We start from the raw sequence: 67,861 nt of genomic DNA on the forward strand, positions 1-67,861 counted from the left end.
CACACACACACACACACACCACACACAACACACACACACACACACACCATACACATACACACACACACCACAAACACACACACACACACCACACACACACACCACACACACACACACCACACACACACACCACAAACACACACACACACCACAAACACACACACACACATACACACACACCACACACACACACATACATACACACACCACACACACATACATACACACACCACACACACATACATACACACACCACACACACATACATACACACACCACACACACATACATACACACACCACACACACATACATACACACACCACACACACATACATACACACACCACACACACATACATACACACACCACACACACATACATACACACACCACACACACATACATACACACACCACACACACATACATACACACACCACACACACATACATACACACACCACACACACATACATACACACACCACACACACATACATACACACACCACACACACATACATACACACACCACACACACATACATACACACACCACACACACATACATACACACACCACACACACATACATACACACACCACACACACATACATACACACACCACACACACATACATACACACACCACACACACATACATACACACACCACACACACATACATACACACACCACACACACATACATACACACACCACACACACACACAACACACACACACACACACACACACACACGCGCGTGCATACACACACACAAACACACACACCCCACACACATACACACACAAACACACACACACACACACACACACACGCACACACAAACAGATTATTGGGGAACATGTATTTAATTGAGAGGATTTAACTTGGAGTTTTAGGGTTGATTTACCTACCCTTTCACCCTGAGGTCATACATACCTGAAGCCAGGGCTCCAGGAAGCCCCTTTGATTGGTTCCTGTAGTGGCCAGCATGGTGGTGGCAGCAGAGGCTGGGACTGCAGTCTGGCTGGGATGAGAAGTGAGAGCAAACCCAGCTGAACACCCACTTGTGGTAGGTGGGGACCTGGGGAAATGAAGAAGCCAAAGCTGGCCAGGGCAGGGAGGGAGCTTTGCAGGACTTAGCAGGATTTGAGGCTCAGTGGGAAGGCGGTGTGCATGAGAACTACATGCTGGTGCCCTCCATCAGACAGTCACCAGCAGTGCGTCCTGACAGCTCCAGGGCTGGGGGCAGGAGACCTTGATATCCGTCACCAGACCCCCCCCTCTCTCTCTCTCCCCATCTCCCTCTCCCTCTATCCCTTGCCCCTCTCCCCTTCTCTGAAGAAAGAGACTATAAGCTGATAATGTTGTGAGGGTAGGTTACCAGCTGTGGGAATGTTGGAGAAAATAAGGGAAGGGACACAGGGCTGGATGGTGGAGGTGGCCTCCCTGAGGCTGTGGTAGTCTCTGAGTCCAGACCTGGATGCTAGAAAGGAGCCTTTAAGGACTTGATAGTTGTTTTGTTTTGTTTTGTTTTGTTTTGGTTTTTTTTTTTTTGGTTTTTTTTTTAACTCTTTATTCTTTGCTCTTTGAAAGGTCTGCCATTCAGCTCCCAAATAAATACTCATGGAGGCTTATTCTTTCTAATAAATGCCCGGTCTTAGCTTGGCTTCTTTCTAGCCAGCTTTCCTTAACTTAAAATACACTGTCTGCCTTTTGCCTCTGGGCTTTTACCGTTCTCTATTTTTGCATGTCTGTCTTTCCTTTTTACCCCGTGGCTTGCTATGGAGCTGGGTGGCTGGCCCTGGAGTCCTCCTACTTCTTTGCTCCTTAATCTCCTCTTCCGAGAGTTCTCCTCCTTTTTGTTCTCTCTGCCTGCCAGCCCCGCCTGTCCTTTCTCCTGCCTGACTATTGTCCGTTCAGCTTTGTATTAGACCAACCAGGTGTTTTAGACAGGCAAAGTAACACAGCTTCACAGAGTTAAACAAATGCAACATAAAAAAAAAAAATGCGACACATTCTTTGTATCCTAAAACAAATGCTCCATAGCATAAACAAAAGTAACACACCTTAAATTAATATTTCACAACAGACTTGGCAAGAAGGCATGTCCCCAACTGAAGGAACAGAAGTGCAGAGCCAAATACCGGCAGCTGGCTCAAGTGCACCCCATCGAGGCTAAGGAACCAATCGGGGGCAAGATAGGAATGTGTGTGTGTGTGTGTGTGTGTGTGTGTGTGTGTGCGTGCGTGCGTGCGTGCGTGCGTGCTCACGTGTGTGTGTGTGTGTGTGTGTGTGTGTGTGTGTGTGTGTGTGTGCTGTGTCCATGTGGTGAGCAGGCCAGGGTTTGATCTTAAGCCTCTGACAGAGGATTTGGTTGGTCACACCTTCTTTTGTGTGGATGCAGGAGGACCTAGCAGGTAGGTGATGTGCGAAGAAGAGTCTTGGGTTTGTAGTTGGGGAACAGTTGTGAAATCTTCTGAGCTCCTAGATGTCTGGTGTCTGCAGGTAGTCCCCACCCCGACCCCTGCTTTGTCTCTGAGCACTGGGTGCCTGCCACTTCTCAGTGTCCCTCTGCTTGTCCCGGCTGTGTAGGCACAAGGAGTGAAGGGAGACCCATGTTCCTCCTTGCATACCCAGAGGACTGGCCATCTTCAGATATGCCATGGCTGGAACTGAGGAGGTCAGCCAGCAGGGTGGCAACAGGTAGGGTGAGGTGTGCAAGGTGGAGGTACCAACAGGGTACTCCTAGTGTTTGCTGCACTGGGATACCCAGACCCCAGGCCCATCCAAGGCTCTTGCTGTCGTCTTCTCAGGCTACATCCAAGATGGGGCACTGGGGGAGCATTGCTTGGGGACCCCCACCTGACAGGGAGTTTCAACGTGCTCGTTCCCACCCTGAGTCCTGGCCATCAGGGGGTGGCAAGGGAAGGTGGGAGACCATCTAGGGCAATGCGACTCATGTCTGTGTCAGATTCAGCCATGGGTCTTTCCGCTTTTAATTTAGAAAATAAAAGTGAGTCAGTGAAGTGGCTTGGTGGGTAAGGGTGCTTGTTGCCAAGTCTGGTGACGTGGAAGGAGAGAACCCACTCCTGAAAGTCATCCTCTGACCTCTAAACACTGGCACATGGCACACGTGCAGACATGCATGCACCACATGCATGTAAATGCATGGAATTTAAGGAAATGTAAGGAATGCCCTGAAATTCGCCTAACATGGAATTAGCATTTTATTTTTAAAGTAGTGTTATTATTATTGCTTCTGGAGACAAGGTCTCATGTAGTTGAGGCTGGCCTTGAACTGATGTCCCTGCCTCAGCGTCTTGATGGCTGGGGTTGCATGTGCGTGACCACTGGCTGGCTTCCAAACAGCATTTTGAAGCTTGGAGCTCAGCAACCTCCGTTCATCTTGAGGTGCAGCCACTGCTTCTGTCTGGTCCCAGCATATTTAAGCCCCCGAAAAAACCTGGGACTTGCTTGCCGTTGCACCACCTGAGCTGGCATCCCCAATATGCCTTTGACTCCTCTGGATTTCCTGTTCTGTACAGACCTGTCGAAGCAACAGACTCAGACACTAGGTGGCTCAGGACTGTTTGCACAGCTCATCTACACTGGGGTTTAAATCAGCCGCTCATCGCTGCTCATGGCCAAATGTCACTTACCATGTGCTCCGGCCACATGGCGTCTGTCAGCTCCTCTGCTGATGTTCCTGGCCCTCCACCCCATCTGGCAAACGTGGATAACGCTGCTATGAAGGGATCTGAGCTTTGCTGTCCATTTACTGTGTGACATGAGCCATGTCCTCTCCCTTTCTGAGCTTGGCAGAGTCAGTGTAAAAGGGAGAAAAGGACCAAGTGGCTCTTGGGGGCAGGACTTACAAGAGTGTCCTCTTGGGTCTGAGGGTGTTGGCTTAGCCTAACCGACCCCTTCACACCGTTCACTCCTCATCCACCAGCCTGGCCCAGCTGGCCAGCCCACCCTGACTAACGGCTCCTCACCGGAAGGGACAAGCCCCCCCCCCGCCCCCCCCCCCGGAACTGGTGAAGGCCAGTTTCTGCGAACCTTCCATGCTGGTTGGCCAATGCTTTGTGAAAACCTTCGTAGTTGTGGTGGGTGGGAGGTGAGGAAAAATAAATCTTATTACTGAATAAGATGGGGCTGTGACACGCACAGGATACTTGTCCTGTCCTGCCCTCCCTTGCTGGCTGAGCCTCCATCCTCAGATTTTTCTTTGCCTATACTCAGCTGGGCTCAAGTACTGGCCCTTCCAGCTGGTGCCACATCTGTGGGGACCGATGGCCTGGCGCGTGCCATCTCTATATGCCACAGGCCTCTATGAGCAGCCGCCTGCCGGGGTCAGACAAAAGTGACAGATCTGCCCTGCCAGCCCCGGGCAAGTCTGGACTTGTTGGCTTGGCAGTACAGGGCTGGGCCAGGCTGGCTCCCAGGGCTCAGAAGGTTGCCCCAGGGAGCTGTTCCTCAGCTGGGGTGGGGGCAGCGGGCAGGTGGGCTGGGGTTCCCCTGCCCCACCCTCTTCCTGGGTGGAGTCTTTCTGTGTGGGAAGCTGTGCTAAGGAAATAGTGGGGAGAGAGCCAGTGAGTATTAGCTGGGGTCAGGGTAACCCTGCTCCCCTTTATCTCCTTGAGGAGGAGACCACCCACAGGTGACCACTGCAGGGCCATCTCGTGGCCTTGGCCTTAGACTCCACAGGGTGAAGCTTGCTTACCTGTGGGTCCCAGAGGACCCTGCCCCTCGTGAGTTCCACTACAGCCTGCACAGCGCTGTATCCCAGGCCTGGCTCCAGCAGGGGGCACCCTACCCATGCTCTTACTAAAAGTAATTAATGAAGTCTGAGCTGTCACAAGTCCTGGGCACCAGGGACAACCTTCCCCCACCAAACACACAACCAAGACCTGGCTTGGCCTAACCTTGGCCATATCTGTAGGCTGGGAACATGTCGGTGACAGTCCTGGCTTTTTTTTTTTTCTTTTTGCAACAACTGACCCAAGGCCCTGGAGACTAAATTGACTCACCCCACAGCATCTACACAAGGGGTGCCCTTGTTACCTGTTTTCCGGAGGCTGTTTCCTGTCTGTCCAGACCCCTTTCCATCTCAGAAGATTCTAGGAATGGCGTCTCTAAAGCCAAATTTTCCCCAGTCTTACTTCCTGAACCAGCGGTGGGATGCCTGAGGGGGAAAGGGTAGGGAGGAAAGGAAGGGAAGGGGGTCAGGAAGAAAGAGAATGAGAAGGAAGAGGGAGGCTCAGCGTTGGGGCGGGCGGCATGGGGGGAGAGCTGGGCCACTGCTCTGGGGCTTCCCCGCACTGCCATAGCCAGCCCTGTCCACTTCACTCCCCTGGTACTGAGGAAGGCAGAGGATGGGACTCCGTGGATACCCATGTTGTCTTTCTTCTCCCTCCAGAATGAGCCGCAGTGCCGGGGACATGGCCCAATCACCCTCCTCCCCTGGCGAGGGAGCCACCTTTGAGCATCTGTGGAACTCTCTGTGAGTATGGAGACACCCACCCCCTGCACACACACACACACACACACACACACACACACACACACACACACACACACACACGGCTTGATTGGCTTTGGCTGGCTTGGAACAGGTTAGAAGAGGGCTCTGCCATGGCCTAGATGCATATGACCGACAGGCATGGTCTGTCCTCCGGCCAGTTCTCTGCATGGCTCTGGGCAGGAGAAGTCCAGGGTACAGAGACCATGTATGTGAAGCAGTTTCTTCCCAGTACTATCAGGCCTGAGGGGCAAGCCAAGGGCTTGTGGGCATGGTGGGGGCTGGGGTAGGAAAGCTCCTACCCCAGAAGATGGGGGGACAGATGATCAATCTCTTGGACACACAAAGGCTGCCAGGATCCATGGGGTAGCCTGGTATCCTGAGCCAAGGGAAGTGCAGGGGATGCTGGACCAGATGCTAACAGCCAGTTTTCTTTCCCCACAACACAGGGAGCCAGACAGCACCTACTTTGACCTTCCCCAGCCCAGCAGGGGGAATAGCGAGGCAGTGGGCAGTGAGGAGACCAGCATGGATGTCTTCCACCTGCCGGGCATGACCTCCCCAGTAATGGTGAGTGGGTCAGTCCTTGATGAAGACTGGACGCTGGTAATACATGTGGGTTAGCTTTCCTTGGCAACCAAGTGCAACAGGGAAGCCAGGGCTTTGGGTTAGTCGGGCCACTTCAAATTATAAAGAAGTAAATATATAACCAGCTCATGTTATGTCCTAGGTAGGAATGAATTCGAACATAATTGGATCCAGTGGTAGGAAGAGCCTCAGGCCTGGCTGGGCCCCCATGTTTCCCATCTGCCTCTTTTACTCAGTTCTTTCTTTGTTTTTTTCCTGGGGTATGAAGTGGAGGTTTCTGTTCCACCAGGTCCTGACACCCTTCAGCCCCAAATAAGCATCCAGAGACATAATTATCAAACTGTTGGCTGATGGCTAGGGCTTCTTATTGGCTCTGTCTTAATTATTAACCCATAACTATTAACCTATGTATGTTCTTGGCTTACCGGAGAATGCCCAAACCTGTTACTCCTTTGGCAGCTACACGGCATCTCTTGGCTGCCTCTATTGTCCCAGCATTCTCCTTGTCTCCTAGCCCTGCCTATCTTCCTGCCTTTCCTGGCCAATCAGTGTTTTATTCATCAACCAACAAGAGAAATGTATATACAGAAGAGCATTCCCCATCAGAGGTGCCTTTGCTTTGAGGCAGCCTCACCCCCCAGAGAGAAGGGAGTTGGGATTCTTCAACAACTCAAGGCCCTGTAGAGAGGACACCTCTCTTTTCCCATTGCCTAGAAAACCTGCTCCGTGTTGATCTGAGTATGCTTGCTGCCATCACCTCTGAGCTATCCCTTTCTTTCTGATTGACCCATGTCCCTATATCTACCTCTGGACCAGGTCAGGATGGAGGGCAGTGAGCTAAGCTCTCTATATTAGAAGGGGAAAAAGTGGTCAGTGAGAGCAGTGGCTCCATTCCCCATCGTGGGGGCTCTCCTTCCCGGGACCAGGGTGAGCGCCAAGCAGCCAATGTGGTCTCCTACTGGGAGATCCTCTTGTCAAGAATGCAAGCCACAGTAGTTAGTGAGGTTCTGTCCCTGCCTCACTCTCTGGCTACCACTGCCATGTCCTGGTGATGCCAGGAGCTAGAGGGAGGAGTCTGGTGCATGCAAGAAGGGGCATGTGAAGACCTCTAGTCCCAAGGAGGCCCTTTGAGGTCTTCTGTCCTCAACACCCCACACACACTGGACCACCAGGGTGCTGGGATCCCACAAGACATGGGGCTGGGAAGGTGTCAGGTGGGGACTTGTTGGAGGAACCCTGCAAGCACATGAGGGAAGAGCAAAGCCCAGGCCAAGTTGGCACATGTCAGCTGCAGAGGCACTGGAGAGCTGAGCAGGTCTCCAGTACAGCCTCCCTTCCATGAGCATCTGGTGGGCAATGTGCCGGAGGGCCAGGGGCTGCAGAGGCAGGGGAAGTGTGAGGCTAACCCCTATCTTGGAAGGGGAAGCCTGGCCACCTTGGGCATCAGTGAACAAGAGGCCCATGGAGATCCAGCTGTAAGAATGAATGTACAGCCAGGCTGAAGGGTCAGGAGGCAGCTCCTTGTCCCCCGCTCTCTGTAGAGGGTGAATTCTGGACAGGGCCCACTGGTCCCCGTGGAGCTGGGAAAAGACTGACTCCTATAGTGGCAGCCCCAATGGGCAGGGGTCTTTCGGGTGTCATCCTGGAGATGTCCATGTCTCTGAGCTCTGTCTGCCCAGCCCTGGTCTCTGCCTACTCAGGAGCCTGTCTCAGCGTGGTAGCTCACCCTCATTCAACACCTGTGAGTGTTCGTTTTACAGGCAAAGAAAGGGGTCCAGAGGTAGATATAGGGACATGGGTCAATCAGAAAGAAAGGGATAGCTCAGAGGTGATGGCAACAAGCATACTCAGATCAACACGGAGCAGGTTTTCTAGGCAATGGGAAAAGACAGGTGTCCTCTCTACAGGGCCTTGAGTTGTTGGAGAATCCCAACTCCCTTCTCTCTGGGGGGTGAGGGCAGAGGATAGCCTTGCAGCATGGCAAGAAATATAATTCCCCATCCTGCCTGCTGTCCCTTAGAGACAAGATCTCCCCCTTCATCATCTAGGATGTCTGTGTCTTCCAGTCTAGAGGGACAGGAGATGGCTACCAGGCTTACACAAAGACTTTATAGATGCCTGCCTTGGGAATGCTGGAAGCTGCCACCCCCCAACCCAAGCTTCCCAGCCCATGACTGAGGAGAGAGTCCCCTGAGACCCCACTGACCTACCTTGGTAGAGTCTTGGGACTGAAGGGGGCGCGGGGAACAGTCCCAGACCCCTGAGGCTAGGGATATGGTACCCACCCCTGGCCCTAAGGATGCCCAATGTAAACATGCCGGCAAGGTGCTCATGAGATCTCACCTGCTGGGGCATGCTGCTCCCAGCAGGGGTAACTCGGGTGGGGCACAACGCCTCCACAAACAAGGGGCCCGCTTTGTCAGGTAGCAACATGCCTTGCAGTAAAGCCATGGATGAAATTCCTGGGTGCACAGCTCAGCTCCTGGAAGTGGGAATTCCCTGGAACCAGGACTTCCTGGCCTCCCTTCAGCAGGCTTCCTCTGACCCTTATGTCCAGTCCTCTCGAGAGACAGCTACTGGCCCAGCAGCTTCCTGTATGTTCAGCTGCTCTGATAGCAAAAGAGCAAGGCTCAGAGATAAGCGATGTCTAGGGCCATCCAGCTTCGGTGCTACAGAGCTCATCAGCAAGAAGGTGGCCTTGCCACTACTGGCAGAGTGCTGTGGGGGGCTGTGGGGAACTGCAGGGGGGCACTAGATGTTGCATACCATTTGATCTCATAAATGACGTGGTTGATTACAGCTTATCAGGATCACAGTGGCTAGGGAAGAAGGGGACAGCCTGACACTTGTTCCCAGAGCAAGGTGAGGTGGCCAGTGATGGGATTCCTAGCTGTCATCTGAGTCCAGTGATACATGGGATGGAGGTGGCTATGGAAATAACAGTTTGGGGTGCATCTGTGTGGGAGTGGTTTGGGGACTTACAAAGTCCCTCATTGTAGGGTGGGGCTCTAAGGGAGCAGTGGTCAGGGCACAGACTAGAGTGAGCTCCTAGTCTGGGGAAGCCACAGACACTGGGCAGCCTGCAGAGACCCACACTCTGGGTGTGGGTAGGTGTGAGCTGGGTGGGTGCTCTTCTATGTCTATGGTCTGAAGCCCAGGAGTTGAGGTTAATGACACACACTCGGGGATTCTGAAGTGTGATGGGCATCAGAGGGAGGAGTTGGCCTGCAATCTGGGCACAGAGGGGAGGGTACTGTGCACGTGCCATGGACTCACTTGTGGGCTCTGTCTGTTCCTTTCAAGCAGAACATCGGCACAGAGTGAAGCCCCAGCCTCACACTCCAAGGTCTGCAGCAGCTTCTAAAGCATTGAGTGGCTTTTAAGAGAATGACTGAGTGTTATGATCTTAGAGTCCAGAGGGATTGGCAAGTAACAGAGAGGAAGCGGTGCTAACAAGGCTGGCGTATCTGGGCCCATTCACCACTGTGGCTGGATGGGAGCTCCCGAGTGCTAGCCCCATCCCCGAGAACTCCAGCCCAGTCTCTGGCTGGGTCCAGTAAAAGGAATACTACCCAGGCTTGTTCTCAGGTCAGTGGGCAGTTCTGGCATCTGGGATACTGAAGGCTCTCAGGAACCTTACCTCCTGTGTCCTCAGGTACCCTTACCCACCCTCCACAGACGCTCACTCAGTGCTGATTGGTACCTAGTTGTTCCTATGTGCTGGTCATCCCCACCCAAATACCAGGATAGTCCAGCAAAGGTGGCCTGGCGTAAGCCAGTACAGTCCTTGGACAGGTGGGACATCTCTTCCTTTCAATGGTTTATTCTGTGCCCAAGGGACTTCGAGTGGGAGATTGCTTTCTATCACATGGGAGGTCTTGAGCAGGTCTACCAGGAGGTCTGGAGCAGGTCTACCAGGAGGTCCTGAGCAGGTCTACCAGGAGGTCTTGAGCAGGTCTACCAGGAGGTCTTGAGCAGGTCTACCAGGAGGTCTTGAGCAGGTCTACCAGGAGGTCTGGAGCAGATCTACCAGGAGGTCCTGAGCAGGTCTACCAGGAGGTCCTGAGCAGGTCTACCAGGAGGTCCTGAGCAGGACTATCAGGACGTCTGGAGCATGTCTACCAGGAGGTCTTGAGCAGGTCTACCAGGAGGTCTTGAGCAGATCTACCAGGAGGTCTGGAGCAGGTCTACCAGGAGGTCCTGAGTAGATCTACCAGGAGGTCTTGAGCAGGTCTACCAGGAGGTCTTGAGCAGGTCTACCAGGAGTCTGGAGCATGTCTACCAGGAGGTCTTGAGCAGGTCTACCAGGAGGTCTTGAGCAGGTCTACCAGGAGTCTGGAGCATGTCTACCAGGAGGTCTTGAGCAGGTCTACCAGGAGGTCTTGAGCAGGTCTACCAGGAGGTCCTGAGCAGGTCTACCAGGAGGTCTTGAGCAGGTCTACCAGGAGGTCCTGAGCAGATCTACCAGGAGGTCCCGAGCAGGTCTACCAGGAGGTCTTAAGCAGATCTACCAGGAGGTCTTGAGCAGGTCTACCAGGAGGTCCTGAGCAGATCTACCAGGAGGTCCTGAGCAGGTCTACCAGGAGGTCTTGAGCAGGTCTACCAGGAGGTCTTGAGCAGGTCTATCAGGAGGTCTGGAGCATGTCTACCAGGAGATCTTGAGCAGGTCTACCAGGAGGTCTGGCGCATGTCTACCAGGAGGTCTGGAGCAGGTCTACCAGGAGGTCTGGAGCAGATCTACCAGGAGGTCCTGAGCAGGTCTACCAGGAGGTCCTGAGCAGGTCTACCAGGAGGTCCTGAGCAGGACTATCAGGACGTCTGGAGCATGTCTACCAGGAGGTCTTGAGCAGGTCTACCAGGAGGTCTTGAGCAGATCTACCAGGAGGTCTTGAGCAGGTCTACCAGGAGGTCCTGAGCAGGTCTACCAGGAGGTCTTGAGCAGGTCTACCAGGAGGTCTTGAGCAGGTCTACCAGGAGGTCTTGAGCAGGTCTACCAGGAGGTCTTGAGCAGGTCTACCAGGAGGTCTTAAGCAGATCTACCAGGAGGTCTTGAGCAGGTCTACCAGGAGGTCCTGAGCAGATCTACCAGGAGGTCCTGAGCAGGTCTACCAGGAGGTCTTGAGCAGGTCTACCAGGAGGTCTTGAGCAGGTCTATCAGGAGGTCTGGAGCATGTCTACCAGGAGATCTTGAGCAGGTCTACCAGGAGGTCTGGCGCATGTCTACCAGGAGGTCTGGAGCAGGTCTACCAGGAGGTCTGGAGCAGATCTACCAGGAGGTCCTGAGCAGGTCTACCAGGAGGTCCTGAGCAGGTCTACCAGGAGGTCCTGAGCAGGACTATCAGGACGTCTGGAGCATGTCTACCAGGAGGTCTTGAGCAGGTCTACCAGGAGGTCTTGAGCAGATCTACCAGGAGGTCTTGAGCAGGTCTACCAGGAGGTCCTGAGCAGATCTACCAGGAGGTCTTGAGCAGGTCTACCAGGAGGTCTTGAGCAGGTCTACCAGGAGGTCTTGAGCATGTCTACCAGGAGGTCTTGAGCAGGTCTACCAGGAGGTCTTGAGCAGGTCTACCAGGAGTCTGGAGCATGTCTACCAGGAGGTCTTGAGCAGGTCTACCAGGAGGTCTTGAGCAGGTCTACCAGGAGGTCCTGAGCAGGTCTACCAGGAGGTCTTGAGCAGGTCTACCAGGAGGTCCTGAGCAGATCTACCAGGAGGTCCCGAGCAGGTCTACCAGGAGGTCTTAAGCAGATCTACCAGGAGGTCTTGAGCAGGTCTACCAGGAGGTCCTGAGCAGATCTACCAGGAGGTCCTGAGCAGGTCTACCAGGAGGTCTTGAGCAGGTCTACCAGGAGGTCTTGAGCAGGTCTATCAGGAGGTCTGGAGCATGTCTACCAGGAGATCTTGAGGCAGGTCTACCAGGAGGTCTGGCGCATGTCTACCAGGAGGTCTGGAGCAGGTCTACCAGGAGGAGGTCTACCAGGAGAGAGGTCTACCAGGAGGTGAGCAGGGTCTATCAGGACGTCTGGAGCATGTCTACCAGGAGGTCTTGAGCAGGTCTACCAGGAGGTCTCTGAGCAGATCTACCAGGAGGTCTCTGAGGAGGTCTACCAGGAGGTGAGCAGGTCTACCAGGAGGCAGATCTACCAGGAGGTCTTGAGCAGGTCTACCAGGAGGTCTTGAGCAGGTCTACCAGGAGGTCAGCATGTCTACCAGGAGGTCTCTGAGAGCAGATCTACCAGGAGGTCTTGAGCAGGTCTACCAGGAGGAGGTCTACCAGGAGTCTGAGCAGGTCTACCAGGAGGTCTTGTCTACCAGGAGGTCTTGAGCAGGTCTACCAGGAGGTCTTGAGCAGGTCTACCAGGAGGTCTACCAGGAGGTCCTGAGCAGGTCTACCAGAGCAGGTCTACCTTGAGCAGGTCTACCAGGAGGTCCTGAGCAGATCTACCAGGAGGTCTTGAGCAGGTCTACCAGGAGGTCTTGAGCAGGTCTATCAGGAGGTCTGGAGCATGTCTACCAGGAGATCTTGAGCAGGTCTACCAGGAGGTCTGGCGCATGTCTACCAGGAGGTCTGGAGCAGGTCTACCAGGAGGTCTGGAGCAGATCTACCAGGAGGTCCTGAGCAGGTCTACCAGGAGGTCCTGAGCAGGTCTACCAGGAGGTCCTGAGCAGGACTATCAGGACGTCTGGAGCATGTCTACCAGGAGGTCTTGAGCAGGTCTACCAGGAGGTCTTGAGCAGATCTACCAGGAGGTCTTGAGCAGGTCTACCAGGAGGTCCTGAGCAGATCTACCAGGAGGTCTTGAGCAGGTCTACCAGGAGGTCTTGAGCAGGTCTACCAGGAGGTCTTGAGCATGTCTACCAGGAGGTCTTGAGCAGGTCTACCAGGAGGTCTTGAGCAGGTCTACCAGGAGTCTGGAGCATGTCTACCAGGAGGTCTTGAGCAGGTCTACCAGGAGGTCTTGAGCAGGTCTACCAGGAGGTCCTGAGCAGGTCTACCAGGAGGTCTTGAGCAGGTCTACCAGGAGGTCCTGAGCAGATCTACCAGGAGGTCCCGAGCAGGTCTACCAGGAGGTCTTAAGCAGATCTACCAGGAGGTCTTGAGCAGGTCTACCAGGAGGTCCTGAGCAGATCTACCAGGAGGTCCTGAGCAGGTCTACCAGGAGGTCTTGAGCAGGTCTACCAGGAGGTCTTGAGCAGGTCTATCAGGAGGTCTGGAGCATGTCTACCAGGAGATCTTGAGCAGGTCTACCAGGAGGTCTGGCGCATGTCTACCAGGAGGTCTGGCGCATGTCTACCAGGAGGTCTGGAGCAGGTCTACCAGGAGGTCTGGAGCAGATCTACCAGGAGGTCCTGAGCAGGTCTACCAGGAGGTCCTGAGCAGGTCTACCAGGGAGGTCTTGAGCAGGTCTACCAGGAGGTCTTGAGCAGATCTACCAGGAGGTCTTGAGCAGGTCTACCAGGAGTCCTGAGCAGATCTACCAGGAGGTCTTGAGCAGGTCTACCAGGAGGTCTTGAGCAGGTCTACCAGGAGGTCTTGAGCATGTCTACCAGGAGGTCTTGAGCAGGTCTACCAGGAGGTCTTGAGCAGGTCTACCAGGAGTCTGGAGCATGTCTACCAGGAGGTCTTGAGCAGGTCTACCAGGAGGTCTTGAGCAGGTCTACCAGGAGGTCCTGAGCAGGTCTACCAGGAGGTCTTGAGCAGGTCTACCAGGAGGTCCTGAGCAGATCTACCAGGAGGTCCCGAGCAGGTCTACCAGGAGGTCTTAAGCAGATCTACCAGGAGGTCTTGAGCAGGTCTACCAGGAGGTCCTGAGCAGATCTACCAGGAGGTCCTGAGCAGGTCTACCAGGAGGTCTTGAGCAGATCTACCAGGAGGTCTCGAGCAGGTCTACCAGGAGGTCTTAAGCAGATCTACCAGGAGGTCTTGAGCAGGTCTACCAGGAGGTCCTGAGCAGATCTACCAGGAGGTCCTGAGCAGGTCTACCAGGAGGTCTTGAGCAGGTCTACCAGGAGGTCTTGAGCAGGTCTATCAGGAGGTCTGGAGCATGTCTACCAGGAGATCTGGAGCAGGTCTACCAGAAGTAGCTGTAGTACATCCTTAAAACTACATGATGCCCTTCACCCCACCTTAATGGCTTGCAGAAGCTGGTGCAGTCAGTGACTTAAAGCTCTCACATGCCTCTGAGTCTCCATGTCCTTACTTGTAAAGTTGGGATGATGGAAGGGGCTAGAACAGAAAGGATGCTGGGAGATGTGCAGAACCCCTGAGGAGTACCAGCTGATGCTGAGTACCAGCTCACCTGCCTGGCCTTGTGTGGAAGGGCAGGCTGGACCTTGACATCTGACCATGTCCTTATCTTACTTGAGAAGACTGCATTGTGGGGTTAAAGAATATGGGGTTAAAGGAGCTGCTGGGATCCTAGTGGGTCTTGGAAGAGTCCAGGCTTGGTGAGGGAAGCCATGAGCTTCCATGGTCTGAGATTCCTGTGGCCATGTGGACGATGTAGCAGAGTCTAGAAGGTTGTGATGGGTAGAGGGGAATTGAAGAGCCCCAAGGCTAAGTATCCTGGGTTTGTAGTCCCTCCCCCAGCCTTGTAAGCTGCGAAGACCTCAAGGTCCTTTAGTCTTCTAGATCTCAGTGGCTTGAAGATGGAGGTTTCTGTCCCACCTGGTCCCGTAGTGAATTAGCCCCAAATAAACACACAAAGACTTATATTAAGTATAAAATGTTTGGCTGATGGCTTAGGCTTCTTATCGGCTAGCTCTTTCTTAATTATTATTAACCCATTTCTATTAATCTATGTATTGCCATGAGGTTGTGGTTTACCCATAATCCGGCATGTTACTCCTTCAGCAGCATGGTGTCTCTTGGCCGCCTCTCTCTGCCTTCCTCTCCCCAGCCTTCTCCTGGTCTGGTAGCCCTGCCTATGCTTTCTGCTTGGCTACTTTAAAATGGGGAGATGGGTACCCTCAGGGAGTGACAGTGAGGGCACAGATGAGGTCCTGTGGTCCCCAGACTGTTTCCTTGAAGATCCTGTACAGTTTGCCAAGCAAGGCCATTGGGACCTTGAGCTCGTTCTGCTCCTTGTCCAATTTGGCGTCTGCTTGTACAGTTCCTTGCCCCTCCCTGGCAGTGGTCTTCAGCTCTGGACATCCTTGAAGATTCCAGGTGGTTTACAGAAACCACGCTTTAAAACAGGCCCTGGTAGCTGGTTGTGGCGGCACATGCCTAAAATCCCAGCCCCTGGGTAGCACATGGAGAGGAATCTCAAATTTGAAGCCAACCTGATCTACGTAGGGAGACCCTGTCTCAAAAGTGGAATGACACCCTGTCCAACAAGAGGAGAACTCAGAGAACCCTCTCCCAGGTACTGCATAGGGTGAGCTGAGGGGCCCATGCCAAAGGCTGGGGCTGGGGATGACTGACTGATCCAGCCTGTCCTAGGATACCCAGCAAGATTGAGAGGCTCTGGATGCTGCTGCTGCTGCTGCTGCTGCTGCTGCTGCTGCTGCTGGTGTGTGTGTTTCTGTGTGTCTGTGTGTGTATGCTGCCATGTGTATGTGCATGCTGCCATGTGTGTGTGTGTGTGTGTGTGTGTGTGTGTGTGTGTATGTATGCTGCTGTGTGTGTGTCTGTGAGTATGCTGCCGTGTGTGTGTGTGTGTGTGTGTGTGTGTGTGTGTGTATGCTGCCATGTGTATGTGCATGCTGCCATGTGTGTGTCTGTGTGTGTGTGTGTATGCTGCTGTGTGTGTGTGTGAGTATGCTGCCGTGTGTGTGTGTGTGTGTGTGTGTGTGTGTGTGTGTATGCTGCCATGTGTATGTGCATGCTGCCATGTGTGTGTCTGTGTGTGTGTGTGTGTGTGTATGCTGGTGTGTGTGTGTGTGTGTGTGTGTGTGTGTGTGTGTGTGCTGCTGTGTGTGTGTGTGTGTGAGTATGCTGCCGTGTGTGTGTGTGTGTGTGTGTGTGTGTGTGTGTATGCTGCCATGTGTATGTGCATGCTGCCATGTGTGTGTCTGTGTGTGTGCGTGTGTGTGTGTATGCTGCCATGTGTATGTGCATGCTGCCATGTGTGTGTCTGTGTGTGTGTCTGTGTGTGTGTCTGTGAGTATGCTGCCGTGTGTGTGTGTGTGTGTGTGTGTGTGTGTGTGTGTATGCTGCCATGTGTATGTGCATGCTGCCATGTGTGTGTGTGTGTGTGTGTGTATGTATGCTGCTGTGTGTGTGTCTGTGAGTATGCTGCCGTGTGTGTGTGTGTGTGTGTGTGTGTGTGTGTGTGTATGCTGCCATGTGTATGTGCATGCTGCCATGTGTGTGCTGTGTGTGTGTGTGTATGCTGCTGTGTGTGTGTGTGTGTATGTGTATGTGTGTGTGTGTGTGTGTGTATGCTGCTGTGTGAGTATGCTGCCGTGTGTGTGTGTGTGTGTGTGTGTGTGTGTGTGTGTATGCTGCCATGTGTATGTGCATGTTGTGTGTGCCATGTGTGTGTCTGTGTGTGTGTGTGTATGCTGCTGTGTGTGTGTGTTGTGAGTATGCTGCCCTGTGTGTATGTGTGTGTGTGTGTGTGTGTGTGTGTGTGTGTGTGTGTGTGTCTGTGTGTGTGAGGGGGGGAAGAAGGAGGTGTCTCTTCTGCCCAAGAGAAGGACACACATGGGCCTTGTGTATGTATCTTTGGGGCATGTAGGTCAGGAAGGATATACCTTTGCAAGGAGAATTGACAGAGAAGGGTGGATCTAAGTTGGGGACAGGGACCAGGTTCAAAGTAGTCCACTCGGGGACCCCAAGCCTATCCACCACCGATAGTGGTTCCTGGCCACCCTTACCTTGACAGGCTTTGGTGGTAAGAGGGTCTTACGTGCACAGCACCAAACTCAACTGACCTCCAACTTTCCCCACTCCAAGGTCCCAGGGGAAGAGGACAAAGCCCCCAGCAGGGTCAGGACACAGTGTGTTTGCTCCTAAGCCAACACACCACACTCAGGCACATGCCTCTCTTGATAAACTCTCTCTAGTATGTGTTGTAGAAAGAGAAACAGGAGCCTGCAGAACTCCACTCTCCTGCCTCAGCTGTGAGGGTTCTGCAGGAGCAGTCAGCAAGGGGAAGCCAGTGAGAGACACAGATGCAGGTACTAAGACCCCTGTCATTATGGGGGTCACCTGAGGACCCCTGTCATTATGGGGGTCACCTGAGGACCCCTGCCACCATGGGGGTGCCTGAGGACCCCTGTCACTATGGCAGACACCTGAGGGCCCCTGCCACTACCTGGGGCTACCTAAGGGCCCCTGACACTACCTGGGGGCACCTGAGGGCCTCTGACACTTCCTTGGGGTACCTGAGGACCCCTGCCACCATGGGGACACCTGAGGACCCCTGTCACTACCTGGGGGCACCTGAGGACCCCTGTCACTATGGTGGACACCTGAGGTCCCGTGACACTACCTGGGTGTACCTGAGGCAGACAGACAGACCACCTAGGAGGAGGCAGAAGCCAGGCTGGGGGTAGAGGCTGCAGTGGAAAGGAAAGCTCAGAGCTGGACACGCTTTCCCTCACGGGGCTGATAGCCTTCTCTGGTAGTGTGGGCACGAGCTCTTGCTGAAGTTCTCCTCTGCACTGACTCTCCCTTCAATTTCTCCCTTGGATATTTGTAAAACCTACATAACAGTTGATTGATGAGGATTCAGAGCTGCTGAGGGACACAGTCCCCTAAACCCCATTCTGGAAACTGAAGGAGCAGCCTGTCCACCTCCTGGGGTGGGAGACTGCAAACCTGTCCCTTAGCCCCCACAATGGGAGGCTGCAGCTGCCCCCAGGGCCCCCTGAGCAGTGTTTCCTGGGAGATTGCCTCCTCCAAAATTCGACTGGCAAACTGACTTTATTGTTTATAGCTGACTTATGAGCAGGGCAGATCTGGTGCAGTTTGTGGCCCCAACCACAACCAAACCAGGTGGAGCTGTGGCTCTCGGGCCAGTGTAGGGCTGAGGATAAAGTGGAGTATCTCCCTGCTGCTTCTGTGGACCCCAGAACTCTGAATAGGAACTATAGCTACAGCCCCACCCTCTGCCCAAGCCCAGATACCCCCAGCTCTCTGGAGAGGCAGAAGGTGGTTTGGAATTTGGCAAGAAAGGGCTGGAAAGACTCAGTCTTGATGCCATCTCTGCATCTTCTCGAACATCTGTGGGGCTCAAGCTATTGTGTTTTAGGGGGCCTGGAAATTCAGTGCTAATGTCCACTTTCACAGGACACACATCTGTTGTAGACAAGAAGAGTTCAGGTTCCTCTGCCAAAGGTGACTTCATGGTTGAAACAGACCTGAAACTCAGATGCCCCCAGACAAAAGAGCAGTGGTGACCACCATACAATCCCCACTAGGCAGACGCTGATGTAGAGCCCTTGGTTGTGCAAGGTCCGTGGTGGCTGAGATGCATTCTAAAGGGGTCCCTCAGGAGTTCTCTTTGGTGGCCGGGGGGGGGCATGTCCCTGCTTTCTGGGCTTAGCTAGAGCCAGGATGAAATATCTATAAGGCAATGCTATGGGTTCTTTGACTCCGCCCACCACTTTGAGAGCTTGACTCTGTGCCTGGCTCTCCACAGGTGCCCTGGAACAAGATGCTGGTGCATCTTTCCTCTATTCAGACCTTGGGGTGGTCCCTACGGGTCCACAGTTCCCTGGGAGGAGGCAGGTTCTCTCACCTGGGTTGCCAAGCCTGGCAGCACCATCTCTTCCTTGAGGGTGGCCACGCCCTGGCTATCAAGGTCTCCAAGACCAGGGCTGACTGCTCATGCCATATAGCAGTGGCTACTTATAGTTGACAGCCACAGCCCCCAGAGCCTTCCCTGGGCGGCAGCTTAGAAGGAGCACGGTGGGAGCGAATGATCTCTGAGCTAGCCACTGACCCCCGCATCCCCACTGCTCCCCCTGTGCAGCCTTCTTGGTGCGGTCCAAGACATCTCCGGGCAAGCTGAGGCCTGCCCTGTGTTGATGAATAATCATGAGGAATAAAGGGGTGGACCCCGGTTTGTTGTTGGATGCAGCCAGTTGACAGAAATAAGGGAGATAGGCAGGGTGAGAATGCCAAGCCTCAGCTCACACGCTCCTGAGCATCCTCTGCTCCTGCCTTCCTAGCCACAGAGCCTCACCCCCTCAGTCCACCCCAGCGGGAAGCCACCAATCTGCCCCTACCCCACCCAGCCACCCAGACCCATGCCTCGTCCCGCGGCACACCAGCTCCTCAGCGTGTGCAGACCCCCACGAGCCTACCATGCTTTACGTCGGTGACCCCATGAGACACCTTGCCACGGTAGGTGTGCTGCGCCTGGTGGCGGGTCTGCTTGGACACCAGGTGCCATGCATCTCAGGGTCTTGGCAGGACCTGCTGTGGTGGGGGTTCATAGAGACAGTCTCACCTGTCTCCCTGGTCAGGTGCCTGCTACCAGTTGGGGTGACCAGAGGCATCGGGAAGGCTGAAGGCGGATCCTGGGCTGGAGGGTGGACAGCCTTGGTTCTGCTCATCCTGTGATGGCTCTTGAGGACCAGCAGCTTCTGGCTGGGCAGTGAGTGGGAAGCCGGATGGGAGGCTCGGCTGGTGTCTGATCAGGGTGGGTGAGCTACTGCCCCTACCTTGTGAGCTGGGTAACCCTGAGACAGCTTTTGAGGCTGGTGGTTCTGGCCACGCTCAGGGTTCCAGAGCTATCCTGTCCTGCCTACCCAGCTGCTGGGGGAGCTCATGCAAAGAGGTCATCTTTGCTTTGGGCTTTCGAGTGAAGCTGCCCCGCCCTGCCGAGAGCATCGTCTCCTGGGAATTTGTTCACTTGACAGCACAGATGGGGCATTTCTCATAGCCATGGGCTCTTCCCAATGTGGGTGTGAACTCCGAGGCACAGACGGGCTGGACCCCAAGGCTTCCTGTTGCTTCTCTCATTCAGGTACAGTTAGCCTGGCAGAAGGGCAGAAGGCAGAAGGCAGAAGGGGCCACAACCTGTGCTTGTCCTGAGCCCAAGGGACTTGGGCTCATTTCCAGACTTGCCAGGTCCCTGGGGTCAAGCAGACACCAGGCTGCTAATTGAGCAGATGGAGGCTGTGGTACAGCTGCCCCACATAGGGCTATTCCTCCTTTAGAGGAGCAGGGAGAGGAAGGGCCATCGGCAATACACTGCGCAGGGACCCTGCAATGGGTAAAGAACCATGGGCAGAGTTCAGATGTGCCCAGGACAGGAGTCATGAGCACAGCCGCAAATGTCTTTGTGAAAGACCAGAGATCTTTGGAGAGCTACAGCTCCTGGCAGTGTGAACAGAGCACACACACACACACACACACACACACACACACACACACACACACACACACACATGCTCACACACATGCACACACACATACACTCATGCTCACACAATGCACATAAACATACACTCATGCTCTCTCACACACACACACATGCTCACACACATGCACATACACTCATGCTCTCTCTCACACACACATGCACTCATACACGCACACACGCACATGTGTGTGCACATACATCCATGCATGAACATGTGTTGGGAGGCATACTGGCGTAGCTCCAAGGGACAGCAATTCCATCCTTGTCCCCACCTTCACACCTGAAATCCAAGGAGAGGGTTCCCTTCCTTCCTCTGTCGTCCTCACCCACACACCCATTGATTCATCTGTCCACCCATGTGTCATTATGGCTGTCAGCCTAAGCTCCCCAGGCTGCAGCCTTCAAATCTCACACTCAGGTCTGGGCTGTATAGTTTACTGACCTCTGGGGCATCCAGCTGCCATATCTGGAATCTCAGGGAACTCCTAACTTGCTAATCTGGAAGCCAGAGAGCAGAAGGACTCTAGGACCTTTGTCCTCTAATGGAACAGGCACCCCTCCCCACGAGAAAGACCGAATGCAGGTTGAGTCATGGTTCTTCATGGATGCCCTTCCTGAGGCAAATAGGAGGCAGAGATCCACTGTCAGGGCCACACAGAGACCTGCTTCTAAAATAATCAGAGACCCCCATCCTGCTGCCACTGCCCTAGGTCCCAGAACCAGCAACGGCTACTGTGTCATGCTATTTTTCTCTGTGTGTGTTATGTTGTTGTGGTGGTGCTGGTGGCAGCGGTGGCTGTGGCGGTGGTGGCTGTGGCGGTGGTGGCTGTGTGGTGGTGTGTATGTATGTATGTATGTGTTTATATGTGGGTGCAAGTGTAGGCTACAGGTGAACCTTGTGTATCACTCACTAGTATTTTGAGATAGTCTCTAACTTGAGCCTGGGGCATGCTGGGTACACTGGACTGTCTGTCTGTCTGTCTCTGCCTCCCAGCACTAGAATTACACACCACCATGTCTGGCCCTTTACATGGCTACTAGGGATGGAACCCGGGTCCTCATTCTTTTGTGGCATGCACATCACTGACTGAGCCGTCTCCCCAACCCTGTGTTCTTTCTTTTTAGACCAAGGACAAGGACACTGTGGTTTTCTCTTATTCGTTGCATTAGCATGGCCACCACAAGTCCCCTATGCATTCGGCACAACACAGCAGTGCAGCCCTGGATTTGCTGGGGCTCCAAACTTCTCCCTCTGGGAGCTGGGCTGAGCCATCATCCTAACTGCGTGGGTGACTCGGTTTCCTTATTTCTTTGTGACCTTGTCTCAGTGATTGAGAGGACTGTGTAGGAGAGAGCAACCTTTGGCTTCGAGTGTATTAAAGCCACTGGTGTACCTTTTCCACCAGCCTGCCTTTGTTGTCCCTGCCACCTGGGAATCCGCAGGCAAGCCCTATCTTTGGAGAAGTGACTGATTTTCAAGGTGCTGTCCTATCCCTGGAAGGATTTTCTCATAAGTGTAACCCATCTTGATTTAGGGTTAGTGTGTGGGTTCAGACTTTGCCTCTGGTGCCACCAGCTGTGACTTTTGGGGAGTGAAGCCGTGTGCTGTAAGCGGGGCAGAGTCAGTACTGCCCTGACTCTGAAGTCTGCTCAGGCTGTAGAGATAATCTGTGAGGTCCCAATGAACACATCTCATGACTGCAAGAGTTGGGCATGAGCTCTTCCTCCTATGGCTTCCTATGCCCCTGACTCTGCTTCTCCCCCTTCTCCTTCCTCTCTCTCTCTCTCCAAGGGTAAAGAGTCTTCAATTATGTGATGCCCCAAAGCTCAAGTCCAGCCCCGAATGCAATGCAGGGTAGCCTTGGTCCTGCTGCATACAGGGAGCCCATTTACAGTGTAGAAAGGAGTTGAGGACCACTGGAGCTGGACCTGCTAGCCAGGATGAGATGAACAGGAACATGTTCTTAGTTTCTCCCTCAATTTCCAATTCTTCTGCGTGTACACACACACACACACACACACACACACACACACACACACACACACACAAAGACAGAGGGACAAGAAGGGGATGAGGGAGGGAGGGAAGAGAGAGAGAGAGAAAGAGAGAGAGAGAGAGAGAGAGAGAGAGAGAGAGAGAGAGAGAGAGAGAAAATGTTTTAATCTCTCCAAGATATAAGCAAGTGTGTATGCCCTGGTTCTTCCATGTCTGCTGTGTGGAGCGGGGCTCAGCTGTCTCTGCAGATCTGGCATCATGGTTGCATGACTGGTGAACCTGGCTGTTCTTCCTCCTAGCACAGCACATGTCAGCAAACAGTGGGGTATGAATACTGTATACTCTTGTGTGAGGTAGCAGGGATACACATGCGTGGCCCAGGTCTGGAGTCTGCCATGTGCCTGGAGCAAGGCTTCCCCCTTGCTCCTGCAGAAAGCCTGGTTTCTGGACCAGAGGAGCCCAAGGAATGGCCCCGAGTGCAACAGGAAAGGGCTGTAGGGTGAGGGGCGGAGCTGGCTTAGAAAGGCATGGTGCAGTGCTGGGAGCTGACCACAGGAGGGCAGAGCTGAGGCAGGGAGAGAGACGGGGTCCAGCATCTGGGGAGGGTGGGGTAGGAAATGAGGAGATTCTGTACTGGACTCGCTGACTGGCTGGATGTCAGGAAAGGCATGCATGAGAGTGACCTCAGGGGCTTTCTACTGTGGTGAAACCACGGGGGCCTCAGGAGTGAGAACTGAGCATTGCACCGTGGCTGTGCTCACCGTGGCTGTGCTCTGGGGCACATCCAAGTTGAAGAGTTGAGACAGAGAGAGTGGCTGGCGGGTAGGAGCTGGAGACAGTGTGGTGAAACAAGGAAAGGAAGGAGGAAGAGGGATCTGCCTGTCTGGTGGCTGGGACAGGGCATCTGTGGAGATGGCCAGGTGTAAGACCTGCAGAGTACCGAGACAGGGCTAGAGGACAAGGCCACATTGCCTTAGGAGCCCTGTATCAGTGCCAGAAAGACTGTAGGGTCCTGTGTGCAAGGTAGGCAAAGAACGTGACCACATGGACAGGGTGGCCACGTGGACACTGAGGTGTGGGAGTCGGGTGGGCCGAACGGTGTGGAGATGGACACAAGGTTTATTTAAGTTGGGGATGGGGAGCCGTGTGGCGGGTTGACGGGGAAGCAGTTCTGGGAAAGAAGCCACGTTAAGGAGAAGCCAGGAACCCTGCCTAGAACCACACCAGATCCCACAAGACCTTTGGGGACCAAGGGGCGGCTTCCTACGGGCTAGAAACCACAGTAGCCCTTGCCTTTCCCAGAATCCCACCCTACCTGGATGCCTGTTTCTGCCCCTTTGCTGGGCAGTGTCCTCCCTCATTTCCCAGAGCCCCCGAGCTTGTCTGCTGATTGGCTGGATGGCTCGCCACTGTGCTCCCAGGCGAGAGCTCAGGACCCTCTGCCTTGAGGTGGCATGAGCAAAGCAGAGCCAGGGGATCCCCCGAGTGTGTGGGCAGCTTCTGTCCTCGGCTTTCATGGCCCACCCCCAGCTTACACTTGGCTGCCTTCTCTCTCTTTGGGTCCCAAGGCAGTGTCACAGTCTCACTATGGGCCACTGCAGGTGACATCCCTAGGCCCTCATCACTCTTACTGTACGTCACCTTTGTGGTCATCTAATTTCTCAGTTCAGCTTCTCATCCCTTGTTCCATGCTGTCCTAAGATCTAGGAAGAGACTGGGGGATCCTCACTGACTGGCCCCTGGGTGTCCTCCGCTGGCTCCATGAGCAGGACAGATGGACAGACAGGCAGTAAGGGGGATGCATGAACATGGAGGCTGAATTCCAGAGTACAAGAACATGTCCAAGGAGAGGAGCTGGCAAAGGCATGCCCCCTCCTACATCTTTCTCAGAAAGCCACTTCCTCTATAATATCGGGGTACACTCAGGTGATTTAAAAATTTCTGTGAAATTGCTACTGATTGTATAGTGCCAAAGAGATGGGGGAGCTGACTAGAACCCCCCAAGAATGTTCTGCTCTCCGATCCCAGGGTTCAGGCTGTGCTGTGTGGAGGGGTGGCCTGGACTTCACAGTGGGTCTTGCAGACACATGCCTGGCAGCTGAGTGGAGCTTCTGGGGGCACGTTTCCCGGGTGTGAGGTGTGGAAAGTTCCACATGGCCCTGGCATGGGACCCGGCTCTGCCTCAGCGGGCAAAAGGAGGGTGCTGTGTGCATACCTCCAGGGAGGCAGCCGTTCCCCCCACGGACAAGCCGAGTCTTGTTGACATTTCCATCCGTTTAATCATAGGCTCAGAGAGACTGTGGGAAACACCATCAGGATGGAGGTCTCCAGCAAGCACACAGGCGGGAGAGGTGGCTGTCTCCACAGGGCCAGGCTTCTGTCACTCACTAACCCCGGGCAAGCTGAACCCAGGCTCAGACATGCCTATAGGAGAAGACTGGGGTTCCAGAAGCCTCCTCACCCTTAGAAGAGTCCACACAGCTTTGGCTGTGTCCTAGAGACAGGAGGACCCTGTCTCCCTATCCCTCAGTGCTGGGCTCAGAGCAGAATGAGTGTGACACTAGCCCCAGGGTGAAGGAAAGAAGCCCAGGGGGGACAGCGTGTGGGCCTCGGGCATCGAGCTCCTGTCTCCAGTTCCTATCCCAGCTACTTCTGTGAGAAAGCCAGGGAGCGCCACAATTGTCCCGTTATCACAGGAGGGGACACACAGAGGCCAGGATGGTTTTCAGAAAGAAGGGAGGGAAGAGAAAAAGGAGGAGGGAGAGGGCAGGATTGGGGAGGGGAAAGGGACAGACCAAAAAGGGGAGGAAAGGAGAAAGGCAAGGAGAGAGGAAGGATGAAGGGAAGGAGGGAAAAGACAGGAGGAAGGAAGTGATGGAGAGAGGGGGAAGGAAGGAGGAAGTGATGGAGAGAGGGGGAAGGAAGGAGGAAGTGATGGAGAGAGGGGGAGGGAAGGAGGAAGTGATGGAGAGGGGGGAGGGAAGGAGGAAGGAAGTGATGGAGGGGGGAGGGAAGGAGGAAGGAAGTGATGGAGGGGGGAGGGAAGGAGGAAGGAAGTGATGGAGGGGGAAAGGGAAGGAGCGAGGAATGGAAGGAGGAAGTGATGGAAAGAAGGGAAGAAGAGTGGAGGGAGAAGGGAAGGAGGTAGAACCCAGACAAGGCCCTCTCCTACTGAGGCCACAGCGGACTTGGGTGGGCTTCTGTTCCAGACTCTCCAGTTGTCCTGTGTGGTCCATGAAACCAGTTCCTCTCTGTGCATATCAGAACCTCAGGGAGCAGGGTGGGAACTCTGACCTCAAGGCTTCTGCATCAGCCTCCTGCTGTGGACTTGGGTCCCTGGTTTCATCTCTGTGAGCCTGGCTGGGGAGAGGAATTGGCCAGACCAGGTGGACTGTCAGGGCAGCTGTGCTCTCAACATGAGGCTAGAAGGAAGAAAGCATGAGGGAAGTTTCCTTCCTGAAAAGGCATGCTGCATCCAGGATGCATAGATGCTTAGGGTGCAAGGCATGCTGCATCCAGGGTCCAGAGGCATACAAGGCATACAAGCCCTTGGCTGATGGCTGTGGATCAGGGACTGATTGGTCACTTTGGTGAGTGGACTTTAGTTCTTTTTGTCTGTGGAGATCTGGAGGCTTCAGTGTGGGGTCCTTGGAAGCAGCAGCAGAGTCTGGCGCCTATGCCTCTCTGAGACGGCAGAGTGTGGAGGAGACCCAGTCAGTATGGAACATTCTTCCGGCGCAGTGTGCTGTTATGATCTGTTCCCGTTTCTCTGTATATATTGATTTCTGGGTCCCTCAGCATCGTCACCCCTCATCACCTCAATGTAAACTGAGGTAGAGTGATCACGTGAAGATCTCGCGTTCTGTGTGAAGCAGGTGGGAGACAGGGGATAACACCACCTAGGTGTGTTACACAGATACTCGGGAAGGGAAGCCCAGAACCCTGGGGCAGCTGGAGAGCACACCAGGGCTTCCGGGAGGTACAGCGACTTGGCAGGCTGATCTTGTGGTGAGGAGATGGAGAGTGAAGTCAGCCTGCACCCCTAGGCCTTTGCATTTAACTTCGACATCCAGTACATGTGACAGGCAGGTTTTTCTGTTACCCTTTTCATTAGAAAAAAAGTATGTGCCCTTGGTTGCTAAGAACTGGGTGCAACTAGTCTCCCTCTGTGGTCCATCTTGGAGTTCTGGCCTATGACAAAGGCTGTCATGGATGGTGACGTCAGAATGTAGTATGTCAGGAAGGTACCTGCTCCCAACCTTTAAAAAGACTCCATTGTCAGCTCAACTGAGATTGTGCATGGCTTTGAAACAGTTAAGACGTGAGATAGGAATCGTTAAGGTAAAATCACAGCATCCAATTTTACATGTGAGGGCAGGAGCCCGAGAGCAGGAAGCGAGAGCTTCCTTGTCTGGTCAGGACAGGTGACGGGATGGATGGGGAAGGCCCTGCCCTCACTCCAGCATTGAGTAGGAAGAGTCCCTCCCTCTGGGCACTGTGGCCAAGAGGGACAGCGGTCAGCGCATGGTGGACACTTCCTCCAGACTCCTGAAGGCCAAGGAGCTAGAACTCTCTGGCTGTGTTTAGGTCTGCGTGGTCTTTCAGGGTCTGTTACACTCAGCCAGAGTTTCTGAGCACCGGTTTCCACGCCAGGTGTTAGTACGACTGGTACATATCAAAGACTGAGACCCCAGATGCTATCTAGGGACGGCAAAGTCTATCCTGCATGGAGCTTTGTGGCCCTGCTCGGCCTTAGGTGCCAGACTTGCTCCCTGTGGGCAGATAGCCTCTGCCTCTTCCTCACTGGACCTAGTGCCAGTGGATTAGTGGTGACATGCCAGCACAAGGCATTGGAGCTCCTGGATTCTGGTGTCCTGATGGTTGACCCAGGGTTATTCCTCTTGATGAATAGCCACAGGGTGTCCTGATTCCAGACCCCTACAACCATGCTACAAGTTACTTATGGATTTCATTCCCACCATGCAGAAGAGAAAATGGGGGTCCAGGGCTATGGCGCCCTATCCTACCTCTCTCCTGTTTCTGCTGCCCCCTAACCCCCGGGAACACAGTGCTCACTCTGGACTCATATTGTCAACCTAGCTTAGCCAGGAGAGAATGCTGGAAGATTGGATTGGTGTTATCCACTTATCTGTCTGCTCAGGATAGACAAGAAACTCAGCTGCCTTCCAGCAGGAGGTTGGGGAGCTGGAGGCCCAGTTGTGGGTGTCCTGTGCTCCATGGCCCTCTTCTATAGGGTGAGGCCACCAGCCTGCTGTCACCCCAGACATGAAGAGACTAAGGGAGGCAAGGTGTTAGAAGTGAATTGAAGTCTGAGCCCAAGGAAAGAGGACAGAAGTACTGATGGGCTTGCTTCCAGCAGGATCTATATGCAGGGACCAAGAAAGAAACTCCTGAGACTAAGGGAATGGGAGACTCTATGGAGAAAGCCTGGCCTTCTCTGTAGAGGGTGTGGCTCACAAGGGAACCCCATATGCCTAAGCTCAGGACAGTTAGGGGGTGTGGCTCACAGGGACCCCATCTGCCTGAAGCCAGGACAAGTCTAACCCTCAGGTGCCCTGGGAGTTTGCTTAGATGATCCCAGCCCCTCTAGACAAAGTCTAGTGTGTGACAGAAAGACCTGGAGGTGGGGCTCTGTTCTCCTCAAACCCCCATCCCCATTAGAACTATTGTCCTCCACCCTGATCTTGGGGTTCCCCATGGAGCCTGGTCCACTAGTGGCCTAGACACTGGAGGAAAGGCCACCCGCTGGCTCCATGACTCCCTCATTCCTCAGGGCCTCCTCAGGTCACGCCCAGGCACCCCACATGCACATGTAGGCACATGTGGGCCGCCGCAGGCTGGGCAGGTCCTAATTAGCCCACTATCTTGGAGTTCTCATTGAAAGCAAAACAAACCAAAAAAGTTCGGGTTTTGCCCAGGTTCTTCCCTGAGGACAAGTGGCCTTGTCTGGGCTTCCGGGGGCCTCTGGGGGGACCCCTAGGCTTCTGTGTGGACCTGCTTAGGCCTCTCTGACAAGGCTCCTCTTTCAGAAGCCTGACTAGAGGTAGAAGTAGGGGGCCAGACTAAGCCCCACAGCCTGGCAATGTGGACACAGGAGTGGTTCCTTCCCCTGAACCTCAGAAGGAGGAGCCAGTGCAATGTAGAAAGTCTCCTACACTTTCCAATCAGTAGGGTCTTTGCCATCTTCAGGAGGCATGATAGATACCAAGACCAGATTGTGAGCAAGAGGGAGGTGTCCCTAAGCATGCAAGAAAAGAGCAGGCAAGGGGAGGGCCAGCATTCACCAGACAAGGGGACAGGTTGGTCTGCTGCCAGTCCAGTGCCCCCAAGAAGGTTGTCAGAGTCCTGCTTCTGCAAGAGGGCTTCAGGTTCGCCATGCCAGCCCGGTTCTGCCCTCCAGGTCTGAGGGCCTGCCTTCTGGAAGCGCCTGGTCCTTCCTCGCAGATGCTGTCACCATTCCCTTTGGTTCAATGACTAAGTCCTTGGCAACCGTCTCCGATCATTGAAGAATGCAGACAAGTTAAAATATGAACCTCACTGCCATGGGCTTGTACCCTGCTTCTGAGCAAGAGAGGTAGGGCTCCCTGCCCATCAGGGATAGGGCAGAGATTGGGCATGGAAAGGCTGCTACCACCCACTGCCACTGTCATGACCTCTCTTCCAAAGCCCTTCACTGGGAAGACATGAGGAGCTCCCACCATCCCATCCTGGATCTGAAACATAACAGGGGAAATCCCTTCCCTGCTGAGGTGCAGAGATCCCCCTGGAAGACAGGAATCTGAGGTAGAACCATGGTTCATCTGCCCTCATTCCTAGACAGCCACACCAGAGAGAGCTGTCTTCTTGACCATTACCCAGATGTGTGAAGACATCACCAGACTTACAACCTTGCCAAAAGTCACATTCATTCACTCACTCACTCATTCCCCTGCTACTTTGTTTGGATGGAAAATGCCTTAAGCAACCATTCTAAAACACAGACCTCTCAAGGAATACAGTAGGTGGGAGCCTGGTTCTGTGGGCTCCTTGTGTCTGTGGCATCCTCTGTGTCTATGTGACTCTCGGTGTTTACTATTGTCTGTGGGCTCCTGTGTCTACCGAGTCATCTGTCCATGTGTTCTTCTGTGTCCGTGGGGTTGTCTGAGTCTGTTAAATCCTCTGTATCCTCAGGATCTCTGTGTCTGTGGGGACCCCACGTCTGTGGGTTCTGCATCCTCAAATTCTAACTAGTAGGGATCCAAAAATACTTGGAAAAATTGCATTTATACTGAACATGTACAGACATGGTTCTCTTCATCCCTTAGCAGTGCAGTCCAATGGCTGCACAGCAGACACAGTGTGTTAGCTAGGGGATGTGTGTAGGCTCCTTACTCCAGCATTGTCTGTAAAGGGCTTTATGTGAAGATGTCCATGGGGTTCCTGGGCCTGATGGCTCACAAGCACTGAGGGACCAGTGTAGAATGTTAACCATGTATGGAATTCTGAATTTCAATAGCTCCATTCACATGGAGAGCCAGAACTGTGTGTTTGCCTGCTGTGTGTGAAGCCTGGGTTCTGTCCCCAGTACTGAGACATAAAACAGATGAAAGGAGCTGGTGATTATAATCAATATTACTCCTGTCAACCTAGGGTCATCTCAGTGTGTGACATGGAACCAGGAGTTGGTGACAGACCTTCTTTCTATGGTATAGAGTCCTAGCAGTTGGGATACTTATCTTCACATGTTCAAACCCTTTGTAGCCATTGATCCAATTCACAGAACTGTGTGGGTCCTCACAGGCTCACTGTTCAGTAGGGGGCATAGGAGTGACACCTTCCAGTGGAGGGCATTAGGGCAGGGCATGCAGGTGCTCCAGCTGCTGTAGCCAGAGCTAGCCCCTCTGAACTCAGCAGAGTCTGTGACAAGACCAAGGTAGAGGCTTCCACGGGAAGGGCTGTGGTCAGAGGTTTGCAGAAGGAGTCCGAGAGTGGGGGTGCTTGAGTGGGGGGCAGTTCTGGGCTAACCAGAGTTCTCCCTCTATGCCACTCAAACTCCTAAGTCAGCAGGAGGAGTGGGAACATGACCTTCCTACCAGGAGTCTGTGGGGTGATCTTGGGATGGGGTGGGGTCTCCCCAGTCTACATATTCCAGAGTGGGAGGCTTAACCTCTCTTTCTGATGGGGGCCAGCTACCACATCCCATGCTCCCCTCACATGGCCTGGGTTCTGGGGAGGCAAGGATCATGTTTTTGGATAGCATTATTAAGGTATAATTCACACATCATACAATCTACTCATAAAAAACACGGTCTAGCTGGGGATGTAATTCAGATGGTAGAATGCTTCCTGCCTAGAGTGTTTGAGGACATGGGTTCAATTCTCAGCATGGTATGAAGTGGGCACCCCTGCCTGTAATTCCAGCACTTAAGAGGTAAAGGAGGGAGGATCAGGAGTTCAAGGTCACACTCCTATATAATGAGCTCCAGGCTAGTTTGGGCTACATGAGACCATGTCTCAAAAAGTAAACATAGGGCTGGAGAGATGGCTCAGAGGTTAAGAGCACTGACTGCTCTTCCGGGGATCCTGAGTTCAATTCCCAGCAACCACATGGTGACTCACAACCATCTGTAATGAGATCTGGTGCCCTCTTTCTGGGCTGAAGACATACATACAGGCAGAACACTGTATAAATAGATAAATAAATAAATCTTAAAAAAAAAAAAAACCTAAAGCCGGGCATTGGTGGCGCACGCCTTTAATCCCAGCACTCGGGAGGCAGAGGCAGGAGATTTCTGTGAGTTCGAGGCCAGCCTGGTCTCCAGAGCGAGTGCCAGGATGGGCTCCAAAGCTACACAGAGAAACCCTGGTTCGAAAAACCAAAAAAAAAAAAAAAAAAAAAAAAAAAAAACCCTAAATAATAAAACAAACAAATAAATAATAAAACATACCACCTAGAGGTGTTTAGTCTGGACAGATGTATGCAACCGTCACTTCTAGACCATCTCCACCTCCCCAGAGAGGAATAGTGCCTGAGCTCCTCTGCTTCTCTCTGTGCAGCCTTTTTGCCATCTCCCACTCTGGCTTCTTTTTCCTGTTCTGGGTGTTTACCTACATGAACTCACAGTGTGTCTGCTCAGAACAAGGCTCTGTGTTTCATCCACAGTTGCTGTGTCTCTACACCCCTAGTTGCCGGTGGTCTTCTAACTCATTTGTCCACTTGCCTGGGGTGGAGGCTCTAGTGTCCTGTGACACAGGAAGTTAGGAAAGTGTGGGGGCCAGTCCAGAACCAGAGGGAGGATTCAGCGGCCAGGGTCTGGACCCAGCCCCTCTGTGGGTGGATTTTTTTTTCCATGGAAATGGGTCCCCCTGCCAAGGTCTATTCATCCAAGTCCAGCAGGACCTTGCATACTTGGGAGAAGCCGGGTCTTAGCCACTGGCTCAGCTCAGCTGGAGCCTCCAAGAAAATCCCTTCCTGGTCTTCAGAGGCTCGGGGTGCAGAGGCCACAATAGTGGCAAGAGCCAGAACTTGGGGCCAGAACTTTGCAGAGGACACAGGTTCAGTTCCCAGCACTCACAACCGCCTATAACTCCAGTTGCAGGGGATTTGATGCTGTCTTTGTTATTGAATCAGGGGTTACAATCCTGTGTCCTGAGCCAGGTTTGGCCACCCACACTCAATAAGCCAATTGAAAAAGTCAAACCAATAGGGGAAAGCAGAGAAAGTGTATTCAATGTGGCCACACACTGGGAAGCAGGACAAAGAGAACCACAGAAGTTTGGCTTCAGGGTCCAAAGTGAAATTAAAATGTAAATAGAGGGTCAAGAATTTACATATCTAAGCATCCTGGTCAAGGTGTAGTCCAGCCTACTGAGGACCCATCTCAGTGGGGGCAAGTTGTCAGAACTGGTCTTTCAGAGAGACAAGCTTCTTCTGGGAGCCTTTTCCTTCTCCCAGCATGAGATTCTTGTGGGGGAAGGGGAGATCCCCCATTTCTTTGGGGCCCATTGTTTCAATTCCCTCACAGTCAGACTGAGAGACACCAGTTTCTCTTTAGAATATCTTCATTTCAATATCATCCAGGACTAGGGGTACATCTTCCTGGCCCATGGTGTTTCATGCCCACATCCAAGCAAGCACTCGCACACATAAAATAAAGATAAATCCTGAGCCGTGTGGTGGTGGTGCACGCCTTTAATCCCAGCACTCAGGAGGCAGAGACAGGAGGATCTCTGTGAGTTCAAGGCTAGCCTGATCTACGGGAGTGAGTTCTGGGACAGCAACCAGCCAACCAACCAACCAACCAACCAACCAATAAGTAAATAAATCTTAAAAAAAAAAAAAAAAACCAACAGCAACCAATTAGAACCCGTCACTTGCTGCTTGGCTGCTCAGTTCCCTCATCTGTCCTCTGACCTGGCCTTCCTCCTGCTGGGCAGCCCTTAGTAGGACCCTCCCTCCTGTAGTACTTTGCATTCTGGTGTTGTCCTGTACTCAAGGACACTCGGGCTGTCACTGTTGTCAAGGACTCAGTGGACCACTGGGGGCCTTGGCATCACCAGCCGCTTTGTACAACTGTCCTGCATTGGACGACTGAGATACAGGAGGGGCTGAGCACAAGGTCCCCATGAGGAGGGAGCACCGTGATCTGCAGCACTGTGATCTGTAGAGCCCAGGCCTTGGGTCTTGGCCTCCCTTGTTGTGTGGGAGCACTTATTGCTCTGAACTTAGAGGAGTCAGGCCAGTGGGAGGGGATGTATAAGACAAGATTCCTGGTTCACAGGCCTCTCTGAAGAGGGCAGCAGTCTAAAAGCGGCACTTTGCACTGCAATCCAATTTCTTCACCATCTCTCCAGTCTCTGCTATGTTGCTGGGGCAAGTCATCTCCCCCTCAGAGTCTTGGGGTTCTCATTCGTGAAGTGGGAACAGCTGGCAGTGCCCCCTCAAGCCTATGGAAGTCCAGGTCTTCGGGGAAAGTTCACCAGCGTGGATCAGTTAAGCAACTCTGATAGGGACACACTCTGGCCAGCATCAGCCACTGCCTCCAAATCCTTCCTAGCTAATGCCTTTGGATGTGGACTGAGGAGTCTTCCAGCTGATGTCTATTGAGACACCCATGGCAGGGAGGTGGGGCCTCCCTAAATTTCCGGGGCAGTAGGGTCCCAAGGGCGGTGAAGGAGGGTTCACTGACTTGATTTGGGGGGAGGGCTGGGCTGTCCTAGAGAAACAGCAGGCATGCTTAGAGGAGCTTCCGAGCCTGGAGGAGTGAGAGTCATTATAATGGAGATAAAGGTAACAGCTTAAAGAAATTCCTTTGAAAGTGGCCATTGGGAGGTCTGGGACTGATGGCAGCCTCACCTCTGTCCCGGCTAACACTCAGAGGGCTGGACCTAGGAGTCACAGTCTTCCAGGGCTTCAGGGCACCCATGCTCCAGAAGCCAGTGTATCCCCACCCCACCCTTGCAGCCAGGCTACAGGCTCTCTTTGATCTACGGGGCACTCTAGCTTCTATGCTGTCCTAGGAACACAGGGGAGCCCACAGGGGTCTTGGGTTGGGAACCTTCCCAACCAAATAGCTCCCCTCCAGGTAGGTGTGCAAAGCCCCAATCCACCTTGCTGGCAGCTGGGTGGATCCCCAGAAGCCCTGGCACCCGGGAGGCAGACGGAGAGGTGAATATGCGTTTATCCCAACACAAGTAGTGACCTGCTGGGGTGGGGTGGGGGCCCCAGGAAATATTTGGGATGACTTGGAGCCGGCTGGCCCTTTAAGGCTCCTGTAACAAGACACCTCCCCAACGGGACAAGAGCTGGAGCTGGGGCTTCCACCTTAGCCCTTGTTTCTCCCCTCCCTCCTCCCCTTCCTTGCCAGGCCCAGTTCAATTTGCTCAGCAGCGCCATGGACCAGATGGGCAGCCGCGCGGCCCCGGCCAGCCCCTACACCCCAGAGCACACCGCCAGCGCGCCCACACATTCGCCCTACGCACAGCCCAGCTCTACTTTTGACACCATGTCTCCAGCGCCTGTCATCCCTTCCAACACTGACTACCCTGGCCCCCACCACTTTGAGGTCACCTTCCAGCAGTCCAGCACAGCCAAGTCAGCCACCTGGACGGTGAGTAGCTGTTTTGTCAGTGGGCATCTGGAAGGAGGGCAATGGGGAGAATAACCCAGTCCTGGCACTGAGGTCTGTCTGAGCACACATGCTGTCCACATGGGGTTCCCACCTGGCCAGAGCCAGGAGGAGCATCAAGCAGGAGGCGGGTCCTGGGGCTGGGCAGTGTGGGTGTGCCCACCCCTCGGACGGACGTGTGGCCAGTCAGCCAGCCTCCTGTGGGTCTGGAAATGTCGGGAGTGTTGCAATCAGTGAGGTCCACAGGGCAGGGAGAATGGCTGGCTTTTTTTATGCTCAGTGCCTTGAAATCAGTTCTGAGTGGAGTCCTGTGCCTCTGCTGAGTCTTAGGGGTCCACAGGAACCCTTGGGGGCTGCCTCCTCCAGGTGATGTGGTCACTTGCTGGTTGTGGATTTGGGCTTTGCTCTCATTTCTCTGCGTTGGCTTGGGACCGGCTCTCCAGGGGTGTAAGCACAGTGCCTGGAGCTCTGGTCCTCTCTCTGGTGCCTCTAGAACAGTCTGGCTTGTGGCTGGGAATTAGATGACATTGACAAAACACCCCCTGCAACTTGCTGGGAGTTGGGTAGCCAGCTAAGCGCTTTGACTTGCCCAAGTGGAGTCTGTTCTTGTCCCCATTGCACAACCAGGGAGACTGAGGTGTGAGAAGGTAAAGCAGCCTGCTCAGGGTTATGCATCTAGTCAGCAGATGCTGGGCTTGGGACACAGTGGTCACTGCCACCTGCCTTCTTAACCTCCGAGCACCCAGGCTGTCTCAGGGAGTAAGGGCAGCAGGAGAAGCAGAGTGAGAACTCCGGGATGCTATCTAGATGTGCAGGGCATACGGGGCATTGGGCGGGAAGGGCAGCCCCAGGGTCTTCCAGCTGGGGCAGTAAGTGGTGCACTGAGGGATACTGGGTCATTCACTGAGCACCTTCTTCATCATCCACCCTCTAGGGAACAGCTGGAGCTGGGGCTGGGGCAGTCTCTGCAGTGCAAGCTCGGTTCCACCTCCTCTGCTAAACGGGGGCCAGCCCCCTTCCAGGTCTATGGCTTTCACATTCACTCTGGAGACTGAAGAGCTGGACAGAGCCAGGCCCCATAAGCTGGAAGATCAGTCTAGTTGGCCTGGGTCTGGTCTCAGGCCTTGATCTCCTGTGGTCTCTTTTGGCCACTGTTCATGGTGGGCTTCCCAGCTTCTGGCCTGTGGTTAAGTGATGGCTGAGCCCAACTGCAGGAGCTCTGATGGGCTCCCAGGGGCCAAGAGGGTCATCCCGAGTTACTCTAGGTCCATAGGCTCCATTCTCCCCAGCCACAAACTATTGCAGACCAAGGGGTGGCGATGAGGCTCTGAATGAGAGGGCACTGGTATAGCACACAGCTCTTACTCCTGTAAGATGAGCATAGAGACGAGGGAGCCATCCAACATGGCCTCCTGAAGTTGGTCTCTCCTTCTGTAGCTGGGGGAGGTGGACCCTAGACTCTTCCTCCACTGCAGCTGAGTGACCTGGGGTCAGGTCAGGAAGCCCAGGAGACACCTGGGTAACTCCAGTGACACGAGGCATTCTACACTGCTCCTCTGCTTTCAAATGCATTCCCTAAGTCCATCTTCCCTTCTTAGGGTGAGGCAGGGTCCCAATCTGTCAAGAAGGTCTGGTGGTGTCTGGAGGAAGTCCACCAAATCCTGGGAATGATGCAGCTTGCGGGATTGCCTCTCTTCATCTTATTTGCCTGAGGATGTTGGTGGGGTCAGTCTCTGCCATGTTGAGGGTTCAGGGTGCCTCAGACGGTCAGCACCAGTCTTTGAGAGGGGCAAGCACTGCCAACTCTGCTGGCTTCCTCCTTCCACTTGGGGCCTCTGCAACTCCTTCTGAGGTGTTTGGCATCAAGTCTCCCATAATGGTTTGTTTCCTGCTGCCCTGTTCTAACTGTTCTCATGGGGTGGTCTGCTCAGACCAGAGACAGCTCTGGCTGGCCAGACATACCAGGGAGCACTGAAGGCTTGACCCTCCCAACCCAACCTTCACCCAATGCCAGGGCAGCAGAGCTGAGCTGTCAGGCAAGAGGATGCTATTTCCTGCCCCCTCCCAGCCCTGCCACACAGGGGGTGGAGGTGGGACCAACATTGATAATGAGATTTTTGGCACCTCGGCAATCTGGGAGCAGACACCCAAGGGCTTTTCTCAATGCCTAGGGAAGGGGCTGGCAGCAGCTGCTCTCAGTCTTGGGGGTCCAGCTGTGTGGGTGCTGCCCAGACTTGCCACCTAGGCTTCTGCACCTAGGCCCCTGCCACACCGCTGGCTGGTAACTGATAGATAATTCATATTTTTCTCAAGTACAATTCCATATTGACTTCTGCCTTCATTCCTCTCGGATTGGCAAAAACACCCTCACTGGCCTCCAAGTGACCACAGCTGTTAATGGGGCCTTTGGCCTCGGTGTTGCTGAAGCCACTTTGGCCTTTTCAGCCCAGAGGATCTGCTTGCTCTAATCAGTTTCCTGCTGTCTGAAAATCTGCTTGTGTCGTGAGGCATCTGGGCCCTCAGTTCATGGCCCTGAATGAACGTATACACAGACGTATACATGTGCACAGGGTCCCATAGGTGTGGACACCTGATGTACACAGGTACACAGATGTGTGTAGAGCATGCACATATATCTATGAGCACACAAGGATGTAAACATACATGTGCTCAGGGACCTGTATATGCAGATACACAGATGCATACACATATGCCAGTAAGCACACAGGCATGCCAGCAAATGTGGATGAGCACGTGAGGACACAAGCTAGTAACACAAGCTAGTAACACAAGCTAGTAACACAAGCTAGTAACACAAGCTAGTAACACATGCTAGTAACACATGCTAGTAACACATGCTAGTAACACAAGCTAGTAACACATGCTAGTAACACATGCTAGTAACACATGCTAGTAACACAAGCTAGTAACACATGCTATTAACACAAGCTAGTAACACATGCTATTAACACAAGCTAGTAACACATGCTAGTAACACAAGCTAGTAACACATGCTAGTAACACATGCTAGTAACACAAGCTAGTAACACATGCTAGTAACACAAGCTAGTAACACATGCTAGTAACACAAGCTAGTAACACATGCTATTAACACATGCTACTAACACATGCTAGTAACACAAGCTAGTAACACATGCTAGTAACACATGCTAGTAACACATGCTACTAACACATGCTAGTAACACATGCTATTAACACATGCTAGTAACACATGCTATTAACACATGCTATTAACACATGCTAGTAACACATGCTATTAACACATGCTATTAACACATGCTAGTAACACATGCTAGTAACACATGCTAGTAACACATGCTATTAACACAAGCTAGTAACACATGCTATTAACACATGCTATTAACACATGCTAGTAACACATGCTAGTAACACATGCTAGTAACACAAGCTAGTAACACATGCTATTAACACAAGCTAGTAACACATGCTATTAACACAAGCTAGTAACACATGCTAGTAACACATGCTAGTAACACAAGCTAGTAACACATGCTAGTAACACAAGCTAGTAACACATGCTAGTAACTCATGCTAGTAACACATGCTAGTAGTCTCCCTGGTTGCTGCCTTGGGTTCTGACAGTCCCTGTCCTCAGAAAAGGCTAAGCAGCAGGTGGGTGTGAGGTTGTGGGCAGCTGGTCTCAGGAGTCCCTCAGCAGAAGAGGAATTGGGACAAGTTCCCTACACATCTCAACAGCGTGATGAGATGGGTGTCCAGCTGCTGTCCAGCCCCAGGGAAGCCCCTGCACACTGACTTTGTCTTGCTGAGAGAGGCGGCTGTCTTCAATTTTGGAGACATTCAGAGGCAGAGCTCTGCCGTTAGGCAAGAGGGTCTGTGTGGATGGTAACCCTGGCCTGGTAGAACCACAGCAGAAGGCAGCTAGAGAGGAGGCCAACAGTGAGGGCATGTTCATGGATGGCTTTGACTGGCCTGTGAACATCATGGATGAATGGATGGCTTGGACATGGCCCCAGATAACCTTCAGCTGCTCTCAGCCTCCGTGTGTGTGTGTGTGTGTGTGTGTGTGTGTGTGTGTGTGTGTGTGTGTATGTGTGTGTCTGTGTGTCTGTGTGTCTGTGTGTCTGTGTGTCTGTCTGTTTCTGTGTGTGTCTGTGTGTGTGTGTCTGTCTGTCTCTGTGTGTGTCTGTGTGTGTGTGTCTGTGTGTCTGTCTCTGTGTCTATCCGTGTGTGTGTCTGTCTGTCTGCCTGCCTGTCTCTCCTGAGAGAGAGCGGCTACCCACCCACCCACCCAACAGCCCCTGGCGGGAAGCACAAAGCCTCTGTGAGGGATTCCTGGGGAGGACGGGGCTGAGTCAACACTAATGGATTTGGAGCAAACTTTCCAGCCCCTCGGAGGTTTGCAAAGCAGAAGAATAGAGGAGGTGTCCCAACATGATTGTGGTATCAATTGCGTTATCCTAAAAGTTTATGGAATGCATAAATGGAATTAATACCTTTTACTGGCACCGGGAGCAATTATGTATATTTAAAGCCTAGAGTAGAGTTCTAACAATGTTTATTGTGGAGATGAAACGTGAATTATTAGGGGAAACAAGAGCACTTAGAGAGGAATTACAGCAATTGCTCATATTGTGTGTAGCTTTGCAGGAGAAGACGGGCTCCCAGCAGGCTGGCCCGGGGTCTGTGCTGGGTACTTGCGGCACAGCTGAGCCTTTGCTCTCTCCTCCACTGGTGAGAACCTTTGGTTCCCAGTGAGCACAGAATCTAGCCCAGAGACTGTGAATGCCTGTGTCCAAGTGCGGCTAGACACTGGCAGTCTGGTCCCTGTGTCTAAGGATGCTCCCCACCTGAGTGGTCAAACTCCATACCTGTTCTAGACAGGGCACCTTGTGGGATAGGACTCTATCCCAAGGGGCTATGGGGGACTGAGTTCTGATTTATATATTGCGTAGAACCATCCATTTTTTGGAGACTCGGCTGTGGTTCCTGGTTCACTTCCCTGTTTTCTCCACTCAGGCAAGCTGGTGTGACCCTGGAAGGCCCAGAGCTGACAATTCCATAGACTCTCTCATATCAGCTTATGCCACACTGAGGAGAACTTTGCAGGAGAGAGACCTGCTCTGACTGGGGTTGGGGAAGACGCTCTATTTCCGCTGCTCTGCGCAGCTGATACAGGCATGGCATCTCAGGACCCCCGGTGCCATCCCCTCAGCCTGTGGTAGATGCACGTACCTCCTTTCCCACTTTACAGATGACAGACTCAGAGGGCTTCCAGGGCAGGCCACACATAGACAAAGGGCAGAGATAGGATTGGGACCCAGTGGTACATTCCCGGAGCCTGTGGGACTCTCTCTGCCTTCCCACGGCTCCAAGGGGTGGTTCTGAGCCCTTAGGAGCTCTGTGGGCAATAGTAAGGAAGTTTTGACTCTCCAAGGCCCACCTGCTTGCCTTGAAGAAGCAAGCTTGGCTTGTTCCTTAGCACCCAGAGAGCTTCTGTGGCCACTCGTGCCAGCAGAGAGGCACATTATCTGGCCACTGTCCTCCCTGAGTAGATTCTTCAATGCTTTCCAATCAGAAGGTTCTTGGGCTGACCGATCTCCAAGGTGAGTAAGCCTGCCAGGCCTGTGGACCGCCTGTCCTTCCTTTCCCCATGTTGATCCTTGGTACACTTGCCCTGCTGTACCTAGCCTCACCCATCACACCTCAGGTCTACCAACACACCTTATGGCCAGGTGAGAGGTGGAGGGGGTGGGCTGAGCAGGGAGTCATCAATCCTAGGACAGGGATTGGAGAACAGAGCAAGGTGAGCTCTAGGGCTGAGTGGTGAGTTGCATTTTTCATACCTGCCCCTCCAGGTTGGTGGCATGTTTTAGGAGAAACACTTGAAATTTATCAGACTTCTACCTTGGAAGCTAAGCTAAGTTAATCTTAGGGTGCATAGGGGTCACTCCAGAATAGTTGTCTGTGCCCTGGAGGCCCAGACCCTGGCACCTCCTCCTGGGAAAAGCCCATGGCCCATCCAGGAACTCTGTTGCTTTTACATGAGTTGGAATAGTCTAGGTGTTGAGAGCAGGGGAGAGGGGCCTTCTGCCATCGCCACTGATCAGTGCAACAAGGCCTGGTGGACCAAACCCGGTGCTCTGAGACTAGATAGCAGGTTGGGAATCTAGATGGCACAGTACCCTTGAGGGCAGAGAAGCTCTTTGGAAAAATTTCTAGGATGGCAAATAAGGCAGGGACCATTCAGTGACCTGAATCCCAGGCCCACCGCTCAGTGCCTGGCCTGTGTACCTGCCTCACCACCAGCAATCTGTGCTTTATCTGTTCACATGGTGTCCCCTTGTGCTGGACAGTCTCTGGGCCATGCTGAACCATGGGAGGGTAAACCGGGGCAGAGCCACACTCTGCACCTGGCCCTGTTTCCATGGAATCTCCCAGTCTGCTGTGCCATGCTTAATGTGGGATCGGAGACTTAGATGCCTGAATGTTCCTGTTCCAAAACTACAATAAGGTGCCCAAAGTTCTATGGAAACTGATCTTCTAATCAGCGATTGCTTACAGCACTGAGGAGTGACTCCCCCCCACCAACATACACACACTCACACACATGCATTCATACATCCCCAACTTACCTCCCTGGATCCGGGCTGTCACTAGCCCCTGAGACTGTATGGGAAGCCACAGGTCCCAGAGAAGGAGCTGGCCAAGGTGGGTGCTTAGAAGAGTCACAGCTGGAGTGGAGATGGGGGCGTCAGACTGTCCTATGACGCTCTGCAAGCCTCATGCTGACAAAGTTGATCTGCCTGTGGAAGCTGCAGTTTGAGGCTGGGGTAGGACTTCACCACTGACAGCCAGCAGGGGCTCCATGCTGTGCACAGAGCAGGCTGGTTACTAGCCTCCCTGTGGGATCCTGTGCTGAATAGGGACAGTCCTGAGTCCCTTATCACTAGACCCTTGTCAGAGACCAATGATTTGAGGCCAGAAGACAGGCCAAGCAGGGTTGCTTGCAGCAGCAGGCTGCCCCCACCCAAGACACAAGGCACAGCTCTCCTGATGGCTGGATCAGGAAGAAGGGTGACTTGGGGAGGGGAGGGTCCCTGTTCGGACTCACGGGAAGGATGAGGTTAGGGTACTTAGGACCCTGCCACAATGTGTTCCTAATACTTCCCTGCTGCCCTGCTCCTGAGGTCCCCAGATATCCCTGGGTCCAAGCTAAGGGTGGGTGACAGTACCTCTTAAGGAAGTCTCAGAAAACCCTGACAGTGGCCCTCTGGAGCTGGGGCATCGTATAGCATTTTGCAAAGGTCAGCTTCTTGGAGCCTCCACCCACCCTGATGACTTAATGTAAGGGGAGACACCCCCATCTGACAAATTCCTCTCCCCCAGAAACATAACCTCAGCCCAGAACTGCCTGTCTTTCCTGGCTTTGGTGTTGTGCTTGTCCACCTGACTATCTTCCTATACTAACCCAGTCTGTCTAGACCCTGATCTCCGGCCAAGCCTGGTGGAAACAAAGAGCCAAAGCTTGAGGTGTCAGATCTTGAGAGGACACAGCCAACTCACGATCACTTCTAAGACTTCTGTGACCCCCGCCCTGTCCCCCCAAAGGTGGAGAGCCCTCCCTACAGCAAGCCTACAATGCCACAGCAGCAGACACCAGCCAGCCACCATCCAACTCTAGAGAGTCCTGATGCTGGGCCTCCTGGAGGTCTGGTCTGATGCCTTCCGCGGCGGGGGGGGGGGCGGTCTAAACCCAAGGCAGCCAGCCCCCTGTCGTACCACTGACTTACTTACTGTCTGGAGCTGTCATCTATCCCAGAAGCTCATAGGACTCTGCAAACCACTTGTCTAGTTACCCAGGCAGACAAAGAGACACATTGGGTGAGGCAGGGGTTAGGGAAGGAATCTGTGTAACAAGGTAGAGAAAGAATATAGCTTCCCTGCCTTCTCTGGCACTGTCTCCAGGCACCTCCACATGTCCAGTTGTTAGAAGCTCACCATGCCCTGTCCTTTGGGGTTTGTGCAGAGGCTTCATTGTGTAGCCTCGAATAATTACCGACATTGGGGACCGAACTGGTCTTCATCCTCTCTGCTCTTCCCCAAAGGCTGGGGCTGGGTCTTTCTGGGAGCTACTCAGGGGAGCAGTTCGCATGCAGCCCTCAGCCAGTCGATAGCATAAAAAGGCACTGTTGCTTTGAAGAGACCCTGGATTCTAAGAGCTGCCTACCAGGAACCAGAGATGTACAGCCAATGTAACATTACAAGGTCTGGTTACTGATACTACCCCAGCTCAGATGGCTACTTTTAGAAGCCAAGCTCTGGTTCCCAAGAAGTCATAGTGGACCCAGGAACCTCACAGAGAAAGTGGAGTGGTTAGGGCTCCTTTCCTTCTTCGGATTTCTGCGTAAAGCCCCTCAGTTGTGCATTCCTTCCAGATTCCCAACCATGGTCCTCCCTTCTCTGAGACGATTCTATTGGGCCCTCACACATAGCTATCAATCTGCTTCCCAGCTCCCTGGACCAGGGCAGAAACAGCTGGAAGGTTCTCTGCTCTTGCAGAGGCTAAGCAGACACAAACACTGTGACCTAGGGCTCTCCGACTCTGCAGTCTTGGTATAAAAGAGGGCACTCAGGATCCCAGACCACCAAGGTACCTGTATTGCTCCTGCTTGCCCATTTCCTGGGACAGACTGCCTACCTCCTGAGGGGTTCCCCAGCTAGCTCCTGGCCTGCCTGTCCACAGGGGAGCGGGTCTTTGTCCACAGATTATGACACTCTACTCACAGGACAGTGGTCTGGTTCGTGTCTACCTCCTGGGTATTGTTTACCCTCCCGCAGACTGCAGCTCTTTAGGAATAACTACTGCATCTTTATTGCAAACTTGGTTGGGCCAGGCACTGGAACCTGAGGCCTCCAAAGACGGGTTCGTAGACCATGACTTTCCCTGCCCTCAACCAATATCCTGGCATGAAGGTCCCTCTGGCAGTGGCTGGGCGACCTCCCCTGAGTACCATTCCCCTCCCTGGGGCTTAGGTTTAGCCCTGTTCTGACGGGGCTCCCTAGCCTGTGTAAGATCCCACCCCTGTTCTCAGATGTCCCCTGACTGAGCATGGAAACCAGTGACCCTGATAGTGAATTGTGCCAGCCAAGGCCAATATGCCCCCACAGAGTGGCTGCCAGAACCTGTTCTTGGCTGATGGGATCCTCGGGTCTTCATCTCTTGCTTTGACCTTTCTGGAGGAGAAAGGAAAACAGGCAAGGGAGCCACAACTTAGGGGCTGTGGACTGGGTCCCTCCAGATTAAAAGATCTGTCTGAGCCTACCAGATTCTGTGATCTGCTCTGCTGATGTGTCCTAGTAAGAGTAAAAGCCCGTGACCATGGGGCTGACTCTTAAAAGGGTCCAGAGACCAAAAATGTGCGTACACACACACACACACACACGCACGCACACGCACACGCACACGCACACACACACACACACACACACACTATATAAAAGTGGGCTATGAAAAAAATTTTTAAAAAGTAAAGCCCCCACCACAGCCTTTCGTTCAGAATCTGTCCTGACAGATTCACCCAAGCTGGTTAACGGTATTTGCGGTTTGCAAGATGCTACATGTCCCGAGAAAATGACAGACAAGTTATTATCACCTCCCCACTGTCCTCCTGCCCAAACCTGCCTGTGCCAGGCACCCAGCTGCCGGGAGCGGGTGCGAGGAAATTAACAGCCCTGTGCCGCGCCCGCCCCCGCCCGCCCTCTCACCCACCACCCTGCACCAACCCTGCCAGGCTAGGGGCTTCCAGCCAGGCCGGGACCATTTTGGACCGAGGTGGGGGCAGGGAGGGAAGAAAGGAGGAGGGGTCGGGAGAGGAGCTGTGGCGGGGGAGTCTGCTCTGCTCCAACATTGGGCAAAGTATTTCCTGCAAGCCCCGCGGAACACACGCATCCGCGCAGGCATGTCTGGACGGCTCTGTGTCAACAGCCGAAGATAAATAAGATTTTATCAGCTCGGAATCTGTTGAAACACATCCATCTAGCGGTTCTAGGGAAGGAGAGGCAGGAGGAGGGCAGCAGGGAGGAAGCACCGTCACGTGATACTCTGGAAAAAAAAAACGAGACAGCCACCCTTCTGCCCCTTCTTCAGAGTCTGACCCAGAGGACTGACCCGCCCCCGTAAGCTCTGTCCAGGAAGGGGAGCACTGGCGACCTTCTAGTCTCAGGACTTGAGCATCCTGGAATCTTTCCCCTCTGGCTTCTGGTTTTACGGTCTGACCCTTTGAGGTGTGGGAAGACCTTGATATCCCAAACTCCCCACCCCTGGCTAAAATAGATTCCCACAGATTGAACCTTGGTCAGTGTTGGGCTGGCAGGTGTGAGAGCCCTGGCGCCTCCAAAGCCATTGGATTAGGGGGGATGCCACCCGAGGTCTTTGCCTTGCCCTGAGGAGAGGAGCCTCCTGTAGCTTCATTCTTGGGCTTGGAGTTCCCTCCACACTGACTTGGTGGGAGACTTGTCCCACCAGAAGACTTGACATCCCAGAAGCTCTGATTCTGTCCTGAGAGATTGCCGTGCTGCCGCCGCCTCACTGGTACCAGGGACAGCTCCCGGCACTTTGAGCTCCTCCCCAGGGTGGGGCATCCATGGCTTGTCCCTTACCAGCTCTGCTGAAACATATCCCTAGCTTTCCCTAGACCTTCCCCCACCCCCAGGATCCTACTGTAAGCTGTGGAGGTCAGTACCACTTACTTCACGATTGCCCTAGGCACAAAGCTGCCTTCTGAGGAGGGGGATCAGGCCTCAGCTACACCAGGCTACACATTGTCAGTGGCAGTGCATGGCTTGGGGGTGTAGCTGAGTATCTTAGATCCTAGGAGGGCAGTGATGGGGGTAGGGGACAGTGGCCTGCAGGACGGGTCAGGGCTCCCGGGATGCGTACTGGTGAGCAAGGTTTGAAGCCTCCCATTGCTCAGGAGTGGGTGGGTGCTGGGAGCTCTAATGTCTCTCTCTGTGGCAGGGCTGTGCCCTGAGCCTTGTTCCATCCTGATAGGAGCACAGAGGTGAACCTAATGCACCCTCCCCTCCTCAGGCATGTTTGGGCTTCCCAGGAATGTGGTCTCAGGGCACCATTAGACCTGGCCTGCTGCCAGCCCATTCTGGCTCAGGCCCTGCTGGGTCTATGACCCCTTCTCAGGTCATGAGCTGGAGCATGGGAGAAGAGGAACCTTCTGGGTAGTCATTTCTAGAACAGCCACTGTAGGAGACCCCTGGTTTGTGAGCCCTGTCAGCTGTGCCAGCCCCACAAATCACCTCACCTGGTAATGAGAGCAACCATGCTGGAATAAGAGGCATCTGACCTTGCCGGCACTCTGCCACACAGCTGGCATCCAGGGGTCTTGTGGTGAGTCAGTGGTAGACAAACCCAGTAGGTTTGTCCAGTGTTTAGGGCAATCCAGCCTAGGTTCCTGAGCCAGAATTGGGAGCTGAGTGGCCAGACTCCAAAGGCCATTCTTTTGCTGCCCCTGGTGACTTTGACCTCAGTGCCACTCCCACCCCTCTGCCCATTTTCTTTAAGTAGCCTAGGCTTCCATAATGGGCAAACAGTGGGCACACAGTGGGCACTCAGCCAATGCTTGTTAATGATGGGTATCCCTTCACCGGGAAGCTGCCTTGGTTGGCCTCAGGTTGAGGGCCTCTGAGCTCAGGACTAGCTAGGTTGCCCCTGTCATGTGCAATTGTCTGAACCTGGGTCTAATTGGGAAGCCTTCATTTGTGAATAGGCAAGAGGCCTGGGCCCTCCACTGGTACCTAATGTTTGCCTGGCACTGTGTATAAATTTACTTAATGCTTGTGTCCCCAGACCGTGAACTTCATGTCACCCCAGAAAGTCAAACTGGTCTCCCTAATGTAGCCCCAAGCTGCTTCTTTGAGAATACAGCTCCCTCAACTGCTCTCTCTCTCTGTTAGAGCCCTCTCTGTTTTTCACACCCCCCCCTCTGGCCTTCTGCAGGGCCCTTATAGTGAGTCTCTCTTGCTCTTTAAGTAGGACCCACTTCACATGCCTCTCCTTGCCTTTCCTTCCTTGCATTTGTCCATGGTATATGAGATTCCCATAAGCCCCTTATAAGATTGGGGTGGTCAGGATCCTCCACTGTTCCTTGCAAAGGAAAGACTCTTGGTGTGTAAACATTACCTACTCTTTCCCGTCTTGTTAACAGCTCGTCATCTCTGGCCTAGGTTTCCCCAACTGTCACAATGGAACATGGTGAACGTTTTCCAGGCTGGTGTAACTCATGATTCTGAGTCAATGGACTTTAGAGAGAGTGGAGCACCATAAAACAACAACAAAAAACCCCTATAAACCCAAGGGCCAGGGACCTCCACTGCCCTTGGGGAGGAAGGTGTGAGGAGTCTCCAGGGGTCTCCAGAGCGAGAGTGGAGGGTCAGCTAACATGTAAATAAATAGACATAACTGAAGTGGTCTCAGCAGGCACGGTTCAGTCCTTAGATGGGTGACCTGGGGCACAGGACATGGATGTTGGAGGAATGGTAGCATTCCGTTGTCCCCGGGGCAGGCTCTGGCATGACCTCAGGTCCAGTCAGGTTCTAGGATGGGGAAATGGGGTCTTGCCTCACACAACTGCAGAGCGAGCTTGGCTGCCTGGACTTGGTGGCTTTCTTTGGGGGAACAGTGCTGGTGTGGCTGGTCAGTGTACCGCCTTGCTGGTCCAGAGAGTTCTCCATTGGAGGGTGAAGGTTGAGGGGGGAAGCAGTCTCCCTACAGGGTGTTTCTTCTGTGCAAGGCAGAAGAGTGCAATCCTGAGCTTGTCAAACCAGATCAGTGCTGCAAATCTACCTCTGCAGCCAGACTGAAGAGCTAGGCTGGGAAAACAAGACTGAGGCTGACTACCACTGACCTCCCCAGTCTCTCACCCTTTACCATCCTTATCCAACGGTCCCCCACCTGCAGCCTTTGGGACTCAGGTGTAAATAGCCAGGCAGTTATTGAGTGGGCGGCAGGCATACCCATGTTTACATTCCTACAGAAGGGTGCCTAAAGGAGGGCATAGGATGGAAGCAGCCTCATCAGGGTACTTGGAAAGGGGGTCTTGTGGAAAGTGGCCCAGCCCAGACAAACACATGGAGCTTGGCTGTGATCTCAACCTGGCACTTCTCTCCCTCCAGTACTCCCCACTTTTGAAGAAGTTGTATTGTCAGATTGCCAAGACGTGCCCTATCCAGATCAAGGTGTCCACACCACCTCCCCCAGGCACGGCCATCCGGGCCATGCCTGTCTACAAGAAGGCAGAACATGTGACGGACATCGTTAAGCGCTGCCCCAACCATGAGCTCGGCAGGGACTTCAATGAAGGTGAGCGCCCCCTTTCTTTCCACCGTAGGATCCCAACCTCTGCAGCACCATGGTCAGTGGCCTGAGGGAAACCTGGCCAGAATGCCACTGCGAGATGTAGGCCAGTGAGTGTGGGCTGGTGGTGTTCTCAGCAGCCCCTCCCCCCACCCTCAACCAGGAACTGTGAACCCTGCCCCATCCCTCCCAGTCCATTTCCTCGGCTCTGACTGCAGCCCAAGAGACTGATGTGCCAGCAGGGGTGTAGCTCCAGAGAAGTCTGAGGGATCGGCTGACTCTGGGGAGTCTTTTGGAGAATTCCTGCAGTGTTCCTGGTGAAGCCTATAACATCCCCAGAGTCAGAAGATCTGGGAACAGCATCTACCAGGCTCAAGGCCACCTGAATGAGGGCTGCACAGCTCTGAAGAGCCTTGCCTGGGACTCTCACAGGGAGAAGCCCTATGGTCTCAGTTCTGCCATGCACCTGGTATGGGAGTGACAGGTTGGAGTATGCACTCCTCTCTAAAGCTGTGTCCCCTCCTGGCAGGACAGTCTGCCCCGGCTAGCCACCTCATCAGAGTAGAAGGCAACAACCTCTCCCAGTATGTGGATGACCCTGTCACCGGCAGGCAAAGTGTGGTTGTGCCCTACGAACCCCCACAGGTAGGCGGGGATGGGGGGATGGGGGAGCAGACTGGGCTCCATCCAACTTTACTTCAATCCTCTCTCTCTCTCTCTCTCTCTCTCTCTCTCACACACACACACACACACACACACACACACACACACACACAATGTCCTCAGCTATATAGCAAGGAATGGTCACATGACCTCCAAGGCAAGCCCTGGTCACGAGACCTCTAAGCCTTCAGCCCTTCCCTCCTAGGAGAGTCTAATTTTGTCTGTTTCTCCCATTGTCAGTATAGCTTCCTAGGCATGGGAGTGAGAAGAGTCCCTGGCATCTCGGACCCCATTGGCAGGGATAAAACCAAGCCAGCAAGCATAGGGTGTTGGGTGGAGGGAATGGAATTCCATGCTGGTGGCTGGGATCCTGAACGGGCCCCTCGACCAGGCCGGGGGCCACAGAGAAGACTACAGGGGGTTGGGGAACGTGAGCTCAGGACGGTAGGAAAGATGGGGTGAAGGATGAGACTAAGAAGGCCCTGTGTGCAAGTGGGGTGCAAGCTGGAGGTGGGGTACAGTGGAGGTGAGTGGCACAGGCTGGATACGGGGCCCGGGGTGGATGTGGAGGCTCAGGCTGGAGATAAAGGGCATGGACCAGAAGTGAGGGGTCTAGACCCGAAGGTGGTGGCTGCAAAAACAGTCAAGAAAGGCTGGAGGGGCAGGTGTCCGCTTTGGCAACAGAAGGGCATGTGGCCACCATTGCAGATCTGATCCGAGGCCCAGTTGGGGCCAAAGGCCGAGGTGGGGGGAGGCTGTAAACAGGAAGGATGGTGGGTGGCACCAGGGTGGAGACTCCGAGGAGGACTGCAGACAGTTAGGCCTCATCCCTGTGCTGACATGAGGGCTGCCCCTCCTCTGACAGGGCCCCAGGGTGGGCATGCACACACCAGCACCCTCCCCTTTCCTCACAGACGGCCGCACCTGCTCAGACTTGCCCTCTAGTGGCTGCCAGGTGCAAGGTCTGGGAAGGGCTGGCATTTACGGCTCCTCATTCTTCCCTTCAGACGAGACCACAACATGCAGCATACATGCGCCCCAAGGCCCAGGCACACACCCACTCACTCAGGGCCTTGAGACCTGACCTCTGCCTGTATTACGGGAGACAATGTGCTGAGTCGGTCACATTGTAGACTCTGTACTGAGCTCTCTGCTCCCAGAGCCAGCAGAGTGTTATGAGGGCCCAGGCGGGCAGTGGGTGGGTAGGCAATCTCAAATGAGCGTGTGGATGTGTGGGCGGAGGGATGGGTGTGTGGGGAGGCAGGCGGCCAGGCAAGTGAGCGGGTGGTGAACAGGAAGGTGAGTGGGCAGGCATGGGAATGGGCTGATAGGTGGATGGACAGGTGAGTGAATAAATGGGTGAGGAGTTGGCAGGCAAGTGAACGGGGCAGGTGAGTGGTCGATAGACAGATGGATATATGGTGAGTGGATGGGTGGGTACGATGGACAGCTGGATCTGTGGGTGAGTGCGCAGGCCTGTAAGCGGATGGATGATGAATGGATGGGTGGATGGCTTGAGGGATGCTAGGCGGGTAAGTAGAGAGAGGATGGATGAGTGCATAGACAGGGCTGGTAGACCGTGTGCGGCTGGGCGTATAGGTGGGTAGATGACAGAGAGCCATAGCGTAGCACTCCTGTGCCTCTCCAGAACCAGGGCCAGATGTGGCAGCCACAAGTTCCTTCTCTAGTAGGGGGGCCCTCCATGCTGACGCCAAGCCCTTTTCCTGCCTCTCCTGTGGACAGGTGGGGACAGAATTCACCACCATCCTGTACAACTTCATGTGTAACAGCAGCTGTGTAGGGGGCATGAATCGGAGGCCTATTCTCGTCATCATCACCCTGGAGACCCGGGAGTGAGTCTGCGGTGACAGGACGGTAGAGGTGGGGCGGGGTCTTGGGCCAGCACCGTGGGGGGCATGTCATGGACACAAAGAGGTCACTCAACTTCAAGGCCAGTCCTGGGGGTCTGCGGGGGCGGGCATGGTCCCCGAGGTCACAGTTGTACTGTGTCCACCCAACAGTGGACAGGTGCTGGGTCGCAGGTCTTTCGAGGGTCGCATCTGTGCCTGTCCTGGCCGTGACCGCAAAGCTGATGAAGACCACTACCGGGAGCAGCAGGCCCTGAATGAGAGCGCCACAAAGAACGGGGCCGCTAGTAAACGTGGTGCGTGGTGCTCTGGGCCAGGGTGGAGGGTGGGTCATCCCTCAGGATGGCGTTGGACATGCTGGGTGTGAGCTGGAGTGCTGCCACAAAGACACCAAGCATACTCACATCCGTGGTCTCAATGGCCTGGGCCTGGAAGGGCTGATAGACCGTGTGCTGACAGGGCGCTTGTCTCTATGCTCTGAGGCTAGGGCCGGGCTTCTCTGGGCCCAGCTCCATCTGGCCTAGGTTTGCACTGAACCCATGTTACACTATGGCAAGTGTCACCTGGGCACTTCAGCCTTTGCCTTCCGGCTTACATGTCTCTCCTGACCTGCCTTTCAGCATTCAAGCAAAGCCCTCCTGCCATCCCCGCCCTGGGTGCCAATGTGAAAAAGAGGCGACATGGGGACGAGGACGTGTTCTACATGCATGTGAGTGGGCACTTGGCTGTCAGAGTGGGCTGGGGAATTGCTGATGCCACAAGAGATGGGCAAGGGTGGCATCGTGACACAAGGATTGAGAGTATGACCCTGAATGAGGTGGGGTTCAAAGGAGGCTCTGTCCAGAGTCAGATCCTGCAATGCCTGAACTCAGTGAGCATGAACATGCCAGCCAGGTTAGCTCTGCATCAAGGAGTCCCCCACGGTGGAGAGTTGGTAGGAATCCATGATCCTATAGGGTATAGCCTGTGTTTACATGAATTGATAAAGCTGGATGGTGGCGAGGTCATGGTTTACTGTGAAGGAATGCTTTTATTTCCTTGAGAGTGAGTCCTGTTTTAGGACCTATAGCTGCTAAGTGGGAGGAAGAGAAGGAGAGCCTCTTAGCAGGGAAAAAGGGACATATGTCTCTGAAGCATTGGGGACCACTTCCTACATCTGCCCAAGGGGACAAGAAAGAAAGCCAGGGTACCCTGAACTTTGGAGTACCGGGACTCTGAGAGAAGAACAACACTTTGCCACAAACCTAGGTTTGTGGTAGGGTCCTCCTACGGCTTCGGCTGCCCCCTCCCACTAGTGGTGCGGAGGCTCCAGGGCATCTGGGCAGAGGGTCTGGCTCTCTGTGCTCAGGTGCGAGGCCGGGAGAACTTTGAGATCTTGATGAAAGTCAAGGAGAGCCTAGAACTGATGGAACTTGTACCACAGCCTCTGGTGGACTCCTACCGACAGCAGCAGCAGCAACTCCTACAGAGACCGTGAGTGAACTGATGGGGGAAGTGCTTCTGTGTGTTTGTCTTACTGGATGATAAATAAAGTACTGTTTGACCAGTGAGGCAGCAAGTTAGGCAGGACTAGGAGTCGAGGAGGATTCTGGGAAATGTAGTAGAGAAGTGGTGATCCAGGCAGGAAGTAACATAGCAAGGAGACTCATATTTAAGGAAGGAGAAACAGGAAGTGTCCCTTTTCCCCTCCGCTCTTCCTCCAGTGGCACAATGTGATCCACTGGCAAGGAGGGACACCAATGGAAGCTGTCCAATAAGTCTTATAAAATATATAGATTTATGATAATTAATTCTGAGCTAACAGATGAGAATCCTAGTCATTGGCCAAGCAGCATTTGTACCTAATAGAAGTCTGTGTATTATTTTGTCCATCCATGTGGCCGTAGGACTTGGGTGGCTTTGGGGGGAAAGATTTATTATGACAGTGAACCCCACCATCCGGATGGGGAAGCGTGGACATTATGACCCAGAAGGGGGAAGGCCAGGAGCACAGGAGGTGTGATGCACAGGGCTGGACAGCAGAGCCAAGGCAGCTCAGATCTTAGCTGGCATCTTCTCCTCCAGGAAGCCTTCTGGGATTTAGCCTGCCCTGGAACCCTGGACCCCCACCTTCACCACACCTCTGCCTCCCATGGGCCTTGTAAATGTTGATCTGGAAGGGGCAGGAGGAGCTAGAGTTGCTGGCAAGGCATTAATCTTCCCGGCAGCTCTCTGAGAGGCGGGGGAGGGGGGTCTTCATCTACCCGCCTCTAGGGGTGTCTACAGAAGTGCCGGGTGAGGGAGGAGTTGCTTTTACCTCTTATGAATGGACACTGTTGTTTTCCAAGCAGGAGTCACCTGCAGCCTCCATCCTATGGGCCTGTCCTCTCCCCGATGAACAAGGTACATGGTGGTGTCAACAAGCTGCCCTCCGTCAACCAGCTGGTAGGCCAGCCTCCACCACACAGCTCGTCAGCTGGGCCCAACCTGGGACCCATGGGTGAGTCCCTGGGGTAGTGGAGGCCTCGTGTGGGCTGCAGAGACCCAAGGAAGGGCCTGGTGGATTCACCAGGACCATGAACATGAGTGGTGGGGGAATTCTTGATGGCTGCCTTTCCTGCAGCTCCACCCTGAAGGAGGGTGACAGCCACAGGGAACGTGGCTATGCTCATTCCAATCCCCAGGAGCTCTGTGTCTGGGGGTTTGAGGAGTGGTATAGTTAAAAACATCTGTCCTAGCCTCTCTCTTGAGGATAATCTCTAGCTTCAGTCTGCCTCAGTTTTTCCATCAGCAAAATGGCAACACCAGGTCCCCTCATTTCAAGGATGACAGGACATGAGACCTCACTGGGGACCAACTGTAGAGCTGGGAGGACTGGAGTGTGGGTGTCTTCTGAAAGGTCTTTATGGGGACACTCATGGACATACTCCTGACACTGAGCAATGCCCCAGGTGTGTCCCACATAAGGGCCCTGGAACCTGGTGACACGCGCGTGCCAGCCACTAGTCCCTGGATCGTTTAAACTAAGTGCCCTCTACACAGCCACCTTTTACTTCTACCTCTTGAGGAAAAGAGTTGGGCCTAAGGGCTCAGCCTTTGCTCAGTCTCAGACAGCCCTTACAGTGCTGTGTCACACAACCAGACCAGATCATAACCTGGGACACCTCCCACTGTGTGTGGGGCCTGATCTTAGATTCCTGGACCTGCTCTTTTGCCCAGGCTCCGGGATGCTCAACAGCCATACCATGCCGGCCAATGGTGAGATGAATGGCGGCCACAGCTCCCAGACCATGGTTTCTGGATCCCACTGCACCCCGCCACCCCCCTATCATGCAGACCCCAGCCTTGTCAGGTACATGGGCTGTGGCTGGACCTGGGTTTGTGTTGCACCCCCCTCTTCCCCGCCTCCTACTAACTGTGTGGCTCCTGCTGGGGAAAAACAGTCTTGCATGTAGTTCTGTCTTATCCTGTGTTTCAATTGCTTGACTGGCCCAAGGGAAGACAAAGATGGTCGTGCCATATCAAGACTCATCAGCAGGTGCTGGCATAGAGCCTTAGGAAGCAGGGCCCTGGGCTGAGGCACTGATGACTGGACACACCTGCTCCAAGGGCCTAGCAGCTTTGCCCACTGCAATAGACAGTTCCCTCCCGGCAAGGCCACTCCTGGGAGACCTGAGCATACAGCCCAGCACCGGGAGTTAATGGTACCTTCTCAAATTCTCTCTGCAGTTTTTTAACAGGATTGGGGTGTCCAAACTGCATCGAATGTTTCACCTCCCAGGGGTTACAAAGCATCTACCACCTGCAGAACCTCACCATAGAGGTAAAAGCCCGCAGACCTCCCCAAAGGGATGGAGGGCGTGGCCCCAGGCAGAGTGCACCATCCAGGGTGGCTGGCTGGGGGTGGGGGGATCTCCCAGAGCCTTTCCCACAAGGGATCAGATTCTGTTCCAAAGTCGGTTCTCAGAAGCCAAAACAGGCTCAGGTGACTTGAAGGAGAAGGGTGGACATGTGCCCCAGTCTCTGGGGGTGGCCTGGGGGCTTTCTTTCTTGCTAAAGCACCCTGATGCCCCAGCCAGACTACCTTTAGTTTTGGGGGGCTGGGCTTTTTCCAGGACCCAATGGCAAGAAGTGCAGGAGCCAGAGGGGAACAGGCCTAGAGAGAATAAATGGGGCCTGAAGACCAGCCTACACACACAGCACAGAACATTCTGGGTTGAATGTGGGCTAGAAGGGTTCTGGACATCCTGACCCAAGCTCCCGACATCTAGTTACAACCTAGTAACACAGTTATCCTTGATTGGTTCCTTGGGACACAGTCTCAGGTCCAGAGTGCATCATCTCGGTACCTCCTGCCTCTCCTGTAACTGTTTCCTAGACTCTCACCTAGCCTGAATTAGAGGCCAGTCCGTATTTGTCCCCTGCCTAGGGACCCAGGCTGGACACAAAGACTTATCAGAGGTGGTGAGGCCAGTGCCTAACAACCTGCATCTGTGTGACCACTAACTATATTCCTTCTACCTGGAGTCACATATTAACCCTTGCTTCACTAGGGAGAGTCATGTGCTTGAAGCTAAGGGATGAGCCTGGAGCAGCTGTCAACTAATGGGTGCCAAGAGGCCTCCCGCAGCCAGGAGACAGGTGGCCTCTTAGACCCCCATCTGTGTTCTCGCTGTGATCCAGGTTCCAGGCTGCACACAGCCCAGGAGAGGCCCTCATCACTGACCCCTCCAACACCCCCACATGTCATTAACTGTCCTACACAAACATGTGGCTAGACACTGTACGCAGGTGACACTGATGCTGTCTCTCTCTGGGCTGCTCTGTCATCTACATTGTGTTGTTCTAATAAGTCAGTAGCCCCGGAAAGCAGAAGCTTGCTTGCAAGTAGGGGCATCTCTGATGTGGGGGACACACAACCCCGTAGCTTCCCTTTTATAACCCTGAGGTGGCCATCACTCTTGCAGGACCTCGGGGCCCTGAAAATCCCTGATCAGTACCGCATGACCATCTGGAGAGGCCTACAGGACCTGAAGCAGAGCCATGACTGTGGGCAGCAGCTACTGCGCTCCAGCAGCAATGCAGCCACCATCTCCATCGGTGGCTCTGGCGAGCTGCAGCGGCAGCGGGTCATGGAAGCTGTGCATTTCCGCGTACGCCACACCATCACTATCCCCAACCGCGGAGGCCCAGGTGGAGTGACCGGCCCCGACGAGTGGGCAGACTTTGGTTTTGACTTGCCTGACTGCAAGTCTCGTAAGCAACCCATCAAAGAGGAGTTCACAGAGACAGAGAGCCACTGAGGGGGAGTGACTTCTCCTTCCTCTGTGAGAAGCTGCCCTTGGAAGCAGGACCCCTCAGCTGTGCCCATGGAAACAGCAAGGGCCTTCTGCCAGATGCCATTCCCGAAGGGATGTCACTCATGAACTGCCCCTAGGAAACCTCTGGAACTGTCCTACCTACGTGTACATGAGGCAGGTTATGGGCCAAATGCTGAGACAGGGGGCTGTCCCTTTGCAGGTGGGTATGCCAGCACCACTCTCTACGCGCCCCCTTTCTTGAGGATTCTACCGTCTCCAGGACAGAGCGAGAGCCTCTTCTCACTCACCCTCTGCCACAAAGTATTCCAGAGTCTTCTAGTTCCCTCTAGCCTCGAGCAGCCGGGCCACTGTGTCTTCTGCACTCATCTGCAGGTTGATTCCGAATTGTGTCTTGAAGGTGAAGTCCAGAGACACCCGGGACAGCTCTGTCTCTAATGTATGCCATTCTGCTCTTCCCCTGTGTCTCCTGACAAGAACAAAGTCATAGTCCAGTTCCCTGGGGTTAGAGGAGACTGGCAGACCAGAGGAAGCTTCTGGCATCAGCCTTCAGCCAGCACCCAAAACACACTGGCCACAGCCCCTTTACAGACCCCTCTCAGCAGACAGAGGGACAGCGTGAGTCTCAGACTACGGAAAATTGAATTGTCAATATTTGATAAAATGTTACTCTTTCTACTTGATGGGTCAGCTTGCTTTTTTCCTCCCACCTCTAACTTTCCCAGCTTTCCTTTCTGAGATCAACCGAGTGTTGGGTCCTCACCTCACGTATTGCCAGGATGGTTGAACGGGAAAGAATCTCAGAGACAGCACAGCTGTGGGAGGGCAGGTCAAAGCCCAGCTGTGAGCAAAACATCTGTTCCCTCCTCCCTGAATGCTAGCCCATGGGCAGACGCTGGGGGCCCCAGCCTTCATGGTGTACCCCAAGGAGGAAGCGGGCTTGGAGAGACAGCTTCTGTGTGCACTCAGCCAATGGGGCCCTCTCTGTCTGCCAGAAACTGTGAACTTCTGCACCGAGAGCTCAGGCAGTTCCTGCAGGAGTGGAGGACCACAGAGGAGCCCCTGCTGCCATAAAGCCCGGTGGGCCTGGCTCTCATTAGCATGGCCCAACAGAGGCAGTGGAGCCCAGGGGATGGCAACATACATAGTCAGCACTACAGGACTGGCTTCCTAGCCTGGCTGCCTCCTGGAAGCACAGGGGCAGACATTGCCAACCTTAGCAGGCTCTGCAAACTCAGGTGGCCACCACCCACACCACACTTTATGGGACTCTGAGCGGCAGGGTTTGGGTGCACTCACGCAGGATGGGTGCAGGCACCAGGTTGCCAGAGGTCAGAGCTGATCATGTAGGCCCTTCCAACTGGACAGGTATTGACAGTTTAGCCTCTGGGTCTTCCCAGAAGAGCAGGCCTGCACCCAGATGGTCCAGGGCAGCTGTGGCAGCAAACTTAGAACTTCCTGGCTGCAGGGTGTGGCCATCCTGGCATATGCTAACACACCTCACAAAGTGAGGGCGAGTATGCACTTCTTTTTGTTGAACAGGTGAGGAAACGGAGGCTAGGCAGACTGTGTTCTCTGCCTCCGGTATCAGGTCCTGGTAGAGGTGGGTGCTCATTCCTGAGGCACATGCTGTCCTATGCTACCTCAGGAACTACGCAGGTATATCCTCACTCCTGGGTCTGTGAGCCCCACTGAGATGTGCTTGAGTGAATGCATCTCAGGCATTGTCCAGGAGCAGCCATCATCCTAAGTGCCCCACCACATGCTCCTGGGAAGGGTCAGGAGGAGAGATTTATCAACAGACATCTGAGGAAAGAAGAGCCCATCTCCAGTGAGGACCCAGAGCTATGTGTCTCCTCAGGCCCTGCCTCAAGTGCCAAAGCATGCTTGAAGGGAACTGCCAAGGACCATCTGACAAAACATAAATGTCACAGAAGCAAGCTTTGCCATGGCTGAGAGCATGTGTCGCTCCCCAGGAACCAGGCTTAGGGTCTGAAACAAACTGTGTTCTGCAAAGCACACAGAGCAAGGGAAAGCCAATCTGTCAGTCACCAGGTTCCCCAGGAGTACTGACGTGGTTCTCTGGAAGTGAGTTTGGGGGTGCCCTAGAAGACACCTGTTGAGCAAGGGCAGGTACCTCGAGGCTGGACAAGCAGGCCATTCCAGCCTCCAGCTGGTATGGTCCCAGGAAGGTTCATGCAGCCAGCTAACAACGGCTCTCATGCCCCTCCTACACAGCTCACCATGTCTGACAGCGCTGGCTTGGGTGGCTTTGAGGTCATCTGCACTGAGCTTGTGACAGCAGCCGTGGATTCCTGCTTGAGGATCCTACAAGGGTCAGAAGTTGCAATGCAGAGTAGCATTTCAGAGGAGACAAAAGCCAAAACCAAACTATCCATTCCCAATGTAATGAAATGCTTCTCCAAGCAGTATTGATGGATGTAGTCCAGCGACACTATTAACTGTTTTTGGGTAATGTCATCTTAGAAAAATGTGTTATTTTTTTAGCTGTGTTTTGGTGGGAATTTTTGTTTTTGTAATATAATAAAAACCACATGTTCCCATGACTGGCTCTTATGACTAACTTATCCCCCAGGCTATCAAGGAGCATCACAGACGACTCAGAACAGAGACAAGCACAGACAGGCAGGAGTGTGTGGCCTCATGCTGGCCCAGCATTTGCATCATCCCTGACATCGTGTATGTGACCCATGGGTTAGAAAGGGGATATCTGGGGACGTCGCAGACACCCTGAGTGATGAGTAGTGGGCATGCTTACCTCAGCAGGACTTAGAGGGAGGAGTTCTCATCTCCTGTCGCCGCCACTCAGGCCTCTCTGTGGTTCTCAGATTTCTTGTTTCCAGCCTGTGGACATGTCTTAGCAAAAGTGAGTCTCTAAGAACCTATTCGGCTCTGAGGGAAGCCCGAGACTTTTAAGAGTTGGAAGACGTTTAGAACAAGATAAGAAGCTGAGGTGAGATGGAGAGGGGCCCACATTCCTCCTCACCGCCCACAGCTGCTGCTGCAAGAACATCGCCGTTCTAAGAGTCCCTGTGCTGGCTGCCTTGCACAGGTGAGGCAAGATGAGGATGAGGCCACACAAAGTGAGGCCAGGTGAGGCCAAGTGAGGCACAATGCTCTGGCTGTGGCCCAAAGGCCCACTGTGCGCTTGACACTTGTTCACTCACACTTCTTTTTTTTAAAGATTTTACTTATTTATTTATCATTTATACAACATTCTGCTTCCATGTATATCTGCACACCAGAAGAGGACACCAGATCTCATTACAGATGGTTGTGAGCCACCATGTGGTTGCGGGGAATTGAACTCAGGACCTCTGGAAGAGCAGCCGGTGCTCTTAACCGCTGAGCCATCCCTCCAGCCCCCTCACTCACACTCTATACTCAATGATCTACTTATTCCCTCCCCAGATGCCTCATCTGTCCCCAGGGTCCACTGTGGAGGGGTGAAGGAGATGAACTGTAGCCCACCCCACCCCCTTTCTGGGTGAGTGTGAAGTCCTGATCTAAAGCCTTTTGGGAGCCTAAGGCAAGAAGGTCAGCTCCCATACCCCCAGGTCTCATGACTTACTGTGATTAAACTACCATGCACCATGAGGGGCCCAAAATTTGGGTTAATGAAAAGGGTTTAATACAATGGGGAGATCTGATGCTTGGGTGAACTTTAGGAGGTCTGAGGCCCATGTCTTCTCAGGGGTCCAAACTGACAGCTCTTCCTCTGGTTCCCCAGAGGCCTCATAGAAAGGTTTAGTTATTTGGTTGAACTAGATAGAAAATCCAAGTTTAGCACAATCCCACTTTCCCTAGAGGGTCTGTGGTTATTGTTTTGTGGCTGGGGTCTCTCTAGTTAAAATGGGATTCTTACTGTGTGACTCGTTATACAGCCTAGCTGGTCCCAAGACCTTTTGCGAAGAGATTTGAGCCTTTGAAAGACAAGGTGTTTATCTCTATGAGGCCTGTTTCTGAAGAGTTAAAGTGGTGTCTAAAGGAAGTGTGTATGGAAGGAGGCTAATTCCAGGGGGGAAATTGGGGTATGACAGGTCTCTTGCTAGGGTCTGTCCTTAAAGTCATGGTCTAGCATAAAAGCCCTGAAGTAAGACAGTCCCTGGGAGCTGCTGAGCAACTTGGGGAGAGGACCCCCCCATTACAATGCAAATAGGAATTGAGAGTCTGGGTGGACAGGAATATGAAAGAAAGATTCTCTTTAGATCTAACAGTGTGACCCAGGAGGTGTTGGCAGGCGTCTTTCCTAAGAGGGTGTAAGGGACACACATGCAAATAAAAAAGCATAGCCTCATTTATGGTCCTCAGGCCTTGGGCCCTTCTTTAGGATCCATCTGACTTCTTTACTGTTGAAGTAGAGGCCTTTCATGGCACTTTGTAGGGCTACAGAAGCCTGCTAACCAGGATTCACCAAGAGAGACTATCAGCCTTTCTGGGCTTCAAGTTTTAGGATATTGGGGACTTGTGGGAAATTTGTTAGAGCCCTTAAGAGCAGTTGAATCTTTTAGGGAACACCCAGAAATGGTGGTATACCAGATGTCAGAGAGAGCTCGCCCATTTTAGGACAGGGGGCTCAGAATTTCATAAGAACCTCTGAACTCTCAAAAAGCATAACTGGACTTGACATTTGGCTGTGATGTCCGGGGGCTGGAGAGATGGCCCAGGGGTTAAGAGCACTGGCTGCTCTTCCAGAGGTCCCGGGTTCAATTCCCAGCACCCACACGGCTGTTCACAGCTGTGTGTAACTCCTGTTCCAGGGGATCTGATTTCCTCATACAGACACATCTGCAGGAAAAAAAAAAAAGATATGATGTCCTGCTAAGGAGGGGGTGGGAGAGGATTGGTTGGACCAGAAAAGAATGAATGAAAATGTGTTGGTTTGTCCGACCAATTAAGATGTGTGTAAATCAGGCTGTTTGGGGTTTGACATCACATCAGTGAGGAGGGCTGGGGACCAGAAGATCAAACCAGAAATGGTCAGTGTGAAAAAGTCACTCCACATCAATGAGGACTGTAATTTCCGTCTCTGCCACATGTACGGTTAGTCAAGGTTCATTGACAGAGACTGCAAATACAGGAGTCCAGGTAGCCCAGGCTCACAGAAGATGACCTCCTCTCTCATTGAGCTGCTCACACTCCAGGCACAAAGTCAGGGTGCCTGTCCATTTCCAATGTTGACCTCGGGAGAAGGCTGGCTGTTGTACACGACTCTTCTCCGAGACAAATTGCCACGGTCTTCAGGAGTCGAGCTGAACCTGCTTACTAAAACTCATCCCAGCTGGGCTTGTTAGCTGTTGAGCATCTCTCTTGAAGGAGGGGATTAAGAGTATCATAGGACCCTCACTTTAGGGGAAAACGTAACCATGCCTGCTAGGGGCTGGCTACAGGTGTGCCTGACCACGCCTTCGAGGAAGAACTAGAGAATACAGTGGGTGCCATGATAATCTACACAGCCACGGGAAAGCCACCATCCCTGCTGGGTACAGACCTTCCAGCATGGCTGCTTAGAGGTCACCTGTGTTCCTGCCCACAGCTCCTCTCCCATTGCTAAGGAAGCCTAAAGCACTCTTTGTTCCCCACCCTCACCCCCCCACACACACACACACTCACCCCCTAGTTTGTGGATGGGACCTTAGGAGGAGGAGTAGATATTCATGTCTCCCCCTGGGAAGAAATTTTAGCCACACTGGCTTTCCTCCAGGAGAGAGGAGAGGCATTTTCCCCTTCCAATTTGTCCCCATTTTGCAGTCTGGATGTGGACCTAGAAGAGGCTTTGGGCAATGACAGTTGAAGTATTCTGGCTTAGCTGGAAACGATTCATCCTGAGGCTGGACCAGGTGGCCACTAGATGGAGTGGCAGGCTTTCCTGAGAAGGGCAGGGATGAGGCACAAACTACAGGCTCCATGGAGCTGTTTTCTCCTCTGGTTTGACCTTCCTGACTCTCCAGACCTTTTCCTCATTGTTAAAAGACTCTGAAAGTCATGCCTAATAAAGGGGGAAGGAATCTAGGCTCCTGGCTACATTCAAGGTTGTTCCTCCATTAGGTAAATATGTAGGTGACAATGGGGTCCTTGAGGCAGGTCCCAGCCCAGGGGCCAGGAAAACTGCCTGCTACAAATGTTCCTTTCTATGGACTGGGAGGATCACCAAGGTTCTGGCATCAGGTGGCCAAGGCCAGCAGGCCTCCTGGGCAGGCGGTGGTATGAGGTGTGGAAAGTTCTGTCCCCAGCCTATTCCAGCTCACAGTGGCTCCGTGGCTCAACTCAGGTGAGCCAGATCCAGAACTGGGTAAAGTTAGGGAGTGGGGAAACTATATTAGGGGAACAGGTCCCTAGCCTGGGGCAAGATCTCTGGGTGGCTCCTTGCTGGTGGGTGGGGCTCTTGTCTGGGGGGCTTGAGGTCAGGGCTGACCCAACAGAAGCAAGTTCTGGCCTGTTGAGGTGCACCTGTCCCCAGGTGCCTGCCATCTCTCGACATATAATCTCTCTGCTGGTGAAGCATCTCCTCCCAGGGGATCTCCTCGGCTCATAGACAACTTTTCCTGCCAATTTATATCTTTGAAAAATTATCTTCAAGGCAAAAACAACAAAAATAGACATTTTAGGGATCTGAAGTTCCAACTGAGTTTCACTCATGAAATTCCTGAAACACGCAGGCTGATGTTCTGTGATAAGGCACGGTGATGAGCTCACCTGGGTCCCCGGGTCTGGGAGCTGGTGTGCCTGTAAGGCTCACACACCTGTAGTAGCTGTCCTCATTTCACAAGGGCCTAGGGAGAACTTGGCAAGCAGCAGTAGAGACCCAAGACAACACACAGTGCCAGCCACCAGGGACTCCTGCTTAATTAGAGGAGACTGCCACCCAGTGCCATCTGTCTGCGTTTAAACCAATTCCACACATAGTCTCCAGATTTGGAGAAAAATCTATTAATGGCTCCTTGAAATAACAAGACTAGAACTCAGATTCATTTATTGAATTTGAATGTCTGTCCCAAGATAAAGCTTTCTTTTTAATGGCAATTGATTGAGTCTCTGTATCACCCATCATTCTGCGTTTCTCTATCTGAACTGGGAGTCCATTTGAGTGTTTTAGTGATTACTAGTTTGTGGTTAGGCTGAACTTAAAAGGCCAGAGTAGAAACCAGAGAAAGGACAATATGTGAGCTTTTAATAGGATTTTAAAAAATTATTTATTTTGTGTGAATGAGTGCTTTGCCTACATGTATGTATGCTCACCATATATGCACACCTGGTGTCTGAGAGGCCAGAAGAGGGCAGAGACTCTCCTATGGATGATTGTGAACCACTATGTGCGTGCTGGGAACCAACCCCAGTCCTCTGCTCTTAACTGCTGGGCCATCTCTTCAGCCCTGATATGTGACTTAACAGTATTTATTTTACAGCAAGGCATGGGGCACATGCCTTTAATCCTAGCACTTGGGAGACAGAGGAGGCCAGCCTGGTCTACATAGTAAGTCCCAGGGCAGCCAGAACTAAATAGTGAGACCCTGTAGACAGAAAGTTTCTGTCCAACCCAGTCCCGAAGCCCTTTAGTCCCAAACAAACACACAGAGGCTTATATTAATTATAAACTGTTTGGCTAATGGTTCAGGCTTCTTATTGGGTAGCTCTCTCTTAATTATTAACCCATTTCTATTAATCTGTGTACCTCCTCATGGTCTGGGCTTACCGGGTGATGCCTGGGCCTCTTGCTTTCTTGGCAGGTACATGGCATCTCTCCCTCAACTCTCTCTCTCTCTGAGTTCCACCTCCCAGCATTCTCCTGGTCTGGTAGCCCCACATATACTTTCTGCCTGGCTACATCCTGCCTGTCCATTGCTCAAAACAGCTTTATTCTTTGACCAATAAGAGAAACATATGTGCACACCATACAGAAGGACATCCTCCATCAAGACCCTGTCTCAAACACACACACACACACACACACACACACACACACACACACACACACACACACGTACTCATGGAGGCCAGAAAAGGGTGTGAGTCCTCTGGAAGAGCAGGACATGCCAGTGGCTGAGCCATCTCTCCAGTCCCCAATATGTGCCTTTCAAATGGGCAGGGGTTGTCCCTGAGATTGCTACTGTAGCACACGCTGGCCTCAGAAGCACTTAGAAGCTGTATTGGAAGATCACAGAATGAGTATCCAGAGAGAAGCCTGTGAGGTGAGACTGACCTCTCTAGGTCTCAAGTGATAAAATACCCCATTTCGTTTTCCTTTCCTTTGAAATAACCTCTCACAAGTACACACACTATTTGAGGCTAGCCTGGGCAACATAAGGGGGCCAGCCTGGTTTAAAAAAATAAACCAAAAAAAAAAAAAAAGCAATACCCAGAATTGCAGGTCATGGGTGACCATGAGAATGAGACCCTCTTGCTGCGGAGAATGAGAACAAAGAGAAGCCTGGGTTCCAGACTTCTGGGTCTCTGTGCATCTCAGAGGCTGAGGCAGGAGAGCCTTGAGTTCATCAGGGCCTGGCTAGGCCACATAACAAGACCAGGCTTCCATAAAAAAAGGAACTGTCTCAACATACCTCGTAAAGCAAGGACAAAACCCCTGGCCCATCAATGTTTTGGGAAAGGGGCTTCTTGCTGGCTGAAGGAAATATATATGCGGCCACCTAACGCATGCACAGTGCAGCCATGCAACCTTAGACAGCTGTCAGTGAGGAGCAATCATCTGTCAAAGATGGATCCTGGGGTGAGGGAAGGTAGCCCGGAGAAGAGCCATCCCAGAGCAGGGAGAGAGCATGAGGAATAGAGGCCCCTAGACCAGGAAAGATTCCCTAAGGAAAATGCACAGGCCCAGGAGAGGGCTGTGGCCCAGGAGTGACAGGTGAGTGCTGAGGAGAAACCACAGGGTGTGCGAAGGAGAGGAGTTGAGCCCAGGAACAGGGCCAGCTGGCCCAGAACACAGAGAGACGGAGAAGCCAGGATATCAACAGTGACCACCAGTCCCTCACAGAGGCATCTTATGTCAACTCCCCACCATTGCTCTGTGTAACAGACTTTCCTAGGTGCTATGTGGACATGGCCATTCCAACAACAAGGGAGCTCACTCAGTGGTTCTGATTTGGTGGACGTTGGCTCCTGTGAGCCTTCTTAAGCAGTTATACCTGATCTTTACTTCCGCAGAGACCCGGAGGAGACTGAGAAGGAGGAGCAGGCTCCTGCTGAGAAGGTTGTGACCAAGGAGCAATTTCAGGAAATGGACCATGCCAGCTCCTGGGGTCACTGCTGCTCAGCCAGAGAGGGCAGACTAGTCTGAGGGCACCCCTCCAGCAGCTCCCTACTTTCTGGGGGCACAGAGGTCCTTGTACCCATAGAGAAGCACAAGGAGAACCAGGAGTGTTGAGCATTCATATTTCCTCAGGGGAAGATAAAATCAAATTCTGCCCTCTATTCCATCCAGAAGGCTGAAAGTGGATTTTGTTAAGGAATTGGTGACCTTCCATTTCTGTGGAGGCAGACCTCACCCAAATCCCCCAGAATGTTTACCCCAGACTCTCCCCCCAGTTTAGCTCCCAGTTAAACCCATCCTTAGGGGAGGTGTCACATGGACCCATAGCTATTGGAGGTCACACTATTCTAGACCTTTTAGCCATAGACCCCACCCTCATGGTCACATGTAAAGGAGTCTCTATGTAGTCACACCTTAAGCTTTACTGTGCACCCGGAATGGGAATGATTGTTGCCTGGAAACTTTTTCCCAAAGTGTACTGTGTTTTAAATACTCTGACAATGAACCAACCACCTGTCATTAGACTCCCTGAAGTCGGATCCAGGTTGACAAGTCAATCAGAACTAGGTTTTCATTCTCGTCCCTCCTCAACATTTGCTGCCCCCTCACCTACTGAAGACTGGAGTGCCCAGTCAGCCACTGAGGACTGGTTAGCAGCTCCCACCGTGCAAGCCACCAAGTCGGTTGGAGCTGCCACTGAGTGGTCTTGAGCTGCTCTGCAGACACCTGAGCAAAGAGAAAAAGGGTGGAAGAAAAAAATTAAGTTCTAAAATCAGGGTTATTAAAAAAAGTTAAACAGACTGGATTTTAAGGAAAGTGTGCCTAGGTGCCTTAGATGCAAATGACTGGGAGACAGAGGGCATGTGGCTTGTGCCCAGGCTGCAAGAAACGCTGAATGGCTGGCAAGATGGCTCCATGATTAATACCAGCTACATGGGTCTGATGATCTAAGTTCAAAACCCACAGTGGAAGGAGAGAACCAACTCCCCAAGACTGTCTTCTGACCTCTGCACATGAGCCGTGGCACATATATGTGCACACACAAATAAAATGGTGATAAAAACAGATTCTATGCAAGCATGGTAGCACACACCTGTAATGCCATCACTTAGGAGGGAAAGGCAGGTAGATCTCTGAGTTCAAGGCCAGCCTGGTCCACATAGAGAGTTCCAGGACAGCCAGGGCTACACCGAGAAATTCTGTCTCAAAACAAAAGAAAATTTATAAATAAAAAATAAAGAAATAAAAAATAAAGAAATGTGGGGCTGGAGAGATGGCTCAGAGGATAAGAGCACTGGCTCTTCTTCCAGAGGACCCAGATTCAATTCCCAGCAACCACATGGTGGCTCACAACAGTCTGTGATGAGATCTGGTGCCCTCTTCTGGCTTGCATGGATACATGCAGGCAGAAATCTGTATACATAGTAAACAAATCTTAAAAAAGAAAGAAATGCTAAGTGAAAACTTTCAAACCAGAAGGTTTTTTGCATAACCATAAAAAATTATTTTTACATCAAACTCAGATCCACCTGCCTCTCTGCCTCTGAGTACTGGGATTAAAGGTGTGTGCTGCCAGTGACTGGCTTTGTTTTATTTTTAATTAAAAAAATATTTATTTTTATTTTATGCGTGTGCAGGCTTTTCCTGGAGGTATTTATTTTCACCACATGTGTACAATGCCACAGAGGCCAGAAGAAGACACTAGATCTCCTGGTATTGGAGTCATGGATGGTTGTGGGTCATCATGTGCTGAACCTTGGTCCTCTGCAAGATCAACACGTACTTTTCACCACTGAAGCATGTTTCAGCCCTGTGACATGCACATTGGACATAAAGGGACAAGTTGAGAATGAGTGGATAGGCAGACTTATTGTGAAACGATGGGGGACGTCCTTCTGTGTGTGTGTTTCTCTTATTGGTTGATGAATAAAACACTGTTTGGCCAATAGAGGCAGGGAGATAGGTGGGACGAGGAAACGAGGAGAATTCTGGGAAAGGTAGGCAGAGAGGTGCTGCAGGGGCGGGTGGGGGGCTGCACCATGTAGGGACCAGGAAGTAGGACATGCCAGGCGTTGTCTGGTAAGATAAAGCCATGCAGAAACACATAGATTAGTAGTTATGAGTTAATAATTAAAACAGAACTAGCCAATAAGAAGCCCTAGTCATCGGCCAATAGTTTTTGTTTGTTTGTTTGTTTGTTTGTTTGTTTTTCCAAGACAGGGTTTCTCTGTGTAGCTTTGGAGCCTATCCTGGCACTCGCTCTGGAGACCAGACTGGCCTCGAACTCACAGAGATCCGCCTGTCTCTGTCTCCCGAGTGCTGGGATTAAATGCGTGCACCACCAACACCCGGGTGGCCAACAGTTTTATAATTAATATAAGTCTTTGTGTGCTTATTTGGGGGCTGAAGCAGCAGGACCAGGCTGGAAGGAAACTCCAGTAACAGTGAAACTGCAGACATGACTAATGTGATAGACTTCAGGGCCCAAGATGTAAAACAGACATATTATCAATGAATGCGCTGGGGTTTGTTGTTAAGGTGTGTGTGTGTGTGTGTGTGTGTGTGTGTGTGTGTGTGTGTGTGTGTGTGCACATGTGTGGAGAACTTGCTAGGTAGGCTGGCTGGCTTTTGAGCTCCTGGGGTCCACCTGTCTCCACCTGGGACTACGATGTGTTGCATACACATTTGACTTTTTGAAAAAAGTGGGTTCTGGGGGAACAAATCCAGGACCTCATGCTTGTAAGACAAACCTATAACTCACTGAGCTATCTCCACAGCCCCCTGCTATTGGCTTTGTTTTTATTTTATTTTATTTTATTTT

The 67,861-nt window shown here is 53.0% G+C and overlaps 1 protein-coding gene across 2 annotated transcripts; it reads left to right on the forward strand.

Annotated features, from left to right (window-relative positions):
* The first annotated feature begins 5,443 nt into the window (after positions 1-5,443).
* Positions 5,444-56,377, forward strand: Tp73 (tumor protein p73). 2 transcript variants are annotated; one of them, XM_035438868.1, is made up of 13 exons: positions 5,444-5,505; positions 5,973-6,093; positions 34,297-34,539; positions 47,746-47,932; positions 48,456-48,571; positions 50,333-50,442; positions 50,611-50,753; positions 51,078-51,166; positions 51,806-51,930; positions 52,788-52,936; positions 53,656-53,788; positions 54,166-54,259; positions 55,404-56,377. In XM_035438868.1, the coding sequence occupies exons 1-13, from the start codon at positions 5,444-5,446 to the stop codon at positions 55,737-55,739; spliced, it is 1,908 nt and encodes a 635-aa protein (XP_035294759.1). In that variant the 3' UTR covers positions 55,740-56,377. The 2 variants fall into 2 exon arrangements, with proteins under 2 accessions (XP_035294759.1, XP_035294760.1); XM_035438869.1 differs by lacking the exons at positions 52,788-52,936; positions 53,656-53,788 and having other exon boundaries at positions 55,404-55,739.
* Positions 56,378-67,861: the final 11,484 nt, after the last annotated feature.

Source organism: Cricetulus griseus, chromosome 2 (genome assembly GCF_003668045.3).
Source record: "Cricetulus griseus strain 17A/GY chromosome 2, alternate assembly CriGri-PICRH-1.0, whole genome shotgun sequence".
NCBI lineage: Eukaryota > Metazoa > Chordata > Mammalia > Rodentia > Cricetidae > Cricetulus > Cricetulus griseus.

Bases quoted from the DNA above. Each gene is read 5' to 3' on its own strand.
- Tp73 (XM_035438868.1), top strand. From the start codon at position 5,444: ATGGCCCAATCACCCTCCTCCCCTGGCGAGGGAGCCACCTTTGAGCAT. The intron at 51,167-51,805 runs GTGAGTGGGCAC...CTCTGTGCTCAG, and splicing joins AGGACGTGTTCTACATGCAT to GTGCGAGGCCGGGAGAACTT. The intron at 52,937-53,655 runs GTGAGTCCCTGG...TCTTTTGCCCAG, and splicing joins GCCCAACCTGGGACCCATGG to GCTCCGGGATGCTCAACAGC.